The sequence below is a fragment of the Saccostrea cucullata genome, unplaced genomic scaffold (genome assembly GCF_032062105.1).
Source record: "Saccostrea cucullata isolate Sc308-1 unplaced genomic scaffold, CSIRO_AGI_Scuc_v1 ctg446, whole genome shotgun sequence".
Lineage (NCBI taxonomy): Eukaryota > Metazoa > Mollusca > Bivalvia > Ostreida > Ostreidae > Saccostrea > Saccostrea cuccullata.
The window spans coordinates 286,715-358,803 of NW_026932574.1; the positions used below are offsets into that span (position 1 = coordinate 286,715).

The 72,089-nt window shown below is 32.9% G+C and overlaps 5 protein-coding genes across 9 annotated transcripts in view; 4 read left to right on the top strand and 1 right to left on the bottom strand.

Moving 5' to 3' along the window:
* Window positions 1–6,962, top strand: part of LOC134235447 (phospholipid-transporting ATPase IF-like) — a 42,630-nt gene extending 35,668 nt beyond the window's left edge. The window contains exon 29 of the mRNA XM_062717583.1: window positions 6,570–6,962. Coding sequence (XP_062573567.1) covers window positions 6,570–6,701 — 132 coding nt within the window. The 3' untranslated portion in view covers window positions 6,702–6,962. The remainder of the gene's footprint in view (window positions 1–6,569) is intronic.
* A 7,923-nt stretch (window positions 6,963–14,885) lies between these two features.
* Window positions 14,886–18,806, bottom strand: LOC134235424 (uncharacterized protein K02A2.6-like). The gene has a single exon (XM_062717551.1). It carries the CDS (start codon window positions 18,804–18,806, stop codon window positions 14,886–14,888), a length of 3,921 nt encoding a protein of 1,306 aa, XP_062573535.1.
* An 11,183-nt stretch (window positions 18,807–29,989) lies between these two features.
* Window positions 29,990–31,061, top strand: LOC134235425 (histone-lysine N-methyltransferase SETMAR-like). Its single transcript, XM_062717552.1, has 2 exons — window positions 29,990–30,289; window positions 30,384–31,061. Exons 1-2 carry the CDS (start codon window positions 29,990–29,992, stop codon window positions 31,059–31,061), a joined length of 978 nt encoding a protein of 325 aa, XP_062573536.1.
* A 10,299-nt stretch (window positions 31,062–41,360) lies between these two features.
* On the top strand, window positions 41,361–57,405 carry LOC134235442 (uncharacterized). 4 transcript variants are annotated; one of them, XM_062717577.1, is made up of 2 exons: window positions 41,361–41,496; window positions 55,316–57,405. In XM_062717577.1, exon 2 carries the CDS (start codon window positions 55,317–55,319, stop codon window positions 57,276–57,278), a length of 1,962 nt encoding a protein of 653 aa, XP_062573561.1. In that variant the 5' UTR covers window positions 41,361–41,496; window position 55,316; the 3' UTR covers window positions 57,279–57,405. The 4 variants fall into 4 exon arrangements, with proteins under 4 accessions (XP_062573561.1, XP_062573563.1, XP_062573562.1 ...); XM_062717579.1 differs by lacking the exon at window positions 41,361–41,496 and adding an exon at window positions 42,508–42,542; XM_062717578.1 differs by lacking the exon at window positions 41,361–41,496 and adding an exon at window positions 45,581–45,674.
* A 6,532-nt stretch (window positions 57,406–63,937) lies between these two features.
* The window catches only part of LOC134235444 (uncharacterized), an 8,969-nt gene continuing 817 nt past the window's right edge, over window positions 63,938–72,089 (top strand). Inside the window, exons 1-3 of one of the 2 annotated variants that reach the window (XM_062717580.1) lie at window positions 63,938–64,064; window positions 66,839–66,877; window positions 69,991–72,089. The exon at window positions 69,991–72,089 is cut by the window's right edge and continues 816 nt beyond it. In XM_062717580.1, the coding sequence (XP_062573564.1) occupies window positions 66,876–66,877; window positions 69,991–71,923 (1,935 nt within the window). In that variant the 5' untranslated portion in view covers window positions 63,938–64,064; window positions 66,839–66,875 and the 3' untranslated portion in view covers window positions 71,924–72,089. The remainder of the gene's footprint in view (window positions 64,065–66,838; window positions 66,878–69,990) is intronic. The other variant, XM_062717581.1, reaches the window with a different exon arrangement.

The following is a 72,089-nucleotide window of genomic DNA, read 5'->3' on the forward strand; positions in this document are numbered from 1 at the left end:
GAAAACAATATTTGGTTAATTTGGATCTGATATCATGGTCATGGTTGGAGAAGAGTTTAGTTGTAACTGTTTTTTCCTCCAATGATCTTCTTTTTTTTTTTGCATTTTTGCTATCATTTTTTATTTGCAAAAAATAACACTCAGAGATAATATCAGTTATTGTTTGCCATAAAATAGTAACGTTTTTTTTTTTTTTCAAAAAAAGTTTATAATGGCAAAAAATAACTTCCCCCAAATATGATTTTAACAAAATACCCTTTTTCGCAAACTTTGCAACATGCCAAAAAAAAAAAACTACAAAAAAAAAATACCGTCTACTGGGTGTGTTTAAAATTTTACATTTTGTGATTGACATGAATATCTGACTCTTCATACCACAGCACGAAAACAAATTAAACCCACTGGAAAATAATTGATTTCACAGTATATTGTTGGCACTTCAGATCTAATTTAGAGAAAGAGAAATATTGAAGGACAGATTTATACTTTAGAAATAATATATTGAACTTTAACCCCATTGCCTAAGTAAGCTAAATATTTGGACAGCATGAGCTACGTTTGTTATTTTGATGTAAACTGATTGAAGGTTATGTATAAGTGCTTTTTCAGTTTAACAGTATGCTCCTTGCAAAGTCTTTAGACAGTTTCCATACATATAATATAGAAAATTTGATATACTTTTTTCGGGGGTTGAAAGGGGCTGATACTACACAAAAATAAAATAAAACTATTAATTGCTTTACAACGGTATATTGCATATACACAAAAGTCATATTTTTGAAATTGCTGAATTCAATAAATTGTATTGAAAATTTAACAGAAAATATTATAATATTCACAATTTTTGTTTTTATGACGTCACAAACTTATCCGAATTTATATCATATTTTAGAAAAAAAGAAAAAAATTGACAAAATTTCAACAATTTTAGCCATAAAATTTATAGAGCGCAAGTTTGTTCAGGAAAAACATATCTAAAATGTGATCCTGAACACACAGTTTCAAAATATGACGAAATATGTACATTTTTCTGTAAAAGCCTATACAGCAAGAGTTCAGTGCTTTGAAGTCAGCATATACTGTTTAAGAACTTAATTAAATATATCTCCATCAAAATTTGGGACTTTAAATCCCTAATATGTATCATACATTGAAGCATCTACACTATAATGTTAAAATATACGTGTATGCGCATGCCCTACATTTACACTGGCCATTTATATCAAATTTATGGATGGTTACCTAGGCAAATTCAAGTTTAATATCTTGTTGTATCGACTCTCTTTGACAAGGAATAGTTTATTGCATTAAATAAATTGCAGTACATGTATACGTGTTTCCGCCACTGCTTAGTATTTACCAGCACTCCATACAGCACATTCCCTTGTTAACAGATGGAAAATTGAGGCCAAATTATCAATTTGTTTCCCTTAATTGACCAGGTTATTCAGTGAAAAAGCTAAGTCGTATTTTTGTAAAAGATATTTTGGTTTCTTTAGTTGGTAGGTGGAATATGTCCATTGCACATTTAAATGTATTTATGCAATTGCGTACGAATTACTAGTAATATATTTATCCTCCTGACTGAGTTGAAATAAATTGTTGGTGCATGTGCATGATTAATATGCAATTGTTTTTTTTTGTACAAACTGAGTAAATGTTTTACAGGGTGTTTTGTTCAATGTTATATTCCTGTGTTATGGTTATTTTGTCAATACACTTGTTGAACTTTATAAGGTTTGTTTAAAAGCAGGAAGTTTGGAAAAAAATTATCTATCAGCTGAACCTTAATTGTTTTAAGGTCAAGGTTTTCAAACGTTTTTAGATATGATTAGGCCCCACTATACATGTTAGTCTCATTACAAATTATTTAGGAGAGGATGAAAGCCATTTGATTCAGGCAAGCATTTTGGCCCATGGGCCTCTTCTGTTTAGGAATAAATTTCATGATTTCATTTTGGCTCACTTCATCAATTTGTAGAAAGGTTGTGGCAAAAATTCCTGCAAAACATGAACCCACAAAATTATAGAATGAGAGAATCTTATCATTAAACTATAGTTTTATGAAGTAAAGCTTTTACATGTATTTGAAAATTATGAAAGGACAATTTAGATAGAGATAAAATTATCAAGATCATAAATGTCATGTATGCATTACAGAGGAAATTTTCATGGGTCATGTGTTTCCCTTTCATCTTTGGTAAAAGAGTAAGTCTGACACTATTTACCTGTTCCTACTTGTATTTTGCCTTATATTCAGATATAAGCTTATTTGTCTTGTACTAAAATAATGAAGCAAAAGCCATATGAATCAGCAAAATATTTGAAAATCATTGTATAGACTTGCCTATGCTTTTTTGCAAACTTTTTAAAAACTTAATTTTCACAGAGCAAAAATACAAAATGCATATTGATGAATCCCAATAATCACCAAAGCTATTACTTTATACCTGCTTGTTCTAGAAAAATAAATATACAGTGAAACTTGTTTAATCTGAATGTTGCATATTCCAAAATCTTGCCTAATATGATATATGCCCTAAAAGTCCTTTTCAGTTAAAATTCCATTGTTTAAAATGTTCAGAACTGTAATCTGAAATGCATATTGATGGGTAATGTATGTAGTTGCTTTGAGTTATAAAATTGTTTTGAAAATTTTGATGACCAGTCCTAACTATAAAATACCATAATTGCAGGAAATGGAATTGACTCCCCCGTTTTTGAAAAGATTCAAGTAGCAGAATGTTGCTGTTTGTTGACCTACAAAATTTACTTATTTTACAGTACTTAACTAACACACTGTGCTTGCATGTAGTTAACTGTTAACCAGAGAATTAAAAAAAAATTGCTAAAGAGATACTTGAGGGAAGTTTATTTCAAATAATATGTCTGAGATTAAATAATATCCTGTTTCCAGTACAACATTCAGATTGTCTGATTGATAGAACACGCAAGAAAAGAAAAAGAATTGTGGCATATTTTACAAGTACAAAAAATGTCAGGTATTGACCATAGCTATAATTCAGCAGAATAATCATGGATTGGGGGTTGGGGAGGGGAGGGGGTTTCTAGGATTTTGGGAGACCTGAGTTGGCATTTTGCTCAGAGAGCAATTTTAACTTCTTCAGGTGCAAAATTTGTTTCTTTGCAATGGGTTGTCCTAACAGCATAGTCGGTGCAAAATTTATATCTACTTGTATTAGACTAGAGGTTTATGTATGAGTTAACACACATAGGGAAGGGGCTTATATGCCTGCAATGCCATTAAGGAATTGCAGTCCTCTAGATCTGCTATTGAGACATTCACTATTTAAAGATTTTTTTTCTTAGGACAATTGCATAGAAAAATATTTTTCTGCAAGACTGTTAAGACCTAGCTGATTAGAAATGGAAAATTTATTAAATGCATGGTCTTACAAGTACAACTGTGCTTGTATTTTGAGGATTATGTTTTTTTTATCAGGTAAATGCAATGCTTTAATTGTCTTTTATTACCAATGTATGCTGCATTTTTTTTTCTTGAAACATATATCCCTGTAATCATTGTGATAGTAGAATACTGAGATGCCTGATTATTATTGGAACATTTACTGACATTCACATGTGATTTTTGTTATCACAGCCAGAGAACATGTATGATCAAGTAAACTATATTGCAGTTTTGAAAAATTATAAGAACTAGTGGTTTTAAAAAAGTGCAACGTACCTTAAACGTATGTTGCTAAACTATATTGCAATTTTGATTAAATTATAAAAAGTGCAACATACCTTAAGTTTATTTGGAATTTGTCCTAACACTGTGCGTCTTGTGCCATTAAATTGTAGAACCTGCCAGCCAATAAGCTTAGTGTCTCTTTCTCTAAGCGTTCAGGAAAATTGACTCTGTCACAGGTGGAGTTAGCTGAGGATTTTTAGGTATACTTCTGCATTGTGTTGTAATAATTTGAACTAATGGAGGTAGACGAATCACAGCACCTTGTATAATGCCACGTGTGCTTTGTTAATGTAGCTTTAGATGTTTTCTACACAAACTAATTGTTTCATATACTTAAAGCTCTTAGGAATTCTTAATTTTAATTTATAGTGTTAAACACATCCTTATACTTTCATCCCATATCCCTCATTTCTTGCGAGTATACAAACTTCACCCATTTAAATCCTAAATTTTATTTTTATTTATACTTGACTCAGTCTTTTAGGGATTTGGTTTCTTAATGAAATGACATTGATCCTTTATTTGACCCTGACCTTAAGTATTGATCTTTATTTACCGGTAGATATTTATCAAAATATGTAAAATATCCAGAATGCATTCATGCATGAATGATATACATGTACATGCATCCTTCCAGATTAAACTATTATAGATGTACCAAAAAATTTAATAGCAATGACTTTTTTTTGGATGAACAACATGTTAGAACCTGAGTTATAACCAAGTAAATTAAAAAAAATATGATCAGCAAACATTTATTTTTCTTTTGCAAACCAACCATTTATTAGTATAAGCATATTTTGGAGTTATATGTATTATTTACATAGATCTTTATATAGCTTATTATTATTTCTAATTTTGTTCAGATTTTTCAAAGACAAAACAATAAATAAACTGATATTTGTAGCAATGATAAGAAGCAATGATATCGGTAATTGTCTTGAATTTGAAAGAATGAAACCATAGAATATCATATACCTCATAGTACATGTACAACATAATTGTAATCTGTAGATTATTTTATTTTTCTTGGACATTTTACTTTTTGGCCTGTAGATTGTGAATTTTTCCCATACTGTATTTTAAGTTCCATGCTTTTCTTTTATCACAAAAAAAACAATCCATTTAACTCGCCATGTCTTATCAAGATTAAATTACATCAGAATATTTCTTTTTACGCGGCTTGCAAACAGACGGCCATTATAGGTAAGTCTTGACGTCAATGTGAAATGTTGCATGTCTTTGTTTTAGAAGACATAGGGACTGCTAAAACAATGACACTAAGAATCTTTATTTACTTTTCATTTCCTTGCTGTTGTGGGAGATATATAATGTTTTTTATTAAAAATTTAAACGGACAAATTAAGAACTAGTAGTTGTTTACAGTTTGAAAGTTGTTGAAATGGAAGGATTTTTGTTATATTTTTGACAGTTTTGATATTTATTATAGAATGAATAATGTTTTGTGTCTTGTACAGTAGAAAAATTGCAAACTATTCAGACATTGCATGTAGATGACATAGAATTTAAATCAATTAACATTATTACTTAGGTGTTCAAAAGAAATCTTCTAATAAATTAAATTAGAATTGAAAACATAGATAGAAGGGTTAAAGTCGTTAATAAGTAGTATATGAATAAACTGTTACTGGGCATACAGCCTAGAAAAAAAAATATGAAAAGATACACTGTACATAAAAAAAATGTTAACAAATGTTACTAATCATGAAAAAAATAGCACACTGCATTCTTCTATCATATAATGAAGCCTGGTCTGTTGGTATAATCGCTCATCTTGCTAATGATACACTGTTGCAGCATTTCGCATGGAAAAGGTGGAAGCATAAACTTAATTAACAGTTAATAAATTCAATAGAATTAATCATGCACTGTGAATATTATATTTTTATGATTTTAATCACAAGATTTGAAAATATTTTATTAGCTGACCTGAACCAAAGGCTCAAGTGAGCTTTTCTAGTCAAAGCGTGTCTGTCAGTTTTACATTTGGTCCCAGTAGCATGTCTTCTCTAATCTGTTCACATTTTAGACTTCTCAAGAACCACTCAACCAATTTCAGCCACTTTCCACAAAGCAGGATTCAGGTTTGTTCAAATGAATTGCAATGTCCTCTTTCAAGGGGAGAAAATTAAGAATGAGTAAAATTTGATAGCATATCTTTTTAAAAATCTTATTATCAAGAATGCCTGGCTCAAAAGATAAAATTTGTGGGAAAATTTCATTACATAATGTACATAAAAGTTATTTTAGATCATGACCCCTGGGGTAGGGAGGAACCATGTACAACAGGCAATCAAAGTTTTACACAGAATTGCATTGGATAAATCTTTAAATATCTACTCAAAAACAAGAAATCCAAATGTAGTTTTAGTGATATAGAAGCATCCTCAGGTAGTGTTGATTTAACTGTGTTCAAATTATATCCCCAATGGGTAGGGTTGGGCCCCAGTTGGTAATCAAACAAGTTTTAATCAGTTATAAAGGGAAAAAATCAGCTGATGAAAAACAGCAGTTTACAGGGTAATAGTTACACAGGTGAGCAATGGGGCCTATAGGCCTTTTGCTTTGATTTTCACTTAAAGTAAGACTTCTTGGTAAAAATTCTTGTCCATTTTTTTGCTGTGTATGTTGAAGGGAGAACTCTAAAAATTGAAAGTCAAAATAAAAAAAAAGTAATTGCCATCTTTACAATAATAAAATAAAAAAAAATTATAATGTATATTAAATCAAACCTCTTGTACGGTACGTACTGTGTGAGATGCGATTTCTTTATGGTGTGAAATGTGCGGAGATATGAATTCTTTATTTTTCCGATTCCTTTTTTTTTTTATAGATCCACTCTGAGTCCTCTGTCCCTTTACAGCCTCTCTCCTCAAACTGCACCCAGAAGTTCATCACGGACCAAGTCCCCGACAACAGGTCACCCGTTATAAAAACTCGCTCAATTACAAAGACTCGACTATGATTTGTAAATCAGCTTGCATTTTGTACATTTTAATGTAAAGTGGTGCTGAATTGAAAAAAGAATTTATGCAATGTGTGTCAATTGTTATTTTTATGAAATTACTTGTATTTATTGTGTAAAATCAAAGTTATACACTGTTAAAGTGCCATTAAGGATGTTTTTTTCCATATACCAAATTGAAGCATGTCTCTTCAGGGCTATTTTTCTACTGGTGTTATACAATTATACATTCAAAGAACATATTGTCTATGTACAATGTATGTTATTCATAATAAAAGTATTGTTTAACTAGAATTTTTGTCCATTTTAATGTTCTTATACGATTATAATAGCTTTAGATGCATTCTTTCTTTGGGATGATAATGTTACTTTAAAAGTATAGTGGTTAGTGGTAGCAGGAAAAAAAGTAACTACAACTTCTTGTTAACTTTCCGTAAGCTTCAAGAAATGCTATATTTTCTCTCATAAACCTTAAGTTTTTATTCTCAGTTAAAGATGTTGCACATTGAGAAATTAAGGCAGAATTTGGTACTGATTATAAAAATACATCATTTAGAATGATTGGACTTTTTATTATTAAACACATATTGCTTTAGTAAAACATGGGGTATGGATATATTGAGAACTTTTTGATCACTTAGCAAAAAGCTTATTCTATCTAACAGAAATCAAGTCTGAAATATTGTGTAATAAAGTTATTAAATTGATTGCCTATAATGTTGGAGATACTTAAATTGTTTATTATTTAATATTTGATCGTGTTTTTTTTCTATTACAAATTTTGTTTTCTTTATTCGTGAAAACCAGAACAGATATATTTTAATGTGATGAGTGTATATATCATTTTGTGTTAATTAATGAATTCTTGACTGGAAGATTTTGAAATTATGCCTACATTTATTCATATCTTATTTTTAAATCTTAATTGTGATCTGTGATACTTGTACATAATTGTGATTCATTTGCCAGAGTTACTTATGATATGACATTTATGATTTTCAAGTTTAAAAGAAATTGAACAATTTTGTTTGTTTTTAATTTGAACACTTGGAAGTTTTTCCCTTTGATTGCAGTGAAAATGAAAATAAGGCCTACTGCAAAATGCTTTTTTTCTGCATATATCACAAGTTTGTTACAAAAATATGCCAAAACACTATTTTTTTTTTTATCATTTGCTTTTTAGCTCACCTGAGCCAAAGGCTCAAGTGAGCTTTTCTGATCAAAATTTGTCCGTTGTCTGTCGTTGTCGTTGTCGTCGTTGGCGTTGGCGTTGTTGTCGTTGTTGTAAACTTTTCACATTTTCATCTTCTTCTCAAGAACCACTGGGCCAATTTCAACCAAACTTGCTACAAAGTATCCTTGGGTAAAGGGGATTCAAATTTGTTCAAATGAAGGGCCACGCCCTTTTCCAAGGGGAGATAATTATGAATTAGAGAAAAATTAATGACATTTTTAAAAAATCTTCTTCTCAAGAACCACTGGGCCAGGAAAGATGAAACTCATATGGAATCATCCTCAGGTAGTGTAGATTCACGTTTGTTCAAATCATGACCCCCAGGGGTAGGGTGGGGCAAAAATGGCCGATCAAAGTTTTACATAGGAATATATGGGAAAAATCTTTAAAAATCTTCTTCTCAAGAACCACTGGGCCAGGAAAGATGAAACTAATGTGGAAGCATCCTGGGGTAGTGTAGATATTAAATTGTTAAAATCATGAGCCCCGGGGGTAGGGCGGGGCCACAATAGGGAATCCAAGTTTTACATAGAAATATATAGAACAAATCTATAAAAATCTTCTTCTCAAGAACCATTGGGCCAGGAAAGATGGAAGTCATGTGGAATCTTCTTCAGGTAGTGTAGATTCAAGATTGTTCAAATCATGACCCCCTGGAATAGGGTGGGGCCAAAATGGCCGATCAAAGTTTTACATAGGAATATATAGGAAAAATCTTTTAAAAATCCTCTTCTCAAGAACCACTGGACCAGGAAAGATGAAACTCATGTGGAATCATCCCCAGGTAGTGTAGATTCAAGTTTGTTCAAATCATGACCCCCGGCAGTAGAGAGGGGCCAAATGGCCGATAAAAGTTTTACATTGGAATTTCTAGGGAAACCTTTAAAAATCTTCTTTTCAAGTACTTTAAAGCCATGCTTAGTGATATTTATAAGGAATCATCCTCAGGTAGTGTACGTAGATTCAAGTTTGTTCAAATCATGACCCCCTGGGGGGTTATAATTCAAGACCCCCCCCCCCCTTAGTAAACTTTCAGTTCTGATCTGATGTCATGTGTGCTTTTTCCTAGCCAATTGCTCAGGTGAGCGATGTGGCCCCTGGGCCTCTTGTTTTGGGATTGTTTCAAAGTTTTAATGAAGCTATCTAGTATGTAAAAATCAATAACAGTTTGATGTGTCATTTAAATTTGATATTTTGAAATATCAACGGTTAATTTACAAATTTTAAGAAAGCAAAAACCAATTTTTTAGAAAAATTACTCATTATACAGTAGTTACTTGCTTGATTTTGCTAGTTATACCCCCCGCAAACGAAGTTTAGGGGGGGTATATTGGAATCACCATGTCCGTCTGTCCGTCTGTCTGTCTGTCTGTCTGTCTGTAGACGAGATTTTGTCCGGACCATTACTCAAAAACTATTGGAAGGATTTGTCTGAAAATTTGTGCAAATATTATTCACCATATGAAGTTGTGCACCTAATATTTTCATCTTGATACGATTATTATTTTGAATTTTACAGGTGTTTTTTCATTTTTATTTTGTGGTTTTGTCCAGACCGTTTCTCAGAAACTATTGCAAGGATTAATCTGAAAATTTGTACACTTATTGTTCACCGTATGAAGGTGTGCAATTGGAATTTTCAACTCTTTCTGTTCATTTTTTTTGCATTTTATGGGTTTTATTTTTTATTTTAATTGACTTGTTCATTTTGGGCTCATGTAAAAGGTTTGAGACATAGAATCTAGAATATCTGTACAAAAATACTACAGCTTAAAACTACTCATATAAACTTAAAAAAAGAAACATCATCAAGTGTTAAAAAGTTTTTACATTGCACAGAAGATAATGTAATTTTATTTATCTCTTGGGAATAATGACTGGACATGCATCCAGTTAAAGATAAATTAATGAGTTTGGTGTGGGAAGTTGAACATTAAGGCATCTTATTATCAACCATGTATAATCTCCTGGGAATCAGGCACAAGAATTAAAGATCTCTCTTCTCTTATTCTCTTAATTGTAATTTATTGTCTGTCAAAGCACTTCATTACTGGATGACCAGCTCTTTATTTTCAAATGAATTTGATATAAAGTTATCAAGATTAATTTGATTTTGTATATGATTTTTTTTCAACAATCAGTTTGCAGAGTGACATAACACATATTTGCAATGTATTTTTTTAATGCAGAAATAAAAAAATTAAATAAAAAAAAAAATGTTACAATGGAATTACAATGTATTAGTATTGATGTTTCATTTGGTTGCACCTTTGTTTCATTCATTAAGAAACATGATGAGCAATTATATATCACTGCAAATTTTTGTAAGTAAATTGGGAACACCTCTAGATCCATAAAGTATTTTTGAATTGGCACCTTCTCTGAAAAACCCAGCGGGGGGTATTTGTCCCTATTGGACAGTTCTAGTTTTTGAGTTTTTTTCAATAATCTTTGCATATAATGACCTAAGCTTTAAACATTTTGAAGCCATATCATGATTATTTTTGCCTAAATGTAACAATCATTAGAGAATGTTTTTTATGCAACTGTGTATTCAATCAAGTCCCATCATTGTCTATATAAAGTAACTCATAACTATGTAAATATGTATATTTTTATTATTTCTTTAGATGTACAATTCAAAAATATGCATCATTATCCTTTAAAGACTGAAAATTGTTGAGAACTTGAATCAGAGGTCTTGTGAAAATGTGTATTTAAGCTATGCACTTTTTAGATAAAGGTGATATACTGAATTATGGAAGATAATTTTCTTTCTTATTTGAATGAATTTGATGAATGCTTATTAATTGTGTTGTAGCGAGAGTTTTTCGTTATATTATTGGACTTTGGTTTTAGTTTTCACTTCAGGAAAAGTTGAAAATGTGCTACAGAACTTAATGTTAAGTTTCTAGGTAAAACATTTACCATAGTCATAAATTATATGGTTATTTTCTATATAATTTTAGAAAGAGCAAAACTTTGAAAAGTTAGAAAGGTTATTTTGTATTCTTTTAACTAATGGTTTGAGAACATTTGCAATATATAAATTGATTGATAAATGTTCGTAAACTAATGATAATTCATATACATGTATTAAGGTGTACACCAAGATTTAGATATTTTATTGTCAACTTAGACTGAGTATTATGGAGTAATCATTAATAATTAATAATTAAACTAATCAGTTAAAATAGGTATTTGATTCTATTTATGATATTCTTGATAATTTTCCTTTTTTTCTGATTGACTCTGTTATATTCATGGCAATGTAGCCTTATTTTCTTGTTTGTATGCTTCAAAAGACTGGAAGTGCTATGGAAACAAGTGTGAGAGTGATTTTTATTCAGTTTAATTTCATTTAAGATTAGAAAATATATTTTGTCTTATCACTCAAGATGCTTATATCCAAGTGTCATTTGAATTTATATTTTTGAAATGTACTATAAAAATAAAAAAAAATCATTGTACTTAAACTTCGATATTTTTTTTTGCTAGTTCAGAACTGAAGGATTTAACTTATGAATTGGTGATGAAGTTGCTTGAGCATTTCATAATCTCCAGTAAGGTTGTGGATATCAGCCTGGGTAGCGCAGTGGGTAGAGCACCTGACTAGTGATTCAGGGGTTTTGGGTTCGATTCAGCCATACATTGTCTCCTTTCCTGTTACGAGTACTCCTTTGTCTAGCTACCAGGATAGTTAAAGGTTCTCTCCTCTCTCTGAAAAAGTTTTTCTACTATATTTACACTCTCTTTAAAGTCATTTGAGGGTGCCTAGTTCTTGGTTATCTGTGAGTATACAACAATATTAAGTCGAGATTTGCTTACTGAATGCTCCTAGCTAGATGTGGTGAATGCCACAAATGTTAAAGTACTTTCTTTGATCTAAACAATGCTATTTATTTTACATTTACAGGTGAAACAGGACAGTTAAAAATCTAAATGAATGTTGAGGAAACCTGTTTTGTCACTGACACCATACATTGAAATATGAACAGTAATCATGCTGTGGTTCCTTTGAAACAAATTGAATACATGTACATATTGTCAGAGCAGAGCAAACATCTTGAAAACATCAGAGATCATATCAAGTGCCATGAAGGGTAAGCAACCCTTGTTGCCTGGTTGCAGCCCTCTGTGCCTTATGCCTCAGTGGGTAAGGAGAGAATTTGTAGTCAATTCAGCGTGAAAAGAATGGCCAGTTTGTATGAAAGTCATCAGTTAACTTTCTACTCTTTATGATAGATTGTTTTTGCAAACAAAGTCGTGTTAACTACACATGTGCAGAATTTGCACTATGTTGACCTTGAATGAGAATGTATATACCCTTGTTTCATAAACTTATTTGTCAGTAAATGGCCCTGTAATAAAACCGTTCAGACATACTCTTGCACACTGAATAAACTTGGATACTTAAACATCATAGGCATGTAATGATGGTATATTGCCACACAAATATGGAAGATGATGCTGGCAATTGTGAAGTAATCATGTTTATCATAAAGTTTAGATCCACTTGAGAATGAAATACTAGTATAACAGACACTACTTACAATAGAAGTTTTTTGGAATTTGAGTAAAATATGCCTGTCCTCTCCCAATATCACTATCTGTTCTCCACCTCCTCTCTTGCTTATAAGGTAGTCTGATCCTCAGGTTTATAAAATTAGCAGTTGAGTAATCAAAAATACTCGTAATAGTATCTCTGAATCCACAAAGTCGTGTAGATTTATCCACAGTATTTCTTTAAAGTTAAAAATTAAAGTTAATCATATTATATAGGGAAAATTGTCAAATCTCCAATATTTTTGCAGAAAAAGCGAATTGGAATATCAGCAATGCATTTTCTAATTGCAAATTGATCAACAAATATATTTTAGGTTAAAAAACGATAGGTATCCAGGCATTCAGAGAAATTGTCGTGATTTTTATACTTATTTGGTATTTTTTGTCTTCTATTTCCGTCATGTATTCTATAATACATAGTGTAAAAGGCTTTTGCAGGCTTTTGCTATCATTGCAAGACACCACAAATCACTTCTTATTTCATATGCTAATAAGCATTGGTATTTAAGGCTGGATTCAAGAAAATCTTACTTCTCGAAAACTGTATTTATTTTTTTTCCTTTTATAGGGTATAAATGTCAACTTTAATAAGACTTTTTTCTAAGACTTCCAAAAACCTTGAAGGTTATAAAGATGAATAAAATGAAAATTGTTGCATGAAAATTTTTTACTTTCAAGCTTCTTTTTGATGTATTTTAAATTAAAGCTGACATGAATTCTTAAAAACCCAACATTTTCATCTATGTACGACTTGTTTCATACCAACTATAGCCGTATTCCGCCATATTTCTTGTAGATACCTTCATACATGTTAACTCTCCCGATTTAGGCGGGAGACTACCGCTTTTTCACTCCATCTCCCGCCTACCGATTTAATTCAGAAATCTACCGCTTTTCTACAAAAACTGCGTCAAAAGTATTTTTGGTTCGCTTGGGTATCCATTTTTGAAGCCACTCTCATAAAATCTCGCTAGATATCGCGTGATTTGACTCGCAATCATACAAACGCTTTTTTGTACATAGATTTCAAGCACGGATATGACTACGACAACAAAACAAGACTACCAGTGATTACATTGGTTACGATAAATTAATCAACATCCCTGCCATGAAAAAGGAGATACAGCTTTTAAGAATTAGATGAAAACATTTGACATCGTCTTTAAAAGCACAGAAGCTCACAACTTTATCAATAAAGTCAATAGAAATCACTCGATTGACCAAGCCATGTTGCACATCTCTACTTTCGTTTTCGATCATCGCGGGAAATCTGATTTATATAACGAAAGATAGGAACTTGTTTTAGATCTAGATTAAACCATGTCATCATTTGTTTCGTTTGAAAACTGAATGAACATTCAGAATTATTGCTTCTAGGCTATATCAGCAAAGATCACTTTTCAAAAGGCTTAGTAAAGCAGCCAATCCAAGCAATGCTACCGCTTTTGAGGTCTGAATCTCCCTATTTTTCATCACAATAGGTTAACATGTATGATACCTTGTTTCATTGTTACGATATATACCCCAATGCGCTCGTTACACTTGAATGATTTATTGGTTTGGGTATCGACTTGTGCACATCTCCGATGATAAAGCATATGAGAACACATGAGGTGATCAAGACATTTCAAAACCACAGTAAACAACATAATAATAATATTTCTGAATGATTATTGATTTGAATCAAAAGTAAAAAAAGAAAAAAAATGCAAGTTTGGAAGAGAAATTTAGTTGCACGCGTACGTATTTTTACAGTGCGCCAATTTATGCAGAATGAACTTGAAATAAAAAAAAAGTAAAATCCGCAAACAAATTTTGAAATAATTATCATTTGAATGGAACAAAACAACCAACGTCTTTGATTTGCAGGTCCTACTGTCCTATGCAATTGATGCATATCGAGAAAACGCCTCGAACGCTGTAAATGTACCCATACCTGGTAATACGGTTACTGCATCGGTTCGAAGATGTGCACAAGTCAAGTGATATACACCCTGAATCCCATTTATTGAAATATGCATTGTACTGTCCGTGTTCTAGACACTTATAACAGAAAACACGTCTGCTCGATTTAACGCTTTAATTCTAAACTACATAACTAAATGATTACACAAATCGGCGTGGCTGAAACTGTCAACATCAATTACTGAATTTGTATTTAACATATAACATTCTGCTGGTAAAGCAAAATCCTAAACGTGGGAAAACATTAAATCTGAATGACTATTTTAAGATATGAACATTACATCCCTCTTCACCTTAGACAGAAAAAAACAATTTTTACATAATTTCTGAACTGACAGCCTGTAATGCTAATAAGTAATCTATATACAAATAGAAAATAAAGTTACAGTCAAATAACAAAAAGTCAATCAATTTTTTTCTCAGGTGGTAACATAGTCTTTTAGATAGGCGGGTGGTTTACGCTCCCGGGTTGGTCTCCCGGTATCTGTGAGAGAACGGTCTTTATCCGATTCGTCTCCTGTTTCGTCTGCGCTAATTTCCGGGTCATGCGATTCCGTTTCGTTTTCGTCGCTTGATATAAATTTCTTTATAGCCGTGCAGTTTCGCTTAATCAACGATCCATTTTCATCCTCGAGAGTCGCTGCATTTCTGCATTTCTCCCTCACGACGAACTTCTCAGGAGCGAACTCGGTTGACAACTTGTCGCGCTTTGGCTGACGTTGTACAACAGTGTCACCGATCTCAATTTCACACGGTATGGCGCGGCGCTTCTCATCCGCTCTTATTTTAAAATCCTCTTTCCGTCTTGCGTCCGTTTCTCTTATTTCTTTGTGATCGATTCTTGCACTGATCTCTGGTAACTTGGTATGAATTTTCCGATTATATAATAACTCTGCAGGGCTTTTTCCGGTTGTAGAATGTGGGGTCGCACGGTACGCAAGTAAGAACTTGGGTAGTTCTCGTCTCCAATCTTTACCTTCTGCGTTTGCAGCTTTAATGGCTTTGAGTAGTGTTCGGTTTTTCCTCTCTACCTCCCCATTTCCTTGTGGCCAGTATGGTGTAGTCCGAATGTGTTTGATACCATTTGAATTCAGGTATCCCTTAAACTCCTCTGACACAAACTGTGGTCCGTTGTCGCTTCGCATGCTGTAAGGTAAACCGTGCCTCGCGAACATACTCTCAAGCTGAAGAATGATCTTCTCACTGGTTATCTTTTTCATAATGGCTACTTCCTGAAATCGGGAGAAATAGTCTATAACGACTAGTAGATACTCCCCAGAAGGAAACGGTCCCATAAGATCTATAGCCAGATCCTGCCATGGCCCGTCGGGTAATACCGTTGTTCGAACTGGTTCGGGCCTATTGTTGTTCGACAAAAGTTGGCATTGTTGACATGTTCTAACAAATCGCTCAGCTTCTGTATCTATGCCTGGCCACCATACCTTTTCTCTTAGTCTTTGTTTCGTGCGGACAATGCCCTGGTGTCCTTCGTGGGCCAGCTGTATTGTTTGTCTCCTCAGGCATTTAGGCAGTATGATGCGCGATCCACGTAATACTATTCCGTCGACGACTGAAAGTTCCGTTTCCACAGTACGAATTTTAGGATCCAGACGGCCATGCCCTGTTTCGATCCTCCTCATAATCTCGACGAGTTCTCGGTCCTCCGATGTTTTCTGACGAACTTCTTGAATAGTGAGTGCTTTCGGTACAGCATTATCTGCAATGAAATGCGCATACTCGTCTGCAATGTGGTGTATTCGGCAAGCCTGATTCTGACTCAATCTGGATAGAGCATCAGCAGCATTCTTTGGTCCAGGTATATAGACAATCTTATATTTATACGGTTGAAGTCGCAATATCCATCGCTCGATTCTAGCTGGTGGTTTCGACTTTGGGGAAAAAATGTAGGTCAACGGCTTGTGATCCGTCCAGATTTCGAATTCTAGCCCGTATATATACATGTGAAACTTTTCACAACCAAACACGACACCTAGAGCCTCGCGCTCAGTCTGCGAGTACCGTTGCTCAACGTCGGTTAGAGTTCGACTTGAATATGCAATTGGTTTGAACAATCCGTCTGGTTGTTTCTGTGCTAGAATGGCCCCAAGTCCAACGGGACTTGCATCCACGATTATTCTTGTCTCGGCTTTTGAATTATAATATGCTAGAGCTTCGGCACTCACGAGCGCTCTTTTTAGCATGTCGAACGCATCCTGGTGTCTTTTCGTCCAACTCCAGTGCGTGTTCTTCCTTGTAAGTTCTCGTAAAGGGGCAGCTATTGTTGAGAAATTTGGTATAAAACGGCCGCAGTAATTTGCCAGCCCCAGGAAGCTCCTTATTTCGGAACTGTTGCTCGGCGTCCTGGTCTCCGATACTGCTTTGATCTTTTCCTGGTCAGGTTTAACCCCCTCTGATGAAATCACATGTCCGAGGAAAACAATTTTAGATAGACCGAATTCGCATTTTTCTCTGTTAAGGGTAAGCCCTTTCTCAGCTAGTCTGTCAAGCACTTTCGTAAGTTTCTTGTTATGATCCGCCTGGTCCGTCCCGTAAACTATGATGTCATCAGACAAATTCCTCACTCCTTTGATACCTTGAATAACTTGTCCAATTACTCTTTGGTAGATCTCAGATGCTGAGGAAATTCCGAACATGAGGCGCTTATAGCGATAAAGGCCCTCGTGAGTCACAAATGTGGTTATCTCTCTTGATTCCTCGTCTAGCTCTATTTGGTGGTATCCCCAACGTAAATCAAGTTTTGAGAACACTGTGCTGCCGTTCATATCTTCAAGCATTTCATCCACAGTCGGAATCGGGTATCGCTCACGTTGAACGGCAGTGTTGACCCGTCTCATATCAACACAGATTCGAATTTCCCCGTTTTTCTTAGGCACAACGACAAGTGGCGACACCCAAGCCGTTGGGCTGTTTACCTTCTCAATTATGTCCATCTTCTCCAGCTCCTCGAGCTTTTTGTTCACGCTTTTCCTCACATTAAATGGTAAGCGTCGTAACGGTTGTGCTACAGGGGTCACGGTCTTGTCGATATGAATTTTCAGTTGAAAATTTTCCAGTTTCCCTACTCCATTGAAAACAGAATTTCTTGAGGCAACAATCCTATCAAGTTCATTTCTAACGGAGCATAGGTTCGGCTCATCGGTCCCTATGCGTAAAACTCCTAGCTCTACCGCTGTGTCTTTTCCTAGTAAGGAAATATAATCGCCTTCAACGACAGCAAACTCTGCATATGTTTCACGCAGTCCATGCTTGGTGACTGCCCGAAATGTTCCTAGTATTTGTAATGGTTCCTTTGATCCGTAAGAAAACAATCTTTTTGTGCTTCTCGATAGGGACATTGTTTCATCGTTAGCGCTAATGGCGCTCCATACATTGTGGTTCACGATATTGCAGCTTGCGCCAGAGTCGATTAGCATCTGTATCTTAGCTCCGCCCACGCTAACGTCTATCATGCCATTTGTATCTTTTTTGTAGACAGCAAATGCGAACTCGTCATCTGAGGACTCGCTCTGCACTAAATGAACATGCTTTGTACTGCGGTCCTTACCTGGTCTAGTGCGCGGGGTATCCGATTTGGTCTTACACACTTTTGCGAAATGACCCTTTTTCCCGCACTTATTACACGTTTTGTCCTTAGTAATTGTACAGTTCCTTGCAATGTGGCCCTTCCGCCCGCACCGAAAACACGTGGCATCTTTCTGAGAACTTTTCTCAGATACGTACTTTTTCCTGTGATTTACCGACGGCCTAACAGTGTTAACATCGGAGTTTGAAAATGTTTCACAGCCCTTGAATCTGTCTGCTTGCTCGTCTACGATTTCGCCAGCTCGGGCTATGTCCATTGCATTTTTTAAAGTTAATTCCTTTTCCTTTAGGAGTCTTTTTCTTAATTTTGACGATCTACACTTTTCAACGATTTGATCGCGAATGTTGTCGTCTGGCTTCTCAAATTCACAGGTTACGGCCAGTTTGCGCAGCCTAGTCACAAAACTGTCAATTTTTTCTATTTCACCTTGTGCCGCGTTCCTGAACAAATGGCGCTCAAATGCTATGTTCCGTTTTGGTTGGAAGTACTCATCTAATTTCTTTTTGGCACCGTCCAAATCATCTCCCGACTCCCCGAGGGTATCAAATATTTCTTGAACTTCACTTCCCGCGGAATGTAGAAATAAAGCCCTTTTTTGCGCTTTATCCGTAATGCCGGATGCTGTTAGGTAGAATTCAAAGGTTTTCTTCCACCTGTCCCACCTTTGTGAGACACTTGTTTGGTCACCGTTAACATCAAATGGATTAATTGCAGGTAACTGCAATGCCTTTGCCATTGTTGTTATCCTCGTCGCCAATGTACTGTCCGTGTTCTAGACACTTATAACAGAAAACACGTCTGCTCGATTTAACGCTTTAATTCTAAACTACATAACTAAATGATTACACAAATCGGCGTGGCTGAAACTGTCAACATCAATTACTGAATTTGTATTTAACATATAACATTCTGCTGGTAAAGCAAAATCCTAAACGTGGGAAAACATTAAATCTGAATGACTATTTTAAGATATGAACATTACATGCATCACAAAAAAAAGAAATAAACTCCATAAAAGCTCAATAGTAAACACACTGTCATCACTCCGTACAAACTAGTACGTCGATACACTTAGTCCGTGCTGATCAGATTTTGGTCAGGGAAAATATCACAAGTGAAAAGAGAAGTTATTTGGTATTTTGGTATTTGCGCAGCTGAAAGAGGGGGGGGGGGGTGGTGGTATTATAACTGCTGTTCATAAGGTATAACTGTAAATTGTCTATCTACATGTAGTTCTAATATACATTCTATACAAAGTCATATATATAGCCAAGGCCGTAACTAGGCTCAAAGTTTTAGTGAGGCAATGGATCTGGGGGCCACCCGAGTCTCAAGTCCAAAGAAGTTTCTCAGGGGGTTCTCTGGGGATACGGGATTTCCCAAAATTTAAGACAATCGTAATGGCTATCTAGAGCGTTTGGTCCAGAAATATATTGATCCTTACGCTGAATGTTCGAATCAACATTGCGGGGATGTGGAGACGTGTCCTTCGGAAGAGACCGTAAAAACCGAGGTCCCATGTTGCAGTATGATATTGATATGCTTGCACGAAAAACTCGCTGGTCAAAGGCCCTGAGTGCCGAGTATTGCTGTAAAAGTTGCAGCCATCTACTGTAAGTGGTGGCATCTTAATAAGAGGGAAAAAAATCTTGGAATGGGCGTAAAACAAAAATAAATGAATAAAATAAAATAAAAAAAGAAACAGACAAACAAATTAAAACTAAAGTTTTGATTATTATTAATTTTTACATGCGTTCTAAACAATAATGACACACCTGGTAAGAAGATTTACAGGTTTACTGAAATTGACACATTGAAAATTGAAAATATTATTTTAGTACTAAGACACATAATTAAAGTAAAAAATAAATCTCTTTTTATTTCAATTTTCACAATGCTCTAAAATTTAAGTGAGGCATCTGCCTCACTTGCCTCAATGGTAGTTACGGCCTTGATGGCCTGCAGTTGGTTTGCGTCGCAAAATTCATTTGTCAATTATAATTGATTATTTTAGTACTATTCTCAAATCTAAACCAAGTAATTTGAGGTACGGTAATTATTTACTTCAAATCTTAAAAGCAATTAACCAGAATACAAATTTTTATGTGTACATCTTTATATCTTTATATTCTTTAACAAACACACAGAGAAAGGCTATCCCCTGTTCAGAATGACATTTAGGCATTTGAATTATTTAGGCGGGGGGGGGGGGGGCATGCAAAAATAATTGACATGACCGTTATTTAAATATTCTTGGAAGACAGACATTTCTGCCGAATTCAGTTTTGAGATTTTTTTTTAAAGTGTGTTACTCCGACCACAAAGTATGTGCATTTTAGGGACGTAACTATTTTATAATTATGTTGTTACAGAAAGTCTTTCGAGATTTCAGTATCACTGCCTGACAGTCTAGCTATGTTTTTTTTTAATAAATATAATTATAAATATAATTTCTGTAGGAGTATTTGGGAGATAATTTTAAAAGCTAGGTTAGGGATACTTGAAACCTGGTTGAGTACAGATAATTTTTATTTACTCTTTAGTATATTGAACTCGAACTCTCTCTCTCTGTAACCATCCGTTAGGGCAATAATAGGTATAAAATCCTACGCACTTTGTGCTGTACCATTTATTAAGCCTTAGGACAGATCAAGGATTTTTTTTTTCAGCCGGGATGTCGAAGCTTCATAAGATGAATAATAATTTTACTTTGGACAAGAAATTAACCTAAACGCCCAAGAGGAAGGTATGGTTTTAGCTTTATTGCGCCCTAAAAATGTAATGACATCAAAAAGTTTTGAAACTAGTTATTAGTTAAATAAATGACTCTGATAAATCAGGAAAAAATATGTCATGAAGGTTTACCATTCTGCAAATATAACGTCATTAATGTGAAGCATTTCTCTATTTTCAACAGAAAATGCCTCAAAATGGCACATTTCAAGGGAGATTTTCCTTTAGAAAACAGTGTCCACAGCCCTCGCCCACGTCAATTTTTTTGATATTTTGTGCAAAATTTGATAACAAATCACATATCTCAAGATCCTTGTGGGCGACGCCTGTGGACAATGTTATCTGAAAGAAAATTCCATTGAAAATTGGTGTCTTCTGCAACTTTTTATGAAAATACGGGAAAATGCACATGTTTATGACGTCATAATTAGCATTTAAAAACACACGTGACAAAAATTACTTGTATGATTTTTTTGCATTGAATTTCAATTATTTAAAAAGCATGAGTTTTCAATTTTTACACCAGTTTCCGTTTTTTTAGAAAATCACAGGGCAAAATATGTATGAAAACCATACCTTCTTCTTTGAAATTAAGACAAACTAGAGGTATTGTGAGCAATGAGCTCACTAAATGATACCCCCGCCTCCCATATGGTTATAATAGCAAAGTAAATATTTTGCTGTTGTCTGATCAAAAAGTAAAATAGGAGGTGCACAATGGTAATGTGTAATAAACTTGAGATTCTGTGAAAGTTTAATTAAATTTCACTCAGTAGTATAAGAGGATTTGCGGATAAGAGATGGGTACCCCCAAAGCGTAACAGACGGACGGACGGACATAATGATTACTATGTACCCTCCCACTTTTCAAGCGGGAAGTATAAAAAACGTGAAATATACATCACAGGAATGGGTGCATTGGGAACTTTCTAAAATACCTTCTCAAACGTGTGAACCTGGACCTGGACAACAGACAAGAGAATTTTTAAAAAGCTAATTTTAATTAGAATGTGGAATTCTCACGGGGAGTTTGATCTCTCTTCCCATATGCTTTTTTTCTAATAAATTATAATCATTAATAGTTTATGTCTAGAAACTTAACTCACATTAAATTCTACTTTCATTATCATTGTACCACAAATTCAAACTCGTTTATTATACCCCACGCAACAATTTGCGTGAGGTATGATGTTTTCAGTCAGTCATTCCTGTTTTTTGTCAGCGCAACTCCTCATAAACCAATGCACAGAATTTTGCAGATATTTATAGGAGACAATGTGTAGATTTGCACATCACTAGGAAATTTCGAATTCTTTATTTTTTCGGGAATTTCCGCACTTTTACATTTAGATTTTGGCGGCGCCATATCTTGAATATAGAGATGATCAGTTTGTCAGCGCAACTCCTCATAAACCGCTGCACACAATTTCGTCAAACTTTGCAGATATTTAGGACACAATGTGTATAGATCTGCATAGTACAAGGAAATTACAATATCTTTATTTTTTCTGGGAATTTCCTCACTTCGACTTTTGGGGGAGCGTGGGGTATGTGAACTTGCTCACTTTTTCTTTCATTGTGCATAAAATTATAAAAATAACTTTAAATCAAATTATATTAACTTTAAATCAAATTATGTTACCCGGTAGGTCTAATAAAACTAATACACAGTATTTATTTAATCATAAAGTAATCCGATCTGTTCCAGACGTTTTTCTTAAATTATTTTTTAAGAGAGTGTTATGCATTTTTTTTTTTATCCCCCCCCTTCCTATCACAGGAAAATATCTTCAAAAGGTGAATGATTCGTAATAATGCATGCTTTATTATAAATTTGATGAAGTTAAACCATGTTTTCATAAATTTTATTTACAACATTTACAGACAAGCGTAATGTTTATTTTTGCCCCCCACTTTTTTCCGCGACCTAACTTATACTATAGGAAATATTAATTGAAGGTGTGTTTTTTTTTTCTTTTTTTGGCTTGTCAACTTTTTCAGGTAATGAAAAAAAATTCTCTGCCTGGCCACCACTTTCAAATACGATGCTACGTGCCTGCTTTTTGATTCGACACATATTTTGGGTTTAGCGACAACAGCAAAGTATGGACTTTGCCATTATAACCATATGGGAGGCGGGGTATCATTTAGTGAGCTCATTGCTCACAATACCTCTAGTTTCTATTTCAATTTGGGCGTGTGGGTTAATTTCTTGTCCAAATTAAGATTATTATTCAATTTATGAAGTTTCGACATCCCGCCTGAGAAAAATCCTTGATCAGTTCTTAGGCTTAATAAATGGTACAGCACAAAGTGCGTAGGACCTTATACTTATTATTGCCCTAACGGATAGGAGAGGGAGAAAGAGAGAGAGAGTTCAATATACAAAAGAGTTAATAAAAATTATCCGTATTCAACCAGTGTCAACTATCCCTACCCTAGCTCTTAAAATTATCTCTCAAATACTCCTAAAGAAATTATTTTGTACAAAAAAAATAGCTAGACTATCAGTCAGGGATACTGAATTCTCGAAAGACTCTCTGTAACAACATATAACCTCACATTTTAAAAAAAATCTCAAAATTGAATTCGGCAGAAATGTCTCTCTTCCAAGAATATTTAAATAACAGTCATGTCAATTATTTTTGCATGCCCCCCCCCCCCCCCCCCCCTCCTCGTTGTGTGTGCTAAAGAACGTATAGATGTACACATAAAAATTTGTATTCTGGTTAATTGCTTTTAAGATTTGAAGTAAATAATTACCGTACCTCAAATTACTTGGTTTAGATTTGAGGTTAGTACTAAAATAATCAGTCATAATTGACAAATGAATTTTGCAACGCAAACCAACTGCAGACTACTGTAGAAGCACAAATTAATTTCGTTGATTTGTCATCAAAAATAGTTTCGTGGGCATTTAATTTCGTTGTTTTGAGAGTAACCCTATTCTATATATGGTCATATAAAATTTCGTGTGGGATTTAATTTCGTTGAAAACTGTTAACAACGAAATAAACTTTTACAGTATATACATGACTTTGTATAGAATGTATATTAGAACTACATGTAGATAGACAATTAAAGCTTATGAACAGCAGTTATAATACTTTAACCCCCCCCCTTTCAGCCGCGAAAATACCAGAATACCAAATAACTTCTCTTTCCACTTGTGATATTTTCCCTGACCAAAATCTGATCAGCACGGACTAAATGTATCGACGTGCTAGTCTGTACGGAGTAGTGACAGTGTGTTTACTATTGAGCTTTTATGGAGTTTATTTCTTTTTCTGTGATGCATATTTCAATAAATGGGATTCAGGGTGTATATCACTTGACTTGTGCACATCGTCGAACCGATGCAGTAACCTTATTTCCAGGTATGGGTACGTTTACAGCGTTCGAGGCGTTTTCTCAATATGCATCAATTGCATCTTTATGACCTGCAAATCAAAGACGTAGGTTGTTTTGTTCCATTCAAATGATATAATTTCAAAATGTGTTTGCAGATTTTACTGCTTTTTATTTCAAGTTTATTCTGCATAAATTGGCGCACTGTAAAATACGTACTCATGCATCTAAATTTCTCACCCAAACTTGCATTTTTTTTCCTTTTGATTCAATTTCAAAATGTGTTTGCAGATTTTACTGCTTTTTATTTCAAGTTTATTCTGCATAAATTTGCGCACTGTAAAATACGTACTCATGCATCTAAATTTCTCATCCAAACTTGCATTTTTTTTCCTTTTGATTCAAATCAATAATTATTCGGAAATATGATTATTATGTTGTTTGTTGTGGTTTTGAAATGTCTTGATCACCTCATGTGTTCTCATATGCTTTACCATCGGAGATGTGCACAAGTCGATACCCAAGCCAAAAAATCATTCAAGTGTAACGACCGCATTTGGGTATATATCGTTACAATGAGACAATGTATCTGAAAGAAATATGGCGGAATACGCCTATAATTGGTATGAAACAAGTCGTACATAGATGAAAATGTTGCATTTTTTAGAATTCATGTCAGCTTTAAATATTAATTTTCGGAGTTATCCTTCCTGGCTGACAATCTGATATCCAACTCTTTCATGTTGTGAAATAAACTATATGTATGCATAAAACATAGATGTTTCAATGTTAGTTAAAATAAAAGTAATGGAAAAATACTTTTTCGAAGGATAAAGAAAATATTCTTAAGTTACTACTACAGAAATTATAAAATGTTTATTCTTGAGTGCCTACTTTAAATTGGATTTTACAAACTGTGTATTTTTGCTTAAAAAATGAATGTAATTTAAAGTGTAAAGGGCGATAACTTAGGCTAGGCGTTAGGCTATCTGCGTAATTGGAGTTTTGTTCACCTTATTACAGGTCCTGTTCATGCTTCTGGGACAATTAAACGATAGAACCATTCAATCAAATCAAACCATGGGCTTAAGTTGCTTCTTTCGCACATTGGCACCCTCCTCAAGCTGCATGCATGTAACAATATAGACAAAAAGTTTGTAAATCGTTTAACATCCAGTTCTATGTATGAAGGAACAATTTAAGTCTTTTTGTGTCACTGTTTTCTTTGGCAAAATATCCAAATAGGCAATATTTTTAATGAAAATACATGTATATTGGGGGAAAAGAATACTTGTGTACGGATTTGAAAATTTTAGATTAAATGAAGATTTTAACTTGAATCCTTAAGGGGAAAATTGTTATCATAGGACATTAGGAACAGTGGAAGCTTATTAATATTATATTTTTATGTTTAAAGTGCATTTTACGTACACCAGGGGGCTTTTTCCCACACCTGCTATATAGTACAGTTTATAAGATGTCATAAAATCACTCAACCTTACCAGTGTTTATTTATTGGAGTGATTCAAAATGGCATCCAGGGAAAAACAGGTAAGTGAAGTCAGAGACATTAAATCAGTATTAGAGCTTTCTTTTTTAGGACTCTTGTAGATTCGTATTGGAAAGAAATCAAATTGACAAATCGAACCCCAAAAGGAAATAACATACACACATGACATATAAATACGACCACCTGATCCGTGATTAAAAGAGACAAGGTTTGTTTATCTGATAAAGTCTTTCACGGTTTGATTTTCTGCTAAAATGTCGATTTTATGTTTTTATTGGTTTTCTGAAATCAGAACTAACCTGCAGATCATTGAAAAATAATTTTGAATGTAGATCTTGATTCTTCACAGTTATCTAATGGATGCATGTTAAATGTAAAAAGTTAACAGACGAAAACCCTTAGCTATATTGAAGGTGTCCAAAAAATACGATAAAGTATATTTCTTGAATAGAACTTGTCACATTTTATGCCCCTTTTTGTGACCCCATGCTCGTCACTAGGTCACACATTTATGATTACCGGGGTAGTTATATTTGATTTAGTTTAGGATATGATTATATATTAATAAATCTTGATAACTTATGGAATTGATATTGAAAAAAATATAATCTGGTACATTTTTTATTTTAGGATTATTTTTCATTTCTTCCCCCCCCCCCCAATATTGCATTTTTTAAACATTTTGAAAACATTATATATGAATTACAAGATATTGTTTATTACGAGAATAATTTAATTTATTACGAATGGAAAAAATGGATATCTGAGGAACGTCTGGTCAGAAAAAATTTGACTGTGTTTTAATCTTCTAGGTTCCAGAAGTTGCAATAGAGAATGAATTTGAGAGCCCGGATAAACCTCTGACGAAATCCGAACGTGTTCTGTTTGGAATTCTGGTGTTCTTTATGTACGGCATTTTCATCGTGGCGGTGAGCCTCACAGCCCATTACAACCAATAGGGGAATGTCAGTGAAAAGACAAAAAATATACCGCTTATAATGTACACTGTCTTGTTGCTACAGTGGAAGAAATGGGAAATGTTATCAGACAATATAAACATTCAAAATATATCTTAAACAACCAACATTTTTGTATATATGCACAATTTTTATTCATTGTAAATTAAATATTTCATATAAAATTGTATTTGTTGTATTGAGAGTATAAAAAAAAAAACAACAACAAAATTCTTTCAACAGAATTCTGTTTGATTGTTACATATAGATGAAAAGAACATTTTGAATCACATAATAAGGAATTGCTTATATATTAAATAATAATTGATGAATGTACGGAAAAATTATTATACATGTATTTAGAAATGGAATTAATGATCAAATGGAAGAACTTTCAATTTAATGATATATAACAGCATTGTATCTGTAGACAAGGTCATTGTATCGACCGTAGAAAATGCAAATTGTTGACTCTAAAAGAAACTGTTGATTTTCTTGTTTGATCAAATTGTTTGTCAATAGCTGAACTCATTTCAGACATTGTTTGTACGTATAGATCATGCTATTGAGTATCAAATCAAATGAGAGATATAAATCCCGTACGCAGTGATAAGAGTACATAAGTACATACAATTATCTAAATAAGTGATGTTGACCATAGACAAGTTTAAATCACATTTATCATGAAGTTGTATTTTAAAAATAAGATTTCCATTAAAATCTCTTACTAGTAAAATATCCAAATATGAATCAGATGTGTCAGCTAGACTCTGTAGTATTTTTTTTTATTACGAGTTCAGATATATCATGAAAATGTATGATGGAATTGATAAAACGTCTTCGATATATCTTAATTTTGAATTGAAGGCCTTAGCAAGAGACCAAGTCTTTTCATGTAGATGTTTCTGTAGAAATTCTGCTTTTATATGAATGTAAAAATAGGCCTGGTCAAAACAGTGTTTTTAGGTATCTACAATTTAAACTAGAGGTATTGTGAGCATTGGGGTTATTGAATGATACCTCGCCCCCATATAATTATAATGGTAAAGTCCATCTTTTTGCTCTTTGGAGACACAAAAAAGTGTCAGATCGGAAAGTAAAAGAGGAGGTGCAAAATAATAAAGAATCTGTGAAAGTATAATTAAATTTTATTCAGTGGTATAGGATGAGCTGCGTACAAAAGATGGGTACCCTTCAATATCATAGAAAGAATGGCAGTATCAATGTTTTGCTATGCGAAACCCGAAATATGTATCCAATCAAAAAATAGAATAGGACTGAGGTACACAATGGCATTATGTAACAAAAAGTTGTCCTCTATTAAAAGTCGTTCCAACTTTTTCTCTGTTTTGTCTCTGTTTGCTTCATAAAAGCCCAAGAGAGGTTTTCCAAGAATTTTTCTATCAATAACAGACCTAGAATTTAAACAATTTTGGATAAGGCTCCCTCGCTCATTATAAACATACATTGTTTGATTAATATACCCAGGAACAGAGAAGATTTTCAAAGAAACCATTAACTTAATATATCATCAGCAAAGCCAAAACCAAACCTTGACTAAGGAAATCTGACAATCAGAATTGGAAGAGGCGCCCTTATCCACAATTACCACGCACATTAGATGTTTGCTAAATACCCAGGTGCATCTTTGGACATGCAGTTCTTCACCAAGTTGCCCCCTTGGTAATACCCATTGTCGTCCCACCTAAAGTCCTTACCCCTAGGGGTGGGTCGTGATTTGGACAATTTAGAATCTACACTTTAATATATCTGCTTTTCCCCTGACCAAAGAGCCATCAAATTCCAAATGAATAAATTTGCTCATCACAACCATGCACTTGTTTTGTTTGCTTTATAACCAGAAACAGAGGAGATTTTTTAATTTCTAAGTAGAGAACAATCTTACTCTATTTTATTGAGCTTTACTCGTTTTTTGAAATAGTTTGTACGTAAAGCATGCTATTGAGTATCAAATCAAATGACAGATATCAACCACGTATACTCAGTGAGAAAAGTACATAGGTACATACACTAATGTTGACGATGGAGAAGTTGAAATCATCATGTGTATCATGAAGTTGTATTAGGTTTCCATTAAAATCTCTTTCTAGTAAAATATCCAAATACGAATCAGATGTGCCATACTCTCTAGTTTTTTTTAAATTTCGAGTTAAGATATATCAAATCAAGGTAGAATGAAAATGTATGATGAAATGATGAAATATCGTCGATATATCTTAATTTTGAATTGAAGGCATTAGCAAGAGACCATATCCAGTCTAGTCATGTAGAAGTTTCTGAATAAATTCTGCTTTTATATGAATATTAAAATAGGTCTGCTAATAACGGTGTTTTTAGGTATCTACAATGAAATATATGGAGATAACGAACAATATTCAAGCTCATAAGTCTAATAAACAATACAAAATATTAGCAGAACAAACACGGACCTCCAAAACATCAGAGGTGGGATCAGGTGCCTTGGAGTAGTGAGCATCCCCTGCCGATCAGTCATACCCGCCGTGTGCTCCTTGTTATGATCGGGAAATAACGGAATATACGTCGTCAATTCAGTGTATAAATAATGGACTAACAATTAGTATGAAAAACTTCAGTCAGCGTTTGACTCAGTGATAAATTGATTTTGCTGACACGGTCATTTTATCGACAACTTTGATAAAAAAAAATCTTATATTGGAAACAAAATCATGAACTGAAAAAGTTGTCCTCTATAAAGTCTTTCCAACTTTTTTTCTGTTTTGTCTCTGTTTGCTTCATAAAAGCCCAAGAGAGGTTTTCCAAGAATTTTACAATCAATAACAGACCTAGAATTTAAATAATTTTAGATAAGGTTCCCTCGTTCATTATAATCATACATTGTTTGATTAATATCCAGGTTTAGAGAAGATGTTCAAAGAAAACATTTGATCAATAGAGTCAAAAACCAAACCTTGACTCATAACGCCTGATAATCAGAATAAGAAAAGACACCCTTGCTCACAATTACCATGCAGAGTAGATGTTTGCTAAATACCCAGGTGCAATGAAGATGTTCAACGTTAATAATGTGTTTTCACTGTATAACTAACAGAGCTCCGACTTATTACCTGAATCCTTGACCCAGAGGCCGTAAAAATTGCAAACTATAACCATCTATTTGCTAGCGCTCTCGAGTCTCTACGAGGGTTGTTCGATATGTATTGTGTATTGTATCACAGCGCGATAACACCTTGCACGATTTCGTCGATATTTATACGCCTGGATAACTCTATTCAATACCTTGCCAACAGTATAAACACGAGCCTTCATCTACACATGGTTATAAAATAATCGTCATTTCAATAGAGCCAGTCGTTGACCACTGTTGTAAAAATGGTTGGAAAAAGGGTTGAGAATATTGAAGAAATTAGAGCTTATATAAAAGTTCGCACAAAACTCGGTAATTCGGTAAAGCAGATTTTTACTGAATTGGGGGAAGTTTATGGGTCTGATAAGGTATCTTATGAGACAGTTCGTAGGTGGAGACAGAAATTTCTGACTGGCACAGAGTCCGTCAAAGATGCAGCAAAATCGGGTCGACCTGTGACTGTATCAGGCAAGACAAATGTCTCAAAAGTCAAGGAAATAATTGAAAATGATGGCAGGTACACGATTCGTGATATTGCCAAAGCTGTTGGCATATCGCTATCGGGGGTGCATTTCATTTTGAAGCGTATTTTGAAAGTACGAAAGATTTCTGCCAGATGGATACCCCATATATTGACAGATGACCAAAAAAGGTACGAATACAACCGCTAAGCGACTGCTAAAAATGTTTCCAAACTTCAATCAAAGACAATTTGAAAACATAGTTACTGGTGACGAAACATGGGTTCACTATTTCGAACCAGTAAGAAAAGTTGGAAACAAATTATGGTTAACCAAACACGGTAGAAGGCCTGTAGTTGCCAAAAGGACAATGAGCACAAAGAAGGTCCTTTATTGCATATTCTTCTCTTGTGATGGTTTAGCCGTACAAATTCCGGTGCCGAAGGGCAAAAGTGTTACTGGTCAGTATTACCGAGATGTTGTACTGAAAAAGCTCAAGAAATATTATCAGAAACGACGTCCTGTGTCGGGATTTAGGCATGTTCGCCTTCTTCATGATAATGCTCCATCACATACATCTGAGCTTGTGAAGCAATTTTTGAAGTCTGAGAAGGTTACCGTCTTGCCACACCCACCATACTCTCCGGATCTAGCACCATGCGACTTTTTCCTTTTTCCAAAACTTAAAAAGTTCTTATCTGGTCGCCGATACAAGTCCCGACAGGTCCTTGGCTCAGCCGTCAGTCAGTGCCTCAGAGGTATACCTAAATCAGCGTACCGTGACGCATTTCAGAAATGGATTCAGAGATTAAAATTGTGTATTTCAAATCACGGAGAATACTTTGAAGGGATGTAATGTCCATTTGACTATTTGAATCGAATGCTTTTGAGATATCGTACAATGCACAATACATATCGAACAACCCTCGTATAGTTATACCGTAAATCAGGAAACTTTTGCTGTAGATAAATTTTTAGCAAATTTGCGAGTGCATTGCATTCGCAAAAATATTTTTCTTAAAAATAAATCACCAATAAGAAAATATAAACAAAGCAGTGGTCATTCGCAAAATTTTGAAACGTAAAAATTAATCAACAGCATATTGACCCGAATTCGCAAAATAAAATCGACGTAAAAAATTCCAGATTTACGGTATAGAGTCTCCCCCTCTCCAGTAAAGGTCATAAATGTCCGTTGCGCCAAAATAGGTCACCCCCTTCGTTTCTTTACCTTCATGTATGTGTCTATAAAACACATTTCACAAAACAATTTTAAATTTATCACTCTCCAGCTGCCATAAAAATTAAAGAATTTAGCAAAATAAATCACTTGATCACGGATCCTTCTTTCTGTGTTTAAAAAATTGCTACGGTGCTAGCTCACCTATTTTTTTTTAAAAGATAAACTTGTTAGTTTCTAAGGTTAATTCACAGAATCAGAAAAGATGATAAAAAAAGAGGCCCATGGGCCACAACGCTCACCTATGTATCATTGGTAATACTGTTCTTTACCATATTTCTTCCTTCGTAATACCTTTTGTGGCTGCACCTTATCCCTAGGGGCGGGTCGTGATTTGGATAATTTAGAATCTACAAAAACCATTAACTTTACTTTATGATCAAAAGAACCAAAATAAAACCTTTGATTATTTGAAAACCTTTGAGGTTTGATTATCAGAATTGGTAGAGGCACCCTTACTTACAATTACCATGCACGTTAGATGTGTGCTAAATAACCAGGTGCAAAGATGTTCAACGTTAATAATGCGTTTTCACAGTATAACATACAGAGCTCCGACTTATCACATGAATCCTTGACCCACAGGCCATAAAATTTGCATACTACATGTTTAACATTGTCTGAGCTTAATTCACATAATCAGAAAAGATTATTGAAACAAGATGCCGCAACGCTCACCTATGTATCTTTTGCCATGCTATTCTTCACCAGATTTCTCCCTTCGTCACACCTATTGTGGCCCCACCTTACCCCTAAGGAGGTTGAGATTTGGACAATTTAGAATCTACTTTCTACTTCTCCCCTGACCGAGGAACAACAAATTCCAAAAGAACTTTGCTCATCACAACCATGCACTAATTTGTTTATTTACTAACCAGAATCAGAAGAGATTTTTTAAAATTTGAATAGAGAACAGTTTTAACATCAGAGTCTTTACCAAGGGACCATAAAATTTTTGAAAAGGCACCTCTTTTCATCAATACAATGCACTTAGATTGTTTATGAATACTCAGTAACAGAGAAAAAGATTGCCAAATAAATAATGCCTTTTTTCAATATCATCTGTAAGGCCCTGGCCTAACACCAATTAAGCTCTGAATAGGGTCTATGGCATTAAAAATTTTAGAAGAAGCATCCTTACTCAATGTAACCATTCACTGAACTTGTTTGCTTAAATCCTAAGAGCATTTTTTTTTTCGAAGAAATAATCGGGGTTTCTATAATATCAACAGAACACCCCCGCCACTTATCCAGGAGTCGTGAAATTCAATTTGGAGAAGAGCCTTTGCTCAGCATAACTTTTTTTTAATATGTACATGTACTTTTGTTTGCTTCATTTAAAGGGACAAAAAGAAGCCTTTTTTTAAAAATAAGAAATTATGCATTTTTTTCTATTTAATCAATATTGCTCTGACTATTGTCGTCTACGAGCGATTAACTCGCTTGATTTGAATATTCTGAAATCCAAGGCAATTCAAATCAAGCTATTGTTTACTCCCTGTAGAAACAATTATAAAAGGTTAGGAAGAAAATAAAATAGCAAGTTGCTTAAAGAATGTGTCCAAATCTAGGATGTGAAAAGTAGTTGATTGACCGATGCTGGAAAGTTGAGAAATTCTCCCCAAAAGTGCGCAAAAAAATCTTGCGCCGTAAATTGCTTTTTTTGCAGTACGGAATCTTATGGTCAAAGTCTAATGTAAAAAACCTTAACGCTAAAGTTCTGCAGCTACTCCTATTCAAGATCGAGGAAAAAAGAGAAAACGTGATGAATATTCAGTGTGTAGATAATGACCTAACGATCAGTATGAAAAACATTAGTCAGCATTTGACTTGATGATAAATTGCATTTGCAGGATTCATTGTATTGATCATATAACTTGAAAAATGATGACTTAAAACGAAACTGTTGATTTTCTTATTTCTCCAACTTGTTTGTCAATAGCTCGCTTCATTTAATGCATTTACACTGTATGAATATAAGACCATCAACTTATTAGAACTCCGGACCCTGAGATCATTATTTTTACAAAAATTTGGAGAAGCACTCCTGTTCACATTATATCAATTTTGGAAGAGAAAACCTTGCTCTTCTCAATCATACACCTGAAAATACAGAGAAATAAGAATATTTTAAAAGATCTTATGCAATTACTCTATTATCATGAGAATACCACCCTATAACTAAAAAATCCTTTACCCTTAGGCTATGAATTTTAAGATGAAGATACATGGTCCCATGTTTATTACAGTCATGCCAACAATTTTGACTACATAATTTCCTAGAGTTAAGAGTTTCAAATATGTGTCATTTTAAAAAAAAGTTCACTTTGTTGTCCTTTGATCAGAATAAAAAGAGTTAATATACATGGTCATACAGCTTATAATTAGTTATTTTATGATCATCTCCCAGGTGTTTTATAAAAAATATTCTATGCATTCCAAGACAAATTTAACAGTAAACCATGTCACATTAACAGAAATTTTATAACGCGTTTAGTTAAATGATAGGGAAAATATTACCCTGTGAAGATATGTACAAATTTTGCACATCATATTAATTGAATTCATTCTCAGATTAATCTAATATGGGTGTTTTACTTATGCCGCCCACTAAACACTAGTATTTTGCATTTAACATTCAGGAAGTGACATGTCCAACCAGTTTATGTCATTCCTATCACCAAAAAGTAAATGTTAAAATAAAAGTTATCTCACTTTCCTAGGAACTGTTTTCACGATCCTCAATATCATGAATATATCATCATTTTCTGTTATGTTAAGTTTATGAGCGCCATGATTTGAAAGTGAATAAAGAAAGGGTTCAAAGGTCGATAAGTTTGTCTTATTGGTAGTGTTTAATGAAAATAAGTCCTCTCGATCTGTTACCTTCATAATATGCAAGTACTCTTTAAATTGTTTATTCTGCTAGAACAATTAGATGAACTAGGTTACAAAGAAATGGTTTCCATGTCTCGATGATGCATAAAGAGTACATTATACTATATAACGGGTGATTTATAAGAGAAACGTCCATCCTGTTACTGTCATTCCTGTTACCATTAACATGGTAACAGTATGGAAAACTGAACTTCATATCTTGAGTTTTAACAATAAAAACAATTACTATTATTTTTATAAGTAATAAAAGTTTAATTACACATGTTAAAAACTTCGTAAATCATATTGAAATATGTCTGTGCTTCAAATAGTGCCATTATAACTTAAACATGCATTCTTGTAACAGAATGGACAGAAATTGTAACAGGAGGGACAAATTATCCTGGTATTTATATACATATTTAAGTTTTATCATTTGTTTTTCTTAAAATTTATATGAAAAATTCCTAGTTTTGCAACAGCATAGAGTACCTTTAATAAACAAAAAATGAAGTGATAAATAATCTAATAATTAAATTTCTTAACAGGATGGACTAATAGAATCATTCATTACTATGAGTGTGGGATAGTGAAATTCCACCGAGGGGACAAGATTCACGGTCTAGGACGAGGCTTTGCCCCTCGGTGGAATTTCACTATCCCACACGAGTGTGTAATGAATGATTATTTTTCTCGCATTATTTTATCCAAATAACGGTCTGTCAGCGCCATTAAAAAATTACTTTTTTTATTTTGCATCAAATTAAAAATCTGAATACACCATCTGAGAAATCATACCTGAAAATGGTTTACACAAAATGTGTAAACTAAAAAAATAAATTTCAATCCCCTTAAAAATGTCTTTATGATATAAACTGGAATAGTAAAAAAAACATCCGTGACCGTATAATTCATTTCAGAAAAATCCTTCCGCCAGCTACAAATAGTGCTATTCAAAACGTGAAAAACAGCAGTCGTTTGAATGAAAATAAATTTAATTTTATAAATAAAAGAACAACATTTTAATGATATATGATATTATTATTATAAATTATTACAAATTTTAAATAAGAAGGAATGTTTATATTCGAAATGTCTTTGCATAGGCCTAATGTGACCTACATATGCATTTGTGAAACATGTTGAAAAGCCTTGTCAGAGTCTGAGTCAATAACACGGATTCGCTTCCGAGATAAGTAAGTATTGTTTGTGATATTAACAGTGATGTGTCCATGTATTTGAGACCCGCTAAATATGGATCCAAAAGAATGTTGTGAGCTTGTGGAACGCTGCATATTGACCTGGTTGTTTTGAGTTTCAATGGCGGTATTATCTGAAATCGGTGTCAATTCGAAGGACGGGAGTGCGTTTGTCACTGTAGAACTGGGCAGCGCTCTGGTTGATGACATTCAAAACGAGAATGTTTTGGTGCAGAAGCATTTGAGAATGGAACCAGTGAGGAATTATCACAGGATGAATTTGATAAAATACTGCTTATTGCGTATTTCTGTGAGTCGTTTAGTGTGCGGTAGTTATTCAATGACTGAATGTTTTTGTGACCGGTTACGTACACTTGTAATGTATCAGGGACATTCGAATCCGTCATCCTTTGGACAAGGGTTTTCCGGACACTCGTGTTTGTGGTTTTCTTATTGTCAGGTAGGCCTGCATTTTTTGACATTCATTAGATCATTAAGTTTGTTTACACCCATGGGGCTAGAAATAAACCATCGGTCCTGTATTTCAGGGCGTTTCTCGTTTGTTACTACAGAAATGTAAAAGGGGTCTTCATGTTTAGAGTATCCGTCGGGGCGTTTATCTCTATGCAATATGTAAGTGAATACGGGGCATTTTTCAGGGTTCTCAGGGGTTGCATACATCCGTGGTGGGCAGGCACGACTATCAGAGACATCCACACCAGTCCTAGTTTTGGTTGCCCGTTCGTGGTATTCTAAGTGGTAAAGTTGAAGTCCCTTTTAACATCCCTTTTCAAGACTACATCACCCCATTTCATGTTTCTGTGTTCAGTCCCCCCTCGCATGCCAAAATACAACGTATTATTGAACCATAGAGTGCTTATCAAAGACGTTGGTGTATTTTTTCCAAGTTGTTCAGTCTTGAAGAGTGTTTCAATTTCATCATGAGTTAAAGAGTCGGACTTTTGGGGTTTGTTTCCACGCCCTTGTGCTTTTAAATCCTTTTGTTTTGCTTTTAGGGCCTCTCTGCACTGCGCAAATTCAAAGCTTGTTATTAATGAAAACTGGTAACGATGACGTTTTAAGTGTCTTTCAAAGCTCCCTATCATTCCACTGCTGTCTCACACGGGAGAAGTCTATCTAACACTGGTTATTATGCGAGAAATAAATGTCTTTCATTGTCTCGAATTTGCCAGATTTGACAAAATCATGTTTTTATTCTACATTTCTTTCCCTTTTCTTAACCAATAAAGTTAGAAAAAGTCAATTTTTATTTAAATTGTAGATTTCATTGTCCATCCTGTTACACTGCTTTGTCCATCCTGTTACTATTTTGTCCTTCCTGTTACCCGAGTCCTTACTGTTACCAGTATATTTTCCTAGTTTAAATTGCTTTGGCAGAGCACCTGTTTAAATAACTTTCTGTAATTGTTTATTCTAATCACAAAAATAAGTACAAAAATGTGTTTTTCAACTATACTTTATAAACATTCCGCAATAAGGTTTTTCATGAAGAGAAACCCAAAGATTTTGCTTCTGCTTGGTATTTGGTAGTTTGACATGCTTTTAAACGCTCATATATTAGATAAATGTCAAACATCTTAGCATTCAATGATAATTTTTTCATTTTGTAACAATATACAAAAGATTATTTAATGAAAATTTTGAAATAGAGTTCTACAGCTTTTTTTATGAAAGTAACAGGAAGGACATTAAAGTTTTTTTTTTTAAATGACTACAGATAAAATGTAAATATCTTTTTAAAAGAAATATATATTTTCTGTGTTTTTTGCAAGTTTCAGGGGATTTTAGTAATTTTTATTACTGTATTATTCTTTTTTGGCAAATAAAGTTGAAAAAATCATAGTAAAACCACCTCAAATATATGTCATTCAAAAAATGAACTTTTTTTGAAAATGACCCATATATCGATTTCATTACTTTTATGATGCTTTGGTTCAGTGAATGGAATGAATAAAAATTATACCCCCATATAAGAAATTATATTAAAAACATTTAAGAGGCTATTTAAAAAAAGATACAACATCAACATTGGAGCTTGTATGTCATTAGGTGAGGTATTACATGTAGCATTAAAGAGCAATATTTTTAAAAGTAGTGTTGCATTTAGGTGATCTTGTCAGTAGAAAAATGAATATTTCGTAGAAATTTTAGGGTCGTTTTTCTCCGTGTGAAAAAAATAGGTGAAAATTTTTTATGCAAAAACTTTCGTTTTGGTTGGTATATTTTTGTTAGGCGAATGTATACGGGTAATATCAAGCAACCTTATGCTTTGAAGTGTTAATTTCTTAAAGCTTTTAAGCTCAAATAACGAAATCAAAGCTTTACAATACCTTACATTAATGATACAAACCGCTTTATCCCCATTGAAGGAAGACAATATCTACATGTATTAAAGTGTTCTAAGGCTATCAGGGCAAAGATATGCGCACATTCATAGAATCGTTTATTACATTTGATACAGTAAGTTTCCACAGTTGTCATTTTAATCTTTAAAGGCTCATTTTCTAGCTGGTGTCAGAAAAAAAAGCTTAAAAAGTTTTCATAACTAATTAATTATGAATCTCTTTGATTTAACCCAGAATAAATAATTTGCAAAACTCAATGTTTAAAAAGTTTAATGTTTTTGATCCCTACTTTTAAAACTGGCGCGAAAAAGGGAGCTAGCTTAGAAAAATAGATCTTATAAAAATATCTGGTTTTCTATGAATGGAGTTTCAAACTTCTTATAAAAAATAGGGATGATTTAATTTGTAAAAATAAGTACGAAATTAATTTTCTGACCTATGATACAAAGGAAACAAAAAGTGGTTAGCTCAAAACCTATAAAATGTCTTTTGTCGTTGGATAGTGTCAACAAAATCTTAACAAAATGGGGGGGGGGGGGAGGGGGGGGTGTGTGTAGCATAAACATGATTAACTAAAAAAAAAAGAAAAAAAGAAGAAATGCTCGTCTTTCCATAATTGGCACATGTAGTATCGTTTTCCTCGTTCTACATGTACATGTCCATACATGTGATGATTTTAGGAGTTATTTACCAGCAAAACAAATGTTGGATTATGAAAAAGTTTATACTTTACATATTATTCTTTTGCCCCGTGAACAAATGGAACTATATTTTTTAACCTGTCCACCCGTCTGTCTCTTTGTTTATTTGTCCGCAAAAACTTGAACCTTGCCCATAACTTTAGACCTGGTGGGACTATGCCTTTCATATTTCAGGTGTATTTTTGTGACAAGTCCTTTTTTGTCTACAACTAATTTTGACCTTTTGACCTTGACCTTGGAGTTTGACACACTTTAACAAAAAATTTCAAACTTTTATTTTGGTCGTTATGTGATAGGACTTTAGATATCGAAGTAATGGCATGATAGACTAAGAGTTCATTTGTATTTGCAAAGTCTATAAAATCTCAGAAGAAAGGGGACGTTACAGCAACCATTTGTCAGGTGTCTGTGGAATAAAAAGTGTTGAAAAGCAAATTTTTTTTTGAATTCATACTCATTTTATAGATATCTCTGAAGGTTGAACCACTCAGGTGGAAATTTTTGCCAGTTTTGGAGGGTTTTTTAAAAATATCATTATAAGAATGTTGCCGATGTGCATGTTTGGTATTTCCCGTATTTACAGGAAAAAGAATAGTACCTTATGTAAGGAAGTTAAAAAGTATGTATTTTAAAGCAGAATGCATACAGATATATAAGTTAGTTGAAGGTGCTAAAGGAATTAATTTAATATAAAAACACTTGAAATGCTATGTTTTGGGATTTGTAAAAAAAAAATTGAAAGTTTATGGTTATCAGAAAAAAAATCATGCCATTTTCGGAACAAAACTGAATGATAAAAAAAAAAACAAACCAAAATTTATGCTCCTCAATGGAGAAGGATATGGAGATCACGATCAGTAATCAATATCAAAGTTTATAAATCAAAACAAAATAGCAGCATGGCAAACACGGACATCCAAAACATTATAGGTGGGATCAGGTGCCAGTCATGGAGGAGTAAGCCTCCCTTGCTGACCGGTCACACCCGCCGTGTGCTCCTTATCATGATCAGGAAATAACTGGAAAAATCGTCGTCAATTAAGTGTATAAATAATGGACTAACAATTTGTATGAAAAACGTCAGTCAGCATTTGTCTCAATGAAAAATTGTATTTGCTGACAAGGTCATTGTATCGACCATGGAACTTACGAAATTAAAATTTTTAACGAGACTGCTGATATTCTTGTTTCATCAACTTGCTTGTCAATGATTTAACTCGTTTTAGAAATTGTTCATTTTGCTCTTGCGTATCGAATCAACTGAGCCGTATGCAGGTGATGAAGCTGTATTTGCAAAAAAAAATAAAAATTAAAGTCATCACGTTTATCATATAGCTTGGTTTTTAGATTACCATTAACTTCTGTTTCAAGTAAAATGTCCAAGTATGAAACAGATGTGTCAGATTCTGTGGTATCTTTTATCTCAAGTTCACCAGGATATATCGTATCGCCGTAGGAATGGAAATTACCATTGTTGATTGACGATACGTCGTCGATATATCTAAAAGTCGATTTGAGCGCAGTGAGTGTTTTCTTCTTTTCACGCATAAGATGTTGCACAAATTCTGTTTCATATGAATACAAAAATAGGTCTGCTAATAACAGAGCGCAATTGGTACCCATAGGGATTTCAATACATTGTTGGAAGACCTGGTCTCCAAAAACCACATAAATACATTGATTGTGATGCTACTATTAAGATATGCAAACAAATATATGTTGGAAAAGATTAAAGTACATAAAAAAAACTTACATTTGAAAGTATGAAAAAATTCACTGACACAGATATAAGGTATTATATTAAAAAAGTAGGGGGTCAAATTTCATGGGGGCAAGAAAACTTTTTTTCTACAGTCGAAAAAGAGGTATAAACGGGGTCACATATTTCATTTACGGGGGTCACTTTTCGTCGTTACACCGGCCATCTGTTACACTGTTACAACTTTAGAATTTCTTTATATTTACTGATCCATCAGATTACTAGACATGCAAGAAAACTTTTTCTTTCCAGAGGTATAAACCACATATTTCATTTTGCTTCTTCGGCGTTCTTTTTTTCGTTATGAAGCGCAGTTTTAAATAACCCTTCATTGTCATATTCTTAATAGAGAGAATTTTAAATCAGTCTTCATCTCAGTGTAGAAACCAAACTTACTCTAAAAGTGAATGTCTATGCAATCTCTTTTTGAAAAAGCATGCAAAGTTTTTGGTGATAATTTATGTTCTAAAATAGTACCTCCTTAACAGTAAAAAATAAAAACTGAAATCTACGTTTAATTTAACACTGGTAGGCTGCTTTACGAATTGAATGATCCTTATATTATAGCCCTTCTATTAATCAAAAGAACGTTTTCAATTAATATAAATTTTTTATTAATTTGAAGAAAATAACTTCGGTTGGAAAAAATTGAACTTGCACAACATGGGAATTTCTGCTTTATATAGTATGTCTTTCCGTTTGAAACCTTGTTTGGATTTTTTCTAATCCAGTACTTTGTTCTCAAATAAACTATTTCATATAAATTAACCAAACATTTTTTTCCAATATTTCCTAATCTTTCCTGATTATCTCTCTTTGGAAGAGGATGTGGCCCAACAAACAACAGTTTTTTGATAAAAACAAAACATAATCTTTCTTACCTATGCTCAGGTGAGCTACTAATACAAAGGAGTGAATTCAAATGCGCAAAAGTTTTACTGACTTACTTGCATTAATAAAAGCGCAACCCTTTGATACGAGGGATTTTGAATGAAAAAGAAGGAACTATAAAGACGGAGATAATTAGATGTTAATAACTGATTATGATAGGAAGTTTCATTTTGTGGGATAAAAGTTAAGGAAATACATCTTTTGTAGCTCTTCAGTGCCCTGGAAATATCACTGCTGTTAAGCTTGAGCTTTTGTAAGGTAAAATTGTGTTTGTAGATTTTATGGTGCAAGTTTTGAGAGAAAGAAACTGTATTTTAACAATTAAAAAAGTATTTGGATTACTTAGCTATTTTCCAAAGAATAGGCTTTAATGCAGATATTGAATCGAATAGGTGTAACAATATTTCTATATTTACATTTGCTAATGTCTTTTCTTATATAACAATGCTAATAAAATTGAAATTCAATTTTCAATGACATGCAGTTGATCATATGATCAAACTTTCTTGCGTATGGAAAGCAAACTGCTCGAGCAATTTGGTAAGTTCCGACTGTGAAGTCAAATAACGTCGTAGATACGTTACGTTTCATTTCAAAATCAAAGTCTAAATAATGCCTATATTTCTTTGTAACATGAATAAATATCATTTTTTAGAGTTTCATTTGGGTATGACATGAAGTCGGTACGTGATCAAATCTACTATAACGCCCTAAAGCTAAATACATGCTACATAAATACTATAACGCCCTAAAGCTAAATACATGCATCTAATAAACACAATCAAATACCGATACTTTATAATTTCTACTGTATAAGCATTTTCTCTTACTTTGTAGTTTTTTTTATAGATATCAAAAAGCATACATTGTAATATAGAAATTTATCAAATGATGTTCATATATATATATATATATATATATATATATATATATATATAAGCACAAATTACAACAACTCTTAAACTAATGTAACTGCCCTAAGTGAAGGAATATTGATATAGAAAACACAGAGAAATTCACTTTTACAAGGATACTCACTTCCGCCCCAGCCCGGGTTTGAACTCTCGACCTTCGGAATCTGTCTCCTAGCAGTACAGGAACAGCGCGTTAATATCTAGCAATTTGCTTTCGATGGAATCACAACGCTGCCCTACACTATATATATCACTTCCATTCTGAATTCCATCGGCATCGAAGACAAGTTTTTAACTTGCCTAGATAGCCGAGCGGTCTAACGCGCTGTTCCTGTACTGCTAAGAGACAGATTCCGAAGGTCGAGAGTTCAACCCCGAGCTGGGGCGGAAGTGAGTATCCTTGTAAAAGTGAATTTCTCTGTGCTTTCTATATATATATATATATATATATATAGTAAAATTTGTTTTTACCTCCCTAGTGGTATTGTTCATTTCTAAAAAAAAATATGCAATATTCATATCTGATCATACACATAGTGATAAAATCCGCAGTGTACTTTACTGGCACATGAACGTAGGATGCACACTAAACGAAAGTCTATGAAAGTTAAGAAAATAAACAGTAATCCATTGAATTCTTAACTATTTGCCCCCAACTGAAGAAATTAATGAATTTGACGAATTTCCCAACATAACTAGAGATAGTTCTCCAATTTAGTTATAATAATACTTGCTTTTAAAAACCAAAAATATGTGTCCCACCAGAACAAAAAATATGCAAAAAGATGCAAAATGGCACCAAATGCTATATTTTAGATTCTGCGAAAGTGTCATAAAATTTTATTCAGTGGTACAGGAAAAACTGTGAAAAAAAAGAGATGACGCATCCAATGTTATAGAGAGAACAGAACTGTCCAGGTTTTGCCGTAGGTAACCCCAACTGACTGTCATGATTGAAACGTAAAATAGGGGGTATAAATGATTGAACGTAAAATAGGGGGTATAATTGAACTACGTAACAACGATTATGTTAAAGTATCATTTAATATTATTCAGTGGTAAAGTAGCTAGGAGTTTCGGATAAGAGATGGGAACATTCCAGAGTAACATGGCACCTAATCCAACCTCTAATGTTTTGGAGGTCAGTGTTTTGCTTCGCTCCTATTTTGTGATGTTTTGTGAACCTCGAGCTCGAATACTATTCGTTATCGCCATGAATATAATCTCCATTATACGCAGTTTTCTCCTTGGTGATACTCTATATGTATTTAAGAAATGAATTTAATTTTTGAAGTTTCATGAGGATGCTACACTCCTCCATGGCATATTTCATGAAGCGCAACGCTTAATGTTTTGGAGGTTGTAGTTCATTTCATGAATCTTCAAAAAATTAAATTCATTTCTTATATTTACATTATTTTTTGATGATGCCATGAATTTGTTTAACTGTCATTTTTAAAACAAAACAGTGTGCACTATATTTTTTGCTTTTTGACGACAAGAGCGGTATTATCGTTATTCATGCCATGATAATACCTAATGTAGTTCATGAGAAAATATACTGCATTTTATTTTATAAAGAATCATAGGGGAAATTTATTGGAAATGTGAATATTTACATTTACAGTTGTTATGTAATGCAAAATATGCATAATGTATGGTCAGATCTTTTGATTTCAGAAATGACATAAAGACATGCACATCGACGTAAAGCAAAACCGATTTAAGCATCAGAATGGGTGTATATGCAAACGTTAAGTTGTTTAGTTAAAAATCGTGACTGTGCATGAAAACCCTTAGTACAAGTTCCATATAATGAAAATTCAAATATAACCTCAATCTTTTTAAATTATTCTTTCGTAATTCATTCGATGTTTTTAAAGGGCTAACATTTAGGAATAAACAGCTGCTTGCTGTTCCTTAATTATCTCACACTATTGAGACGGAAAGAAAATTATTATTTTCTAGAATTTAATAGCTACCCATTTTATACGGTATAAACTGGGTTGGAACAGTTTACGCTTTTTATAAACCGCTTCGCGGTTCGCGGTTTATAAAAAGCGTAAACTGTTCCAACCCAGTTTATACCGTATAAAATGGGTAGCTATTAAATTCCATGCTTATAATTTAATTTTCATTCATTTGATGTAAGAAAAAAAGATGATTGTTCTAACAAAATGACTTCAGTTTGTACAAAATTTGAATGTAACGTCAGGCGGATTGATACGTTTTTGACGCAAGTCATTGTGACGTAGGCAACCCATTTTATACGATATAAAGTAATTTTTTTATCCAATCAAATACAGCGTTACAAGCAGAATTGAATTATTAATGTAAGTATCGTATAGGGAGAAACATTATCTTTTTTGTGTCCTGGGCATATAATAAATGAAACCTTAATAACAATAATAGTTATATAACAATGCTATTATATGATTTTCGCTAAGTTTTTCTACTAAGCAACTGTGAAATTGATTTGAATACCATTTTCGTGTATACTTACTCTTAGAAATACACATGGAGAAACGTACGTTAACGTGACGTCACAATCAGGCTACAGCGACGTTAGTAAAAGTTTAACAAGATTTAAGTATATTTTTGGTGCTTCCAAACAAGTAAAATGTAAATATAAGGAACGTTTTTAAGTTAAGTGTGAAAAACTGGTGTGTGAATCACACAGACTTGCACGTAGGCATGTTTTTCATGAAGCACAAGCGTGCTTACGTGACAAGTCTGTGTAATTAAATAAGGAAAGCAGGCAATTGAGTAGCGCCTTATCTCTTTTCTCACAGTTTGTCCTTGTCGACTGTAATAAGTAAAAAATGAAATAAGAATAAAATTACACAGACTCTGGGTTTCTTTAATTTCATGTTCACAGGGATATATCGAGTCGGGATAAGAATAGAAGGATCACTTGTTAACTGATAAAACGTCGTCAGAATTTCTGAAAATCGAGTGGAACGCCAATGCAAATTTTTTCAATATTGAATTTTTGAAGAAAAAAATTCTGCTAAAAAGAATGCTAAAGAAGCACAATAAGTGCTCACCAAATTTCCAAAGGTTTGTTGGAAGATCAGCTAGTCTTTTAAAGAATGCATGAATGTTATCATTTAAGAACTTAAGCATCCTTTTAATATACATAATATTTGTTATATACTGGCTATGTCTATGTAATAAGTATTAGATCATGAGTCGTGTTGACTGTTATCTAATAAACAATTCAGCAAAAAAAAAAACAAACCCTAATTCCATGTATATAAATGCAAACAATAAGTGGATTACAATGCAACATTAAGTGGTGTGCACATACATCTATTCAAATCAAGCACCATTATAACGACAAACAATACAACATCCACAAAGTCACATGTTAAATAAAAATAAATGTCAAATAATATAGCATTCACTTAAAACTCTTAAAAACCTTCCGGATTAAATGTTCCTTGAACACACAATTTGTTTTTGTTCTAACACACATATGAGTAATTGGATAACTGTCTAAAGTCGAATTTCACACAACTGGTAAAGTGAATTCATTTTTTTATGTGCAAATATTCATAATGCTTTCAACGGTTTTGCATGCTGTTTAAGAGATATTGAAAAGAGACCTTGAAATGAATGGAAGTTTGTTTTTTTTTTTTTTTTTTAAAAATGCGAATTTATTTTACTTTTCAATGAATCTGGCTCTTCTACGTCTAATTGGAAAATTTTGCCTGTACAGCATATCATTATAATGGCAAAGTCCATGCTTTGCTCAGGGAGACTGAAAATAAGTGAAAAAGTAAAATAGGAGGTGCATAATGCCATTTTCAGACCAGCGAGTAACAGATTTGTAACTAGACAAGTTCAAATGTATCAGTAAATGATATTTAGTGCATTTCAACTTTTCTTGTAAAAGTAAAATAAAAGGTGCACAGTAATATTATGGTAATATAAAAATTCTGGGAAAGTAGCAGTGCATTTTATTCAGTGGTATATAGGAGGAGTTGCAGATAAGAAATGGATACGCTTTAACATAATAGAAAGAATGACAATTTCCATGTTTTGCTTTAATAAACCCGAAATACATGTCTGATCAAAAAGTAAAACAGGAGGTGCACAATGGCACTACATTACAAAGTTTTTTCCTCTTGGATATCCATTCTTAAAAAATATTTTGAGATGACGAAAAGTAATCAAGTTCAGAAGTCCATTACACAAATTTTGAAGCAGATCAAACACGGACCTCTAAGACATCAGATGTGGGAGCAGTTGCAAGGAATAAATTGATTATAAACCTGTTCTGATACTATCAAATTTTTTGAAAAGAAAAAAAAGTTATAGAAATATTAGATAGATTATAAAATTGTGACTGTTATGACAAAGACAAACACATGTTTTTAGAATTTTTTAAACAATCCTTCCCCCATGCACCCCCTAAAAAGTCAGTTTTATGTCACACAATATGAATGGGCGTAATATCATAATATAAGTGTGCTCATTTATAAAAGAAATTTTTGTTTGAAATCTAGTAACAATACTAGTATGTTGTGTTTTGCCTGTTGCACGAGTAATAATCAATGTAAAAAAATATTTATCGTCATCACCTTAGGTTAGTGTTATCAAACCTTGAAATCTGTCTAGACATTGTACTTACGAAAGATACTTGTATCATTTTAGTATAAATATACAAATACGGCATAATTTTCCTGAAATACCCAAGGATTTTGTTCTTAAAATTCCTGGCACTACATATACTTTAACAAACTGTGTATGATGTGCTTACATGTATACTTTCTAAGTTTATTCTTAATATCATATTAGGTACAAATATTATTCATAATTTTGACTATGTCAAAGTTATTTTCCGCTTCGATTGCCTGGGCTATTTTTTCCTTATTTCGAGTCAATCTGCCTTCGTTTTTTGCAAATCTAAAACTGCATATACATTTCTGCAATATTTAATGAGCCAAAACCACATGTACATGTAAATCAAATTTCAATATGTACTTGTTAAGAATTGCAATCATTCTGATCACAAAGATATTGGCTACTGAGCATAACAGACCATGTAACAAGGAAACAATCCTATTTCAAATATATTTCATTTGATTTGATCGGGCATGTTTAGAGGTCAATCTAAAAGTAATGTCATAGCTGCTATAAAATCATTTATTATATGATTGAATAATTTCCATCTCTCTGACTGAGATCCAACTATGTTAGAAAAATACTACGTTGTATTGACCTGCACGTGACGTTCCAGGTCAATACAAGGATTTATTTCCTCTACATTGATCTAAAAATAGATTGGGAAATTCCAAATTGATACAAATTGTCTTGGAAAGCTATTTAAACGACCGTGAATTTTTTTTTCATGTGAAAAAAAACATTAGCGAATATATATTTTAGGGTGAGGGTGGTAAGAGGGGATGCAGGGACCCCCTCCAACACTTTTACTGAACAACATGTGTTTTTTTTACTTTTTGGCAGTCAGTTTTCCCTGATACTCCTTCCTTTCAAAATATATCCTATAAAAAGACTGACATTATATTATTTTTTTCATGGCAACTAAAATTGATTAAAAAACCACCATAATTTCAAATTGATACGACTGGTAAGGTTTATTCACATTTTAATTCTGTTTCTCTCTTGTATTTGGCTGGGACTTAAGTAAATGCAAGTTAACAAGTAAATGAGCTGTATCATTTTACCAGTGAATCATATAATAAAACAATTATTGCTGTTTTTTCGGTCAATACAATGATTTAGCCATCTTCGAAGTACAATATTCACCTCGCCCCTCGGGCTCGGTGAATATTGTACTCCTCAGATGGCTAAATCATTGTATTGACCTCAAAAAACAGCAATAATTGTATAATGTTATCAGCAAAATTTGACAAATACACTTAACAAAACTTCTAAGTGTTCACTCTAATAAATGAATTTATTTAAAAACTACTTTATAGAATGGTATAATATTTTCAAATTATTACAAAAAATGAGTCTTCTCAACATTTGTTGAAACAAAATCAAATACATGTATTACTGATGAATATTCGGATTTTTTCAATAGTCGAAAAAAATTAATGTTCCGTGTCGAAGCTTAAAAACAATAAATCTGTACTTTGCGGCACGTGTTTTGTGTAATTAGCATCTTTTGTGATCATTATCAAATTTTAAAAACTGGTTTTTCTAAAAAACACAAGACATTGGCATAATAACCATTTGGAAATAAGGGAGAGCCGTTGGAATATTGATATCTGGATCATACTTTCACCATGTTTTACCCACTTTTATTTTAGTTTAAAATTGTCCTTGATTTTCCTTTTAAAAATTAACAACCAGTACAAAATTCATTTAAACTCATTTTTCTATAGACTTTGTGTCATTTTCATCGCCAATTTATCACTATTTGAAAGCTTTGGACAAAATTTAACCAAACTGGAAGTGATCTCGATCTTTGTCTGAAGCCAAGATTTTGCGTCACAGTAGGTTAAAAACGTGTTAAATTGTCCTAAAACAATTTTAGAAACATGAAAACAAACAATTTTAATCGTATGAAAATGGTTTTAAAAAATCGGTGCTCATGGCAGTCTAATATCATCTCAAACAGCCTGAATAATTCTTAGCGTGGTGCACTTACGTGCTAAACGCCCAAAAATATTGACCAAAAGGCATCTGGGTGATGATGCAATGCCAAATCCCTGGATCTGAATCCCATTGAACACATTTGGGATTCTTATAAGGAATATCAAAGCCCCCCTCCCCTCCACACAATTTAAACGGTTTGAAAAGATCTAGGCAGTAGGTGTGGCAGCAGATAGGTCAATTTTCTACTCAGGGGCACATGGTATCCAACAGTAAAGGAAGTCTTGTAGTAATTAGAGCAAGTGGTGGTCTTACTCCATAAAGATTATTTTATGTGAATTTTCATTTTGAGGGAACATCATTTCCTTAATTGATACTTTGCTTAAAATTATGATGAGATACTAACATGAAATTTACGCAACATCGAACTGAAATATGCATCATTAACCATGAATTAAAGAAATTATTTATTGCTTGCATTTGTTCTTTAAAACTTGAAAAAATGTTAGTTGAACAGTTAGAAGTTTGGTTCAGTGTACATGTACTTCTATCTTAATTTTTGCCTAAAAATTTCATCTCATTATATACTTTAAAAAAAAAATTAAAATAAAACTAAAGAAAGCTTTTGTCTATCCTGACATTGCAAAAATGTTTTCAATGTCGTTTTGATTTTACTTTTTCGAATTCATTTTCAGTTCATCCGCATATATTTATTGAACCCATGACATGCTTCTGATTTATATTCTTTACTGTCATATTTTGTTTTAATTCGCCTTGTTTTGAGGTATTATTTTATATCCTTTAAACGTTGTCCAAATATAATTCTTAATTTTTTTTTTAAATTTACTCTTTCTTCATATACAATTAACAAAATTTAAAAAAATCTTATTTGTGTAAATCTTATGGATCATCAGATTCAAAATGAATGTCGAAGAGGCACGTCAAAACTTCCATTTCTTTGCCGTTAGACGATAGAAGAAACTCACTGTTTTGCTCATTTTAATAATTTTCAAAAGTATTGAATATATCTTGCTGAAATTTTAGTACAAAGGTCAATATAAGTTGAGATATTTATATGTAAAACATTGATTATCAAAGATTTTATAGCAATCGTGACATTTCTTTTGGATCAACCTTCGTACCACTCGAGGAAACATATATGACAGAGTGGATCGTTCGTCTGCATCAATCTACAAACTTTGTGACTTAGCTTTCCTTAACTCTTTTAAGCGTTTTTAAGTAAAGGGAATGATTTTTCTTTTAAAAAAGGGTATTGATATGTCCAAGAGGTAGCTTCAAGAAGTAGCCAGGTGCTTGATGTATTTCAAATTGAATTTAGACTTTTATCATATCCCCGCTTGAAAAGTAAGAGGAGAAATAGTGATCGAGATGTCAGTCCGTCCGTCTGTTGCGCTTCGTAGTACCTGTCTCTTATTCGCAACTCCTCTTTTACCACTGATTGAAATTTAATTAGACTTTCACAGAATCTTGTAACATAGTGTCATTGTGCACCTCCTATTTTACTTTTCTATCGGACACAGATTTTGGGTTTCCCAGAGCAAAACAAAAGCAATTCTTTCTATAATATTCATATGTACCCATTTCTCATCCATAACTCCTCCTATACCATTGATTATAATTTAATGATACTTTCACAGATTCTTTTTGACATAATGTCATTGTACATCTCCTATTTTACTTTCGATCTGATACTTATTTCGGGTCTACCCGAATTTTTTTTAATTATAAGTATAAGAGGAGTTGTGGGTAAGAGATGGGTAGCCTTCAATATTATAGAAAGAATGCCATAATAATCATATAAGATGTGAGGTGGACAAAGATGAAATCGTTAAATTTTTTTCAGTGGAATAAGAGGAGTCGTGGATAAAAGATAGATATATCAAAACGTTACAGACAGACGGACGAACGGAAAGACGGATCCTCCGCTTTTCAAGCAGGGATCAAAAATACACTTTTCATGCGCAATTAATATACACTCAGGGGTGGCACTAATGCTCTGTTTAGTAACAATTTCATAGTAATTTCATAGCAATCTTAAAACGGTCGGCCGAAAACAACCTTAATTGATGTATCGGAACATAGTAATCCATTGCAACTAATTTAATTGAGAAAATTTGATTGTTTAAGCATTTGTCAGTAATATGCAGTGTATATTTATAACATATCTAACAGAGATTACTAAGCGAAAGACGCGTGGCTGATGTATGGATTTTAATTGGTGAATACCTTAAATCCCCCCCCCCCTTTGGATATCAATTCTTTAGAAATATTTGGAGATAACGAACAGTAATTAAGCTCAGAAATTTATCAAACAAATAAAATTTTGAAGCAAATGAAACACGGACATCTAATATATCAGAGGTGGGATCAGCTGCAAGGAAAGATTGAGTAAATTGAGTATAAACTTGTTCTGATACTACAGTGTATTGATTTTTTCAAAAAAAAGTTATAGAAATATTAAATAAATTATAAAATTGTGATCATTATGACAAAGACAAAGACATGTTTTTTAGAATTTTTTAAACAATCCTATTTCAAATATATTTCATTTGATCGGGCATGTTTAGGGGTCAGTCTAAAAGTAATGTCATAGCTGCTATAAAATGATATGTTATCAGCAAAATTTGACAAATGCATGTTCTTCTGTCTTAATTTTTGCCCAAAAATTCCATCTAATTACATACTTTGAAAAAAGAAATAGAATAAAAATAAAGTAAGCTTTGTCTATCCTGACACTGCTTAATTTTTTTCATTTTCAGTTCCTCCGCATATAGCTATTGAACACCTCACATCACTCTCTACCATCGGCTCATACATTCACCTCTGTCGTTGGCTCGCGTATATCACAGTGATAAACACAAGAAATAGTGCGTTTGTTTTAATTCATTATAATTTAATTTCTATGGTTATGTCTGAGTTTTCAGGTAGATATTTACTAAATAAATCCAGAACTGCTATCTTAATTTGAAAAAATCTTGCAAATATCACGTTTTATACGTTATGTCAAAAATCTTGACGTGAGCCCATTGCAGAGGTGTCTGAGAGAGAAACGAACGACAACTCTGCATGGGAGATTGACCTCACGTGCTACTAATTATATACTTTGAAAAAAAAATAGAATAAAAATGAAGTAAGCTTTGTCTATCCTGACACGACAAAAAATGTTTTCGACGTCGTTTGACGTTACTTTTTGGAATTCATTTTTAGTTCATCCGCATATAGCTATTGAAACCCTCGCGTGCTTCGGATTTATATTCTTTACCGCCATTTTGCTTTAATTCGTCTTGTTTTAAGGTTTAATATTATAATCCTTCAAACTTTGTATGAATATTATTTTTTAACTTTTTGGTTTTTTTTAATAGACCCTTTTTTCATATACATTGTTAAAAAATTTAAAAAAACCTTATTTGTGGAAATCTTATGGATCATCAGATTCAAAATGAAAGTCGAAGAGGCACGTCAAAACTTCCATTTCTTTGCCGTTAGACGATAGAAGAGACTCATTGTTTTGCTCATTTTAATACTTTTCAAAAGTATTGAATATGTCTTGCTGAAATTTTAGTACAAATGTCAATATAAGTTGAGATACATATATGTAAAACCTTGATTATTAAAGATTTGATAGCAATCGTGACGTTTCTTTTGGATTAACCTTCGTACCAGTCGAGGAAACATATATAACAGAGTGGATCGTTCGTCTGCATCAATCTACAAACTGTGTGACTTAGCTTTCCTTAACTCGTTTAAACGTTTTTAAGTAAAGGGAATGATTTTTCTTTAAAAATAGGTATTTATATGTTCAAGAGGTAGCTTCAAGAAGTAGCCAGGTGCTTGATGTATTTCAAATTGAATTTAGACTTTTATCATATCCCCGCTTGAAAAGTAAGAGGGTAAATAGTGATCGGGATGTCAGTCCGTCTGTCTGTTGCGCTTCGAAGTACCTGTCTCTTATTCGCAACTCCTCTTTTACCACCGATTGAAATTTAATAAGACTTTCACAGAATCTTGTAACATAGTGTCATTGGGCACCCCCTATTTTACTTTTTGATCGGACACAGATTTTGGGTTTCCCAGAGCAAAACAAAAGCAATTCTTTCTATAATATTCATATGTACCCATTTCTCATCCATAACTCCTCCTATACCATTGATTATAATTTAATGATACTTTCACAGATTCTTTTTGACATAATGTCATTGTACATCTCCTATGTTACTTTCGATCTGATACTTATTTCGGGTCTACCCGAATTTTTTTTAATTATAAGTTGGTAAGAATAAATTCTACAAAATCTACACCTTTTTCTGCTTTAGACAGAGAACATTCTCATTCTATTCCAATGTTTTACAGAAATCAACAAATCAACACGCCCCGTGACATCTTGAAATAAGACAATTATATTTATTATTTTTGGACATTGGTGAGAAAGCTTCACTCGTGGGATCTGGCTTTTAGATTATAGTGATACTTGATTATATAAAATAGTTTTGTTACAAACATAAATTGCTTGTAAGCTTGTAAAATATTTATCTCTTAATTTTTTTTAATTTAAAAATGAAGCGTAACTAGGTTGTAATTTTCCACAGGGAGGGAACTATTGAAATTTTATCTTAAATACAGCCAGTTTAGAGAAATGAGTTATAACATGTGCCTTTGATAACGATTGCTAAGATTATCTTTTATCGATATCTTTCGAGTCTTTTTGAAAAATTGTTTAAAGCATGAGCAAATGCATAACAACTGCACGTAGGTAAGTTAACACACGTTTGCAAGTGCAAACGCTTAGAAATCTACTAAAATATAACATAGCTTTATTAAAATCTATTGATAAACAGAATTATAAGAAATATTTATATACTTGTGTAAACATATATAGAATATATTTTGTTTAACTCAATGCAGTGCTATTCAGATGCGAAGATGGTTAATCTTTCAAATAATATAAAAGACAAAAGACAAATCACTCACAAATAAACAAGCCGTATTTGAAATATTTTTAGCTTTTAAAAGTCAATATCTCCCGGTTGTACTGAAATGTTTTGAAAATCAAATAAGTTTACTTCATTTCGAATACGGATACACACTGAAGGAATCTTCTTTATATTCATTTTTTGCAGTGTATATATATTTATTTGTTTCCCTGAAATATACTCTAAATTAAAACAAAGATTACTAATAATTAAGAATATTTATGGTATTATTTTGCTACCTTTATCAAAAATATTTATTGGAAACGTTGACTCATCACATTATCTATTACGAGCAAAACTTTTAGAGAGGTGGTATGCTACGAATTTTTTAATACTTTGTTTTACACACTTAAAATGTTAGTTGTAAAATAATGTAAAGAAGAATTATTTGTAGTGAACAAATTAATGAAAATCTTTTATAAAAGACTTTTTAGTTTTCACCCTTTTGTTTTTTATATTTACGTACCTCAATTAACGAGGCCCGATCTAGTTGAAAATTACGAAAACGGAATGATAAAAAAATTTAATTCTTGGAAATATATTTGTATGTTTTATGCTTAGAAAAATTAGAATGAAATTTTGTTACCTTGCCTTTATTGTAGTCAAATGGGGACACTGTCAAGATATGGACCATTTGTCGTGTTTTTATACACAATTACATACTAAAACTCTTCAATAAACAAAGAAATTAAATAATTTACAAATTTAAAAAAAATACATGCTGAAAATCTTTGTTTTTCACATATTTCAGGCAATTCTCATTCTTCTTTTAAAATATGAAAAGAAAATTGGAGGTAGCCTTTATTGCAGTGAAAAGGGAGTATGTCAAAACACAAAATTTGGATTTATTCTATCCAACTAGGTATTTTATAGGTCGCAATGGGTTTACATAATACCAACAAACGATTGCAATACTGTATTAGTTTCTAAAAAATTAAATAATTCTTACATAATTTTCTCGCCTGCTTTATTTTTCTCTTAACACGCGACGTTGTTTTACACGGAGGGGGTAAAAGCGACAAAATTACGATTTTTACTAATATCATGTAATATATAGAAAAATAAAATATTTTGGGGGTTGCATTTAAGTGATTAATTGACTTATTTTATTTTTAAAACTGAAGATAATCTATGCATTTTAAGTCCGCAATAAAAAGAGTGTGTATAAACATGTTCATAGAGAAAGACTAAAATCGTTTACTTTTCGTTGCAGTGTTTGTTTTTTTTTAACTCACAAATTGAAAAAAAACAAGATAAAATTTATGATTCTGTACCACAAAATTGATCCCTCAAAATTAATTAGGTTCCAAAGTTGTTTATTATTTAAATATTTTATAAAAGAGCTTTCAATGCACAGTTATTTTAAGCAAGATCAGCGAAACATTTTTTTGACGTCATTTTAATTGTACGTTATTGTGTTCAATTGTGACGGCAGTCAAGGGTATTGTGACGTGTCAAAGTTAAAGTAACCTAAGTGCCATTCTAACCATGTTTTTTTAACAAAATTATTTTATCTTTTTTATCATTTAGCATTTCAAAGGATAATCATAGATTATAACGAATCTAATAAATTTACATTTGTATATATACTTTTTATTCCAGAATGTCGTTTTTCAAGTCCATCAGACAAAAAATGTGTCGATGGCGACAAAAGTACAAGAAACATCTGATAGTCATCCTTGGGATATACTGTGTGTACTACATCCATACTATTTATAACCGGGAAGTGGAGTACATCTTTGTAAACGAAAACACCGAGAAGAAATGTGAATTACCTAATTTAGACGCTCATGACAATTCCGTCATGAAGTTTTTTCATCGTTTAAATCCTATTCAGTGCGATAAATCGACGGATCTTGTGTTTGTTGATTCATTAGGTTATTTGCAAGTGAACAATACTGCTGTGTATGAAGCTGGACACGCATTTGTGTCTTGCAGTTACTCAGTTATAAACCGCAAAGGCGATTATAATGTAGAAAAGGAACCGGAAGTGCGGTTTTTAAAGCCTGTGTATGTTCATGCTGATTTTTTCCTCGTAAAGTGTAAAACTGATAAAAATGCGATAGCATATGAAAAATTACATCACAGTATTGATTACAAATCCAGAAGGCGGCAGTTTAATTTTCTAAACGAATCGAATGAACAATTAAATGTATACATTTTTGGATTAGATTCACTTTCTAGATTAGCTGCAGAAAGAACAATTCCACAAACTCTTCGATATGTTGAGCAAAATCTAGGAGGGTACATCATGAAAGGGCAAACAAAAGTTGGAGTGAATACTTTCCCAAACTTGGTTAGCCTTCTTACAGGGAAAGTGTGTTATTCAAAAGAATTGCCCTCATATGAAGAAATATTAGATCCTTTTCCGTTTATATGGAAAAATTTTAGTGCTTCAGGTTATGCTACCCTCCTCGCCGAAGATTCTCCTGGAATGGGTTCATTTACTTACTGGAAGGGGTTCAAAGAGCAGCCTTGCCTACACTACATGAGACCATATTATCTTGCTATGAAAAAATTTGGCTTGCCCGATGTTAATAGTGGTTTATTGGAGTGGGAAAATAGCAATATACGTTTTCTGCATAGATCAGCTTTGTGTATAGGAAATACACCGAAGCATAAAATTTTAATGAATTATTACAGACAATTCATAGAAATGTATGGTAATACAAGAAAATTTGCATTGAGTTGGCTAACTGATCTAACTCACGAATATGATAATATAGTTCAGCTGGCTGATAATGATTTCAAGTTATTCTTTAAATGGATGAAGGAATCAGGAAAATTGTCCAATTCCACACTTATACTGATGAGTGATCATGGTATAATGCAAAATAAAATAAAAAACACAATCGCTGGAAGGACAGAAAATCGTATGCCTTTATTTGCCATTGTTATACCACCACACATAAAATCAAAGTACCCTCATCTTCACAGAAACCTCAAGACAAATACTAAGCGATTGACAACTGTATTTGATGCTCACGAAACATTAGTAGACATCTTAGAAAGTAACTTTGAGCGCAGTAAAGAGTCCGTGGAGAAACTAAAAAAGCTTCCCCGGGGCATAAGCCTGTTTACGGAAATCCCAGAAAGACGATCCTGCAATGATGCAGAAATTCCAGGAGACTACTGTGTGTGTAATTCCTACGAACCAATAAACAACGATGACAAAATTTCAAAAGAATTAGCAGAGTTTTTGGTTTCTTATATTAACAAAGATTTGACTAAACATAAGAAAAAATGTGCCAAACTCAAACTTTCAAAGATAAAAGACACGTATTTGGTAAAATCCAATTTACAGCGCCGTGAAGAGAGGGAGGAATTTTCTATACGAAATTTATTTTTTCAACCCGATCTGGGAGGAAAAACCTACCTCAGTGTGATTGAGACTGTACCTGGATACGCACTATTTGAGGCAACAATTAGATCACATGACTCATTTGACGTCATTGGAAGAGTAAACCGAGCTAACAAATATGGCAACCAATCGTCATGTATTCACGATAAACTCGCCGAACCTTTCTGTTATTGCAATAAAGCATCAAGAACAGGCTTGATTTAAGAGTTCAGTAGAAACTAGTGTCACTAAAGAAATTTGGATTTTAAGGAACCATGGAAGTTTTATGGTTCTAAAATTTACGACTTGGTTGAATATGTTAATTTTAAAGGAAAAGAGTATTTTTCCAATATTCATTGCCATTTAATTTTTTATTATGTCATTTTAATTCCCCTTAAAAAGCTTTTAAAGCAAGGGCTTCAAACATGTCTTATGATTTCCTTTCTGTTCAAGATATCAAATGTATGCACAAACGCCATAAAGGGTTTATTATTGGAACCTTTTATCTTGAATTTGCACTTAAGAAATTTGGAGATTTTCTGTAAAGGAAGTCAAAATACCCGGTTCCTAAGTTATATTTCCTGTACCTGACAACGCTGTTACAAATATAGGTAAGCATAAAGAAATAAAGGAAATTTTGAAGATAGAAAAGTGTACAAAGTTTAGCCATGGTCCTTTTGCTAAATCTCATTGTCACTGTTAGGTTTTTTCAAATTCCAAATTTGCATGGAAACATTCAAAGTAAGACGTCATAATTTGATATACGTCATGGAAAGAGTTATTCGGTGTCTTTTTCATGCATTTCCTATAGAGGAGTATATAGAGAAATTTTTATCATGGATACGGAGATTTAAGACAAATTAATCATTAAAAAAGATTAACAGGGAATACTCTAAAGAATTGCATAAGTTCTTGAACTATCCTTGTAAGCTGTACCCTTTACTTAAGTGGCAACCCTAGCTCTAAGCTTGTTTCCATATTTATTTGCAATGCATTGGAAAACAAATATATATATATGCGTTTGTATTTGTACATGGCTTGTGTTTTACTTTATATTCAATTCAGAAAACTCGAGTTTTGATTTTTGATTTCACTAATAAATCAGTATCTATAATTTCTTTACGTTGGAAACAATTTTGAAAGGTTTAACATTATCCTTTACACTATCGAAACAATTATAAATTTAGAAGTTGTATTTTTATCTACAGAGTATACGTATACCTTTAAATAAAAAAAAAACAGATAATTTTATAAACACCCTAACTTCCAGTACAGAATACTTGTCAACTCAATTACCCTATTTGTCAAAAGAACTATATAACAACCTATTGTTTGTTTTGACAAGGAAATAATATATAGCTTTTATGGAAATATCAATCGAAATCTGATAAAGAATATTGTTTTCAAGTGACACACAGCAATGTACGTCTGTATATACGAGTAATTCTCTAATCAGAGCAACAATGCCTTCTCTTTTTAAAATTAATTGCATCTGTCGAATATTGAGCATAAAATATGACATATATTAACGCTTAATAAAACGAATTTTTTCCTCCTCTTTTCAATAATGCTTCATGGATTTTTTAAATAAAAAAAAAAAAAATTAGATGAATTAATTTTTCCCGCTTTCCTCAAGTAGGTTGATTTTCTGTTTTTTTATGAAATATAGAGAGAACAAAAAGTATTCAAGCTTATTAAACAATAAAAATCTGGAGCAGAGAAAAACATGGACCTCAAAAATTATCGTAGGCGGGATCAAGTGCCATGTAAAATATGTGCCGGTATTTATGACACGAATGTACTCACTGGGTGTTGAGTTTATTTTCTGAAATTATAATCCTTGACTTGTTATCAAAGCTTAATATCACGTTAAATTAACTGATTGGGGTGATTAAATCCCTCTTTTGGTCACTATAGTTCTATGTTAAGAAGATTGGAAGAGGATGGATTGATTGTATGTTCTTTTACCTCCAATTCGAGAACTTTTCACTCATATAGAGACATAATCATCTACTTCTTCAATTTTCAATTTTCAGGGCTTCAATTTTTTACTTTACTCGGCATTCAGAGCCTTTGAATAGTGAGGGATCTTTATCTTGCCAACGCCTGCCGTGACAAAGGGCCTAGATGTTTAAGGTCTCGTCCGAAGAATCTGCACTTTTCACTTCAAAGTGCAAAACACATTGCGAAGGAACTGTTCCTACATATTTTATATCAAATTAGACCAGTCGCGGCCGAAATTTAAACTCACGACCACGAGAGCTCTACCGACTGAGCTACCGTTACGGTTTGGAAGAGGAAGAACCAGGATGGAGGTCTCGAAACAACAATAGCAAATGAATGAGTATCCGCTAGCTCTTTAAGTGGGAAAGTCCAACTGCAGAAATACTTGTCGTAAATGCAGAGGAAGGTAACCATGAATCGGTGGTAGATTTTTTTTCTTCTGATTTCTGTGCAGATCGCTTCTGATTTCTGTGCAGATCGCTGACAAATGCTTCCTTTAGAAGAAGGTCACTGTATTGATTGTAATAAGAGTGTTGGGTACAAACAAATAAGTAGATGCATTAATGGGAAATATAAACTTCTATTTATAGTGAATGTAAATTATGAAATCCCACAAGGGATTATAAATTTTCTCAAAATATGATGTTAAAAATTATCACGTTGTGTTGTAACTCTTTTGTTTTTATCACTTTATATAGGATGCTTCTGGGAACTGTTTATAAGATTTAACTATATGGTTAAACTTATTTTTTTACTTAAATAAGTAAAGATCTATTTACAAACCTTATAATATTTGAAACTTGTATCGAGTTTGTATCAAGTAGCGCTAAAGGAATTTGCAAACACCATTTGGAATTGTTCAGTGCGCAGTATTTTCACCAACTAGTAGTGATGATTTCGCTACACATGAAAAATTGCAGCTTTTTTGCTCTTGGATACCCAAGTGCAGACAATATACATTGTTTTCTCATTTATATATCTTTTTCTGTTTGTTTGTAACGTAATATTCTAATATTCAAATATCAAGCATGCATCATTTTGATTATATGAAAGGTATTCCTTTTTCTTTGGTATATAAGTTAAAAAAGATTACGATGGAAACGGGGTGCTTACTAGAGTTTTGTTCCTATACGTTGCTTCTGAATATACGTGCCATTGGAAATTCTTTAGTTGCCAATGCAGATTTAATTAACTACTTAGCATTCAGTCGTACAAAAATGATAAACATTGGGCAATTAGGTTATCTATCCCGCATATAATTCAGACTGAAATGAACACAAGACCCTGAGGAAGTTTTCATTGAGGTAATACTTATATCTACATGTATATACTTAAGCTAATATTTTCTTTAATGAAATAATAATATAAAAATAAAAATATATATAAATAAAATAGATTTTAAAAAATTCATGTAAAAAATTCATTTAAAAAAAAAATCTGAGAATTAAGTCAATTTCTGATGTCAAAAATTGTCTTTTTGAAAACTTCATTTTCTGATACTAGTATCAGAAAATTATTTCCTGATGAAAAAAAATCGAAGTCTTTACATTAATGTTATTAAAGAACGTTTGGGCAAAAAAATACTCCAGAGTTAACAAAAACACTCAACGTTTGCCGACAAAATCAAATCTCACTAGAGGGGATAGAACAGATTTTATCTTTAAGCCCATCTATCATGGCCATACATAACTTTGCACTGCATTGCATTTTACTCTTTGATAACATGTAGGCGTGCTTTCGAAAGTAAACGCTAATATATTGATTTATTGAAAAGAACCCTGCAATTACATCGATTTTATTTTAGAAAAAGTATCTTTGAGCAAATGTTCAAAGAAACACTTTCATTAATTTGTCAAGTTTTGGTCATGTCTATCGTTCCTGGGGAAAAAGGGAAGTGCAATATTTCTGTGTGCGCCATTAATTTATGAATAAACAACTTTTAAAAATGGCACTGCACCTGTCTGTTTGGGTGACATATCACTGTGTAATTTGTTGAGTACGTTATGCAGGGCATCAACAATACAAGTAGTTAGAAATTAACGTGGGATAATTTGCATACCGGGCAAAGATTTATCATTGGGGGGGGGGGGGGGGGTGTTATCCCATGTTTCCAACTTTCACTGATGTTCCTGAACATATACCCAACAAATAAGACAATGTTTCCGTATATTAACATATTTACGATAATTAAAATTGTAAATAATCAATTTTAAAGATTTAAAGTACAAAGGGCCTCACATGTAAATTGCTATAGTTCCCGCCCACTGACGTCAGACACAAGACAGCCGCAAAAGATTGACCTGCAAATAAGGTCCTACCTTTCGTCTTGAGAAATTAACATTATGATGTAATTATAAAGAAAATAAACTCATCTAACTTTCACAAAGTTATCACATATAAAACAATTACAAATGTTAATATTTTCTAATCTTTCCATTTTTACTTGTTTTCTCTGTGATAACTCTTCGAAGTTGAGTTGATTTCTTGATTATTCTACAGGAATGCAAATTTCGCCAAGCAATAGGCCAGAAAATAAGGAGGCCTAATGTGCATGTAAATCTCGTGCGTCTGCCTTAGTGTCTGACGCTAAAGATGTCTTATATGTCTTATATGCATGTAAACCTCGTGCATCTGTCTTTGTGTCTGACGTCATTGGGCGGGGACTATTGAAATTGACATGATAAGCCTGATAGGATGTAATTTAAATCTAGTAGTCTAAACTCTAAATTTACAATTTTATTTCACAATAAATTGAAAATATGAAGTGACGCCCTGACATACTCTACTAACTAGACAGTGATTCCTTGAGTAGAGCTCGTGCTTCATTCTTTGTGTATGACGTCAGTGGGCGGGTACCATTGAAATTGACATGGGAGGCCTCGTGTAATTTAAATCTATTAGACAACGTGTTTATTTAAAGATCAAATTTCAACTTAATTTCAGAACAAAATTGAAATGTAAAAAATCGCTGTCTAGTTTGTTGGTTATGCAAGAGACATCAGCGATAGTTGGAAACACGGGATAATTTATGTGTAATGTGATTCCTTAAAGACCCAATTCTTTTACTTATCTTAGAAAATCGTCCTTTTTTAAGGTATACCTTTACTCAGATGACTAAAATTTCCACTGATAAGAATGAAAAACCACCTATTGCACATTGTACACTTAAATTTTTTGTGTTAAATTTCAATTTCAAATAACTAGGTCAATGACCTACTTTTCATGCTAGTGGCCCCTGAGTATTTCTCGGGAAATACCAAAATTTTTCACACTTTGATCAATTTTTTATTCACTCAAAAATATAACAAGCAACAAAACTCTTTAAATAATGAAATATTACAGCAATGGAACAGCGTTGCTTCATATAAAGACACGATTAGAGTTTGGGTCATAACCTTGATAATTATTACAGTCCGAATTTCCTCTGTCATATTTATATTTTTTCCCATTTTTAATCGAATATTTAAAAAATCTGAATGTGGGAACTCTTGATTATTTATAGCCTCATGTTATTTTTTGTTGCCCGTATTCTCATGGTATTACCATTATATGGGGTCAATGATCAAATTATTGAGATACGATTGTCTGGAATGGTTTTTGTTCATATTTTTGAATTTATCTATTTCATAGCAGTCAATTATTTGAAATAATTTATGAGCTTCAACACATATTTGCAAAGTGATGTCTGAAAATACATGCAACCTTTATATTTTGATTAATATCGCAAGAAATAATTTTTTTTTGACAAAAATGAAAAATCCAAAATTTAGTCCGAATTTCCTCTGCATAACCATACACTGACTTTTGTTCCCGTATATTTTCTTCAAATAATAAAATATTTAAATTTATAAATTGATATTGAGTTAAAACTTAGTTATTTCATCTATTTAGAACAATTTTCGATTTCACATATTATACTTTATAAAATTTCATTTCTGCTTTCTGAAACCTGGGTAAAGGTCACCCTTAACCCGGAATAAAAAATTAAAGTACTCTTCGAGTATCTTTATTTATAGTTGTCAACAGACAGAACAGATACAATGTAGCTATTTTTTGCAGTAAACATTATCTACTTTAGGAATATTTGTAGCTATTTTTGTGTGTAAAGGGGCATGACATGTAATGATTACAATTCGCTTTAAGTCCATAATTTCTCTGATCATTCATAAAAATTGCTTTGAAACTATTTTCCGGAAGAAATGATAAATATTATTGCACATTCTTCAGCATACTTTATTGAGCAAACTTTGACAAAAATGGCCCGCTAGTTAGACTCTTTTTTATGAACGACCATATTTTTTTGTGAGAGTTACCTCTCTTGTCTGGAGGTTGATAAACATTAAGCCTCGAGAGCTTGCACATTATCAGATATAAGCCAGCAGCTTTATGCAGGTTCTAAAGAGAAAATGTTCAAGTATGCACGCAATAACTAATGCATCATGCTAAAAAGATGAGATGAAAGATAATTTAATATACAATGTAGGAGGTGTCAGAAATATTCATTGACTCTGGAAGATTGATTAATGCATGTGACATTTTTGAAAAGCACACGTAATGCATAATTGTTTGCTTACAGATTCTGCTTAATTGATTTGTATTGTGTTACACTTCATCATCGTCGTCGGATACCCACGGGTAATTTCGTCCTTTATACTCTTCACTCTAGACGAAATCACCCGTAAATATCTAACGATGCATGTCATTTATATCCTTCTTTCTCTCCAAATATCGATGCATTTCTCAAAACAAATTGTGCAGATCATGTTTTGTTTTATCTTTTCCTTGTGAGACGATTTCATACAAAAACCTGATAACGCATATTTTTGATAAGTTAAGTTAATGCACTATTGTTACCTTACGGTGAAGCACAGTGTATTTTTGTCTATTTAATGTGGTCATTCCGAATGGCCAAAGTTTAATTATCTTTAGATACCTGGACTTATCTTGACAAACACATGCTTCCCCCCTTGCTGATAAATGGGGTACATACATAACACAGCAACTAAGGTAAGTAGTTTACTAGTAAGAATTTCCGACGATAATCATATTTTGAATTGTAATGAAAATCAATGTTAAGTGATTTTTCTTGTGGAGTACCAGCAGATGTCAGCTTATTTCTTAAAGGTAGGACATGCATTTTGAACATTCAAAATAAGTATCCAAGTATAACATTTATGAAAATTAATATGCAACAAACGATCTATTATTATACATGTAGCTTTTGACGTTTTGTAATTTTTAATTAATTATCGAATCGATTAGTGAGAGTTATTTATATCAAAATAAATTCAACTTTATATGTAGGTCATAAATAATAAAGAAATACTAGTAGATTGTAGCATCATAAGTTGTTGATTTATTTCATGTGTTAGAAAAATTATTTCAGCATTGTACATGTATATTGTACACTTATCTTAATAGGTCGTACGCTCGCTTATTCACTATATCGACCACCGAACAGTGAACCAACGAAGTTTATCAATGACAGAGCCGCATTAGATAATGATAAACAAGTTTAAACAATCATACGCATAAATGTTTAGTTAATAAATATTTTAAAATTTAAATTTTTGACATTCATGATTGTAAATTATAACAAAAGTTTCAGCATTTTAAAGATACAAGTAGTTACATGAATTGGATATGTATTGATACTATAAATTAAATATGCTTACATGTAGTTTAAAAAAAAACAAAGATAAAACGATGTATAACCATTTAAGATTGGAAATCGATGACTGCATAAATACATCGACTAAAATGGGTTATCAGATCGTTAGGATGGGTTGAATATTATCCTTACTCTGCGTATTGTGTTTAAAGTCAAGCGGTGTAATTATTATTAATCAGAATGCAGAAGTAATTGGCTTGACTAACAAGGTCAACCAAGGTAAAAATGTCATAGCCTCCTTATAGGACAGCTAACGCCAGTCGCATACCAGATGTTATGGTTGAATAAGAAGTTATTTTTACCATTTGGAATTATGGAATTTTATTTTTATTTGGTAGATCTCTAAAGAGAAAAATAATAAATGATGCTTGCATTAAGTAGGTCTTTATCCAGCCCTTAGAAATTTTGATCTCTGTTTCTCTCTCTCTTATTAAAAGTACACTATATATATTTTTACTATATAAAAAGTAAGTAAACCCCCCCTCTCTCTCTCTCTCGTACACACACACATCTTATGCATAAGTGCTTATGCACTGTTACGTGTTGAATAGCATTAGCTTGTTCATGTTGTTGCTTTATAAATTGATTTTGAATAAGATCGAAACAAGATTAACTTAAAGTACTCGACCTTGTTTGCATTAAACATGTATGAAATATTAGTGATTAGAGAAAATCGACTTCAGAATATATATGATCCTGTGCTGAACAAATTAATGAATTATTTTAATAATTGAACATTTAGCTTTGTACAGTGTTTAAAGAGAAAATTTATAAAATCTATTTCTTAAATTATCAAATCCAGATTAGTGAATCTTTCAATAAATAATTGTAGATTTTTTTCATTTGACGAAGTTACGGGTTTCTCACGAAGCGGTTTTATATGCTAGCGATAAAGTATCCAGTTTACTTCTGTGTTCATGAACAAGTACAATGGGTTTAAAAAACACAGCAAAAAAGAGACTGGTCAAAACAAGTACCGGTGTACCCCTATCTTCTATCTCGGGTTATAAATGTACTTAAAATGGACTTTCTTGAGATGCATTGCCATAAAAATTACTCAAATGGACTTTCTTGAAATGCATTCTTTTTTGAATGAATTTCATTATTATTCATACCACGAAATGTTCAGTGGTTAATGAAATAATGTTCGCCTTGAAGAAGATATAGATGGAATTGTTCAGTGTTTGAAAAAAATGTATGCCTTGAAAAAGATTTGGATATGGATGTGAATTTCGTTTTGTAAGGTAAAAGCGCCCCGCAACCTTTTCCCCAAATCATTGAAATTGACTAAGGCTTTTTTTAAAAAAAAAAGTTCCTGTGTATAATTGAATTGATTCGTAAGATCGATTGTATTTCAAGTTTTTTCCTTATCTTTTCTTTCACGTTTAACATAACTTCAATTTTATTTGTTGTGTTGCGTCAGGAATAACAGTCTTAGGCTTAGGTAACGTTCAATCTATAAAATGTCAGTCAGCAACTATTATGTAATTTGCTTTACCTGATTTATTTATTAAATAAATAAGCTTTTATATCAATTCTGAAAGTTAATTCGGAGAGTTAAAGTTTTAAATTATCAATTACCAATTTAAATTCAGGTATCTTTTTAAAAAATGTTTAAGGCTCATATTCCACAAATAGTACAAGCTAGAAATTTATGAAAAATGTGTGTGTGTGTGAGGGTGTGTGTGTGTGTTGGGGGGGGGGGGGGGGGGGGGATTTGTCTGATCCTTCTCCCAAAATAATCGATATTCAAGATGTTTGCTACATATGTAAATCGAAAACAATTTTGAAAAGAACTACAATTAAATGATTAATTACACTTCTTATATTTCAGACAATTATTAAAATTAAAGGCCTAATGCAGAAAAACTCATAAAGAAATGTCATCCCAATGCAAATGCGCGTGCATGTTATTTTGATCGCGGTGTGGGGAAAACAAGTGCGAATGAAAGTTCTTTCCTTGTTAGTGTGAGTGCCTGGAGTTAATGTACTTATATGTATTAAAATTATACGTTTGTGAAATCTAGATGCTAAAAATAGTTGAATGTCGCTGTCTAACAATTAAGAATACAGAATGGCAGTCATTGTGTAGTACTTTTGTTTCTAATAGGAGGTGATCTCGTAGAAGAACTAGAATTGATGAATTCATGTAAGTGGCTATTTTTCATTTTTAATGAAAGATATTGAACAATTAACTTCGTTGATTGAAAATAGACAACTAAAGCTTGTTTCACTTTTGATACATGTACATCTTTACGTGTATCAGTTGTCACATATCTATCTGAAATTAACACGTTTTCTCTTTAATTGTCAGAGTAACAAATTAATGCATTTATTTGTTATTAAATTTCTCTCGATGCAGATTCATTTTGCGCTGACATAGAGAAATTTTCCTCTAATAATGAACGGTATTCATACATACAGCTGTAAATTTTAAGTTAAGAGTTGCCGAGAGGAAGTTTCGTGTTTTATTTCCACGAGATATCGCTTAGTCATCAACTTTTGACACATTGAAAAAAAAAAATTGAATCATTTCCGACTAAAATGCTTGCAAACCTTATCAGCAATTTTGCAAACAGCTGTTATATTTTCTGTGGGGAAGTGGCTTTTAATACCTCCCAATTCCAAGAAGTAAAAAATTGGGGATCAAAGCTAGGAGCCTAGGACACATGCATAATGAGAACAGGATAAAATCCACTAGCCAGTGCAACCCCCCCCCCCCCCCACACACACACACACACACATCTTATAAACTTTCTATGTACACACATAAGAGTTACAAGAAAAATATATCGATAAAGCATTTCTTTTTTTATCTCTACTGTTTAAAAGAAAAAAAAAATGAAGAGTTAATTATAAACTGACGTAAGAGTCTCTGTAATTGTTTGTTTGTCTGTAAACATTTTTAAAATTCAAAGATTCTACTTTTAGCGTTTTAATTCCATTTCAATAAAACTAGGTTTACACGAAGTAGAATACGCTCTTTTCTGGATTTGTAATCATTTTCATTTTTTTTTTCTCCGATCTAAAAAAAAAAAACAATCTGGAATGCAAGAGTATACAATTTTGATTTCAATTTTTGATTATGACAGTCACATCATGATTTCTGGAATTCAATATTTCTATGAAATTCTTTCAAGACGCCGCTTCTTAATTTTGTCCATAACAACGGGATTTTTTTTCAGAAATAACAACGAGGACATGGTAACCTGATTTATCAAATACTGCAGTCCTAAATATTACACTGCACAAGCTTTAAGATTTAAATAACAATATCTGCATGTTTGTACAAGACACTTGTGTTATATGCACAAATTGAATGATAAAAATTCAAGTACAAAAGATTCAAAAGAAAGTTGATCAGTTGTTAACAGGAAAAAATTAAGCATGACTAGCTTTTTTTGTGTGAGGGAAGAAAGACTAGCTTTTTTGTGTGAGAGTGAACAATTGTGCTGTTTGATAATGATTTTTTTCCTGAGAGTCAGTTTTCAATTTTCGTGGAAGCTCGATCATGGTTTTTTCCTCAAGCCCAAAAAAGATTTTTTGCGTGTTTTTGAGGGTGAACAATTGTGGGGCTGTTTGATAATGAATTTTTTTCCGGAACTTCACTTGAATTTAATTTCTGTGGAACCTTTAGTTTACGAGGCTTGGGTGTGGTTTTCTTATTTAGGTTTGGCCAGCTGCAGGACCCTTTGTCTGTCTGTCTCTCTAGCTGTCTGTCTGCCTGGAAAGGTTATAGTTTTTTAGTTTTTCCTAATCCTTTTCGGTTAATTTGAACTTGACTTGATTCAAATCGTTGGTATGGAAAATCTAAGTTGGCATACTTAATTGGTCAAGGTTCTTTACAAGGAGAAATAATCAATCAAGTTAAGAGGAAACTTCTATTTAGGTTATCTATATAATTTCCTTACGGAATAAAACAAAAAAAATTTCAATTATATCTTCTTATATAATGTAAACTCAATAATGTTCAAATAATTCAGTGTTGATCAAATCTTAAAGTATACAGTTAATTTTATAAGGAGAAGAAGATATAAGGAGGCATAAAGGCCCTAAAAGCTAGGGATTAAAAAATATATTTATTGGGATGGTCCACAACACGGGTTGAATATTTTTGCATAAAAGTGTTTGTGATGTGTTTTTTAAAAGAGCGACAAAATTTGAATTTTTAAAGTTTGATTTGTGAGCATCTTTATGTAATGTAAATTGATACCGGAGAGAGTCACCAATTTTTTGTAGTAGGGGGCGTTGCCAAATGAATAAAGATAATAAAAAAAAATACACCGTACATAGGAAAATAATCGATACAGTGGGCTACCTTAAAATAAATATTGGTTTGCTTTTATCCGACTCAGGATGGAAAAATTGAGTCAGTAGGTAGGTGAGAATTTTTTCAAAAAACCCAGCATAAATGTTTTTTTTGGTTCAAAATCTGTTTTACGGAAAGCATAAAAAATGACTTCATAAAGGTTAAAAAAAGTTGTAAGTCGGGCCATTTTAAGCTAGTCGGTATATAGGGAAAGGGAAGCATAATGGCATAAGTATAAAATTTATATAATTTTTATGCACTGATAAACTGTACAACCAGTTGCTGAAAGTAGGTTTTAAAGATGGGACAGACTGACAGACAGACAGATGGACAGCTAGATGGACGGGCGGACGGACAGACATGGTATGCGTAATAGACTTATACTGCCCGAGTTTTCAACGACTCGAATTATGATCTTTTTGTACTAACAAATCATATATGACGTCACCGACTTCTTAATTGGACGCTCAGTGTACAGACAGAGGTAGGCCTAGTTGATCAGTCTGTTGATCAATCTATTTCATAATTTGTGAATATTAGAACCTTCAATATTTTTTCAAATACGATGGAAAAGTGAAAATGGTTGTCAAAAATTTATACATTTACTGACATGTGTTAAATCAGCTTTTGCACAAGGAGCTACACTATATGACGTAGTTAAACTGAGTCATGTGATCATTTGTCTTTCATCCCCCCGTCGAGGCCTCATCTAGAGAGAAGTTTGTGAGCAATCGAAGTTTGTTTCATCCCTTTGATTGTTTGCTTGCATCTGTTCTACTGTTGAGCTGAGCCCCCTGTAAATGTGATGAAATTATTGCTCGGAAAATCAATTTATCAGCAGACATATCGCATGCATACAAGACTTGTTTAAATTAACAAGTTGCAACTGCTTTCTTTATGCATAATTTCATATTGACTAAGAATTCACACCAATCTAAATCATGTTTTTTCAGGAATATGGGACTTCGTTTAATTAACAGATGCAGAATAAGATACAGAAGATACTTGACGATTTTCTTTGGAATTCTCATCGTAGTCTGGGTACATGTTACTTTTAATGAGGAAGTAGAGTTCATTTATAATAACGAGAATATCGACAAGAAATGTGAATTACCGAACTTATCCGCGCATGACAAATCCATCACAAAATTTTTATATCATCTTAGACCGGTTCAGTGTGAACAAACGTCGGATCTTTCTTTTGTAGATTCTGATGGTTTTCTAAGATTAAACAAAAGTGCTATTTCAGAATCTGGATATGGTGTTTTATCATGCACCTATTCTATAATAAAGCGTTTATTGGACTTTGATGTTGAAAGCGAACCGGAAGTGACGTTTACAAATTTTGTGTATGTTAAAGCTGATTTTTTCATTGTGAAGTGTAAAAATGAAAGGAAGTCTTCAGTGTATAGAAAATTACACCACAACATTGATTATAAGTCGCGAATGCAGCAGTTCAATTTCCTTAATGCATCTGAAGAACAATTGAACGTGTATATATTTGGCTTGGATTCTTTGTCAAGATTAGCTGCAGAAAGAACTATTCCAATCACGCTTCGTTATGTGGAAGAAGAGTTAGGAGGTTACATAATGAAAGGCTATACAAAAGTTGGAGCCAACACATTTCCAAATTTGGTTAGTCTACTAACAGGAAAAGTTCCTTTTTCAAAAGAGTTACCTCCATATGCGGAATTTTTAGATCCGTTTCCGTTTTTATGGAAAAACTTTAGTGAAGCTGGCTATACGACGTTCTTTGCTGAAGATCTACCAGAAATGGGAACTTTTACATATTGGAAAGGTTTCAAAGAGCAACCTTGTCTACATTATATGAGACCATTTTACGTATCACTGGACAAATTTAGCTTGCCAAATACTAAACGAGCACTGCTTTCATTAGAAAACAACAATATTCATCTTGGCAAAACATCGGCTCTGTGTGTGGAAAATATTCCAAAGCATATGATGTTAATGAATTATTTTCGGCAATTTATCCAATTTTATGGAAATCAACGGAAATTTGCCTTGAGTTGGATGAATGAACTCACGCACCAATGGGATAATCTTGTTCAATTAGCTGATAAAGACTTCATGTTGTTTTTTAAATGGTTGAAAGATTCGGGCAGACTTTTCAATTCTATACTGTTGTTCATGAGTGACCATGGTATAATGCAAAAAAGCATAAAAAATACCCTCGCGGGGAGAACAGAGAACCGAATGCCTATGTTCGCCATTGTAATACCACCACATATGAAATCAAAATATCCTCATATTCACCAAAATTTGAAAATAAATACTCAACGATTGACAACTGCATTTGATGCTCATCAAACATTGGTAGATGTTTTAGAAAGCAACTTTTTACGGAGTAAATCACATGTGGATAAACTCAAAAAGCTTCCACGCGGAATAAGTTTGTTTCAAGAAATTCCAGATAGTCGATCTTGTAAAGATGCAGAAATTCCTGGTGATTTTTGTGTTTGTAATTCATACGAACCAATCAACAATAACGAAAAAGTTTCGAAAGACTTAGCTAGTTTCGTAGTTTCTTACATTAACCAAAAATTAACAAAACATGGAGGAAAATGTGCGAAACTACATTTATTAAGGATAAAAGATACTTATTTTGTAAAAACAAATTTACAAAGACACAAAGAAAGGGAAGAATTTTCATTACGAAATTTATTTTTCCAACCAGATCAGGAAGAAAAAACTTACCTGAGTGTTTTTGAGACGGTCCCCGGAAATGCATTATTTGACGCGACAGTCAGCAAAGACTACAAAGGATCTTTTAATATCATTGGTCGAGTAAATCGAGTCAACGAATATGGTAACCAATCGTCTTGCATAAGCGATAAGTTTTCTAAACCTCTATGTTACTGCAGCTGATTAGTTGTAATGAAATGAATGGGTAATTTTGTGATTGATTCTGATTTCTTCTTGTGTGTAAGTACACATGTATGTTTAAGGCAATTATTGCAAAATGCATATCATGAATAGCTCCAGTCCATAATTTTTTTTATACATGCCATTCAATAATTCTATCTCAGGGAGA

Bases quoted from the DNA above. Each gene is read 5' to 3' on its own strand.
- LOC134235424 (XM_062717551.1), bottom strand. From the start codon at position 18,806: ATGGCAAAGGCATTGCAGTTACCTGCAATTAATCCATTTGATGTTAAC.
- LOC134235425 (XM_062717552.1), top strand. From the start codon at position 29,990: ATGGTTGGAAAAAGGGTTGAGAATATTGAAGAAATTAGAGCTTATATA. The intron at 30,290-30,383 runs GTTGGCATATCG...ATATATTGACAG, and splicing joins TTCGTGATATTGCCAAAGCT to ATGACCAAAAAAGGTACGAA.
- LOC134235442 (XM_062717576.1), top strand. From the start codon at position 53,465: ATGAGCAAATGCATAACAACTGCACGTAG. The intron at 53,494-55,315 runs GTAAGTTAACAC...TTTTTATTCCAG, and splicing joins TGCATAACAACTGCACGTAG to AATGTCGTTTTTCAAGTCCA.